Genomic DNA, 72,089 nt, shown 5'->3' on the forward strand with positions numbered 1-72,089 from the left:
GTTTAGGGAGGCACAAAGGATGCGATGCTCATAAGAGCCGCATTTCTTGAGCACCTACTATGGGATGGGCCCTGTGCTAGACCTTATGAGTGTTCGCGCCTAATCTTCATATGACCCTCCAAGGTAGGAGCTATTTTTGTGCCCACAATAATAAGGTAGCAGTTTATTAACCCATGCACTCATTCCATGAGGTAGGTACTGTTATTGTTCCCATTTCACAGATGAGGAAATGGAGGCCCCTGGGAGGCTGGCGAATACTCAGGTCACCTAGGTAGTAAGTGGTAAAGCTGGTCTGTCAACTCAGATGGGCTGATTCTGGAGTCCCCCCACTTACCCACCTGGCTGCAGCTCAGATGGGCCCAGCCAAGTCTCCCCAAGACAGCAAGCAGCCCCTGAGACGCACTGAGCACGCCCCTGTCCTCAGTACGGCTCCAAGCTCCACAGCAGACGAGTTTGCCCAGGCAGGTTCTCAGACTCCCCCCAGGCCTGGGGATAGGGACCTGAGCTGGGTCAACTGAAGCCGTGGGTGGCCTGGACCTGCTCTTAAATGGAGAACCCCATGGGGTTGTTTGTGCTGGGTGAAATCACGGCTCCAGTTTGGTCTCGACCTCTCCAAATTAAAGAGAAGTTAATTGACTTTGCGTTAGGAGGGGCCTCTTTTTAATTTCCATCTGTTCTGGATTGATGTGGCCACTGTTGAGTTAGCTCATTCTGGGAAGTTCCTCCAAAGAGGCCTTTCCATCCTCTTTCCATCCAAAGAGGCCTTGTCGTCGTCAGGCTGATGGGGCTGATTCATGGGCAGCTGCTTCCGGAGCTCAGAATGGGCTCCAAGGCCCCACAGCAGATAGAAAGGACCCCATTGAGCAGCCTTGGCAGCTGCCAAGGAGAACTCAGGCCCGTGTCACTCCCAGGCTGGGTGTCAGTGCAGGGTCAGGCAGGAAGATGCAGACTCACATACCTAGAGCACCTACTGCATGCCAGGCTATGCATTGTAAGTCCCCTTGCCTCTGCATCTTCTCAAAAGCCCACAAGGGAGACCTTTATTCCTTCTTCCATTTGGCGGGCCTTTTATCAGACATTTAGCAAATGCTTAAGCCATGTCCTGCTCCATGCTAAGCCTGAAAGGGTGCTTTGAGGAGCAAAAACACTCAAGTTCCTGCCCTAAAGCGGCCCACAGTCCAGTGTGGAGACGCTGATTGTCAAGTGCAACACATGCAAATCACAAGCAAACACATGCAAAATAGCGACTATAAAAAGTGGGTGGATGAGGGCTGCTTCTTCTCCCTAGGTCTATAATTATGGTTAAGAACCCCCTTTTACTAAAGACATTGAGGTTCCTAAACATAAGCAACAAGCCTGAAGGATAATGTCCACACTCCCTGGGGCAGGTTACAGGACCTCTACTTGGGGCCTTCCAGCCTCAACCCTAACACTCTACACCTTCACTACAGGGACCTACAGGCAGATATATTTGTAGCATATTTGCCTTTCTCCTCTCCTTCACCAAATTGCAAGTACCTTCTTAAATAAGGAGTGTTTTTTTACACCCATTGTCCCCTTCTCATGGCAGACTGCTAGTCCTAGTACAGTACTTGACATTTAATAGGTAGTCAGTCAATCTTTGGAGGATGGATGGATGAAAAGTTAGGTGGATAGGTAGGTAGGTGGATGCATGGGATTTGGAATGGGCAGATGGAGGCATAGATGCATAGAGCAATGGTTGGACAGGCAAATGGTTAGATGGTTGGATGAACAGATGGATGAATGAGTGGTTGGCTTGATTAATTCATGGATGATTAGATTGATGGATGGATAGGTGGTTAGTTGGATAGACGGATTGATGGATGAATGAATGGACATTAAGTCTTTACATATTTATTTTTATTCTTTGCTATTCTAGCATTACAAATCAATGCATTTTTCTTTAATAGTTCTAAGAAAGACAATAATGAGGTGAAACTAATATTTTTGGCCTCCTTTCACCCATATGTCCTCCTCCCCACTCATTTCTTGGGAATGCACAATATCCTTTTAAATGCTCTGATAAGCCCTGCGATAAATAAAAATTTAACTTTATGTAACTGAGAGTTTACCAATTTAGTCAATGACAGCTTTTATTTTCCCTAAGACCATTTGACACACCTGGATCTACTCTTCTATGTACAACCTTGTAAATGTAAGTATAAAACATCTTCAGAATTTTTTTTAACTTGGCAATCCCTTACTTCAAGTGTTTCTATGATAGGAAAGCTACTTCGTGTACGTGTGTCTCTGTGTGTGTGTTTGTGTCTATGTATGCCTGTGTATGTGTGTATCTGTGCATGTGTATGCCTATATGTGACTCTGTGTGTGTGTGTGTGTGTATTCTGATGGCATGGTTTTATAAACACTATACCAGGAGAAAGGAGGTGTTTCATGCCCACTTTGCTGGTGATGAAACTTGCTGTGTGACCTTGGTGGTTCAATCCTCTCTGGTCTCCATATGTCATCCATAAAAGTAGGAACATGATGGGCGTGGTCTCTAAATTCTCTTCCAGTTCCAGCCTGGCTCTGCTGCATGATACTGCCTGCCTCCCAAGGGATGCGTCCATATATGGAGGACCTGCCACATCCCTTCCTGGGCTGCCCTCTTTCCAAAGATGCCTGCGCTTCTCCTCTGTCTAAGGAACAGACTTGTCACAAAGGGGTAAATTACCCATACCTGCTCCAAATGTCTAGACACCTTGATGCTATGACTCAATTTTCTTTGCCAGCCCTGCAGGCCTTCGCAGAGCAGGCACGTTCATCTTCCTAGCATGGCCCAGCCCTGCCAGGCATTCAGCTCCCAGCACCGGCTGCTCTGTCCCAGCTGCATGCCCCCACCTGCCCCTCCACGGAGCAAACTAACCCATCACTGTGTTTTGACTGCAGCCACTTGCACCCGCTGCTCTGGTTCCTCCTGTCTCTTGGGAATCAGCAGTGACTGAGCTGACAAACTCATTCTACCCCAAGTGTTCCCATAAGCTCAGAGCAACAGCACTAGGATCATCATCACTACAGTCCCAGTGAGGACTGCCGGGGACCCAGCCCAGTCTCCCTGGGCCCAGGGGACTTGGGGAAGGTGTCTGTCTGACTGGAGATGGACAGCAGGGCACCTGGACAGACTGAACAGAGGCTCAGCTCTCAGGCTCCTGAATGAGAGCTCCTGAGAGGCTGGTGATGGTCACTACCAACCCCAATCTCCACCATCAAGGTGGAATCTGTCTGCACCTCCCGTTCCTTGAACAGAGCTGGCCAATGAACATGGTAAAGGGAACCAAAAGACACCTAAAATCCATCTTCCTAGGACTTCCCAAGAATCCCAGCTTGCCAGGAACCTGCTCCATGGATGAGGAGAGCAGCAGGAACCATGTCCAACACTGGCATATAATAGGTGCTCAGTAAATACCATCCAATAGGCCTTTGCTTGCCACCGCACCATTATTTTATGTTTCACTAAGAAAAAAAATCTACCAATTAAAACATGGCATGTCATGCATTGTATGATGAAACTTGTTTCAGAGATACTAAAAGCTAAACAAGCACACTTGAATCAACTACATAGGGTATCTGTTAAGTGAGAGGATGAATAACAAACGGTGGGAGGTTTAGGTTTACAGTTTTGTATTTACAGATCGTGCTGCTGCTGACTTGCTTTGTAACCTTGAGGAAATCACTTTCCATCCCTAGACCTCAGCTTTCTCACTAGTCACGTGGGATTCACCGTCCTCTCCAGCAACCCCAGAAAGCTACTGTAGAAATCAGATAGGATCCGGGCAGCAGCAAATCTTCAAAAGCTGCAAAGCCATTGAAATAGGAACCCAAAATGGTCAGTCAACCAGTGAAATCCTCATCCAGGGCATTTCCTGTCAGTGTATTTGCTGTGTGACTTCGGATAAGTTGCTTTGCCTCTCTGGGCTTCCATTTTCCCCAGTATCACCTATAGAGACAAAGGAATATCTATATACACACTATATAGGTGTATATATATGATATATATGATATATGTATATATATGACATATATATGATATAGGTGTATATATATGATATATATGATATAGGTGTATATATATGTATATATATGATATAGGTATATATATGATATATATGGTGATATATAGGTATTGATATCTATATATACACCATATATATGATGTATATATAGATCTATATATACATCATATATATACATACACACCATATATATACATATATATACACACCATATATATATACACACACACACCGTATATATACATACATACATACATATATATATATATATATATCTTGCAGGGCTGTTGGGAATATTAGAGGAGGTGATGTTTGTAAGGTGCTTAACACCATGCCTGACACATGGTAAACCAGGCCTATGGCCACCAGCTGCCGTTGGTGTTGGTACACATATTCACATTATCTGAGTGGTGGGAAACATGCTTCCAGCGGCCTCACTCCCCATTTTCTTTAAATCACCATTTGCATCCCCAGTGTCTTGTAGACAGTAATTTGCTCATTGAACAATCTGATGAATGAAAGGATGAATGAATGAATGAATGAATGAATGAATGAATGCATAATCTTGGATGTGCAGGTAAGGCTGAATTCTACAGGCATAAGCTTTTTAAATCACTCACAGGCAAAACAAGAAACAAATCACCTTGGAGATCATGCAGCCTCACCCCCATTTCATTAGAGAAGGAAACTGAGGCTCCAAGAGGTTCAGGAAGTTGTCCAAAGCCACACAGCCCACAAGTAGACTCCAGAACAAGCCCCCAACCACCACCCCCAGTATTTCTCCTTCAGCCTCAGACCCTGGGCCAATGTCCAGTCTCTCTCCGACTCCAGTGACCAAGGACACAGTCTTCCCAGGTTAAGCATTGTTCCATTCTCCCTGACACAAATGCTTCCCAAGGAAGCCCTGGGTGGAGAAACAGCCACTGCCTCCGGGGCCTCAGACCTGGCCCCATTATTATTCCTCTCAGTGTAATAAATACATTTTAAGAGAAACAGATGCTGGAACAGTTGGACAGGAAGGGTCCAGGCCTGTGAAGAGGAATCTGGTTTGTGAAAATCTGTCTATTTGCCAGACGGTGAGCAATATGCTGCTGCCAGCCAGGTCTGGGTCCGGCTGCCAGGTAGGCTAATCGAGCCTTCCCGCCGTGCCTGTGGGTCCTTCCAGACCACCATCCTCAGGCGCTCAAATGGGCATCCAGCTGTCGTGCCTGCTGCCAAGGACCCCAGGATGCCGATCATGTCCCCTTAATCACTTCGGCCACTTTTGTGGGAGGGGCACCTCCAACTCAAAACCCAAAGCAACTTACGCAAAGTGTGGCAGGGATAGGGAGGCATCTTCCGATTCAGACACACCACCATCCATGAGTGGCTTTTATCTTCCATCAATGTCTGAGGATGCTTGTTACCTGCAAATAGCTGCCTCGATACCTGACCCTTTGAAAGCGTGATAGGAAAGGGTCCCCTTACCGCCTTTTCTGTCTAGCAAGTCTCTTCACTCTCCCTGCATCGCTGCCCTGTTGGAAAAAAAGAAATGTGGGCTAATTTACAAAAGGCATCTTGGCTGCTATAGGTGCAGGCTCCAGCTTCCACGAGGTACAGATACCCAGATCAGACTTTTGTCCTGGAATCGACACCCCATCACACACATTCTCCGTTGGCTTGAGCTCATAAATCCCAGTGATTTTTGGCAGGCCCGTGGGCAGGGGCAGGAAAACAGAACACTCAGTGTATGGCCTGACTTCGTGTCCTCATAGCCGTCCAGCAAAGAGAAGAGATTACCTCCACTTTGCAGATGAGAAAGAAGAGGTTCTAGGAAGAACGCAACCTGCCCAAGGTCATGCATCCCAGAAGGGAGTATTGGGGTGGGGACGGGGACACACAGGGCTGTCTGATTGTGATTTCTCGCCTCTTTTTGCTGACTCAGTTGCCTTTCTAGGAACAGACTAATAACTCTCCTCCACCCTCCCAAAACACCGGATGGAGATGAAGATATTCCACTATTTTCTTCACATGCTCTGTAGTCCTAAGCAAAGTGAGGCATTCGTTTGCTTCTGGGAGAACTAATACCAAGAACCTCTTTTTCTTTCTCCTCCCTTCTTGGAGCTGCCCCACAGAGGGGCATTAAATGTATACTAAGCTTTCCCCTCAATACATTTGGTTTTCAGTATTCTTTCCCATTGTCTCCCAAAAGCTAAAGAAAAGCCCTGGTAATTCACGAATTCTGCATCTGAATTATATTTCTCCAAGGAGTCCTTGTTCTTAGAAGTGGTAGGAAAATACTTCGTGTGATTGTGTAACCTGATTTTTTTTTTTTTTTTTTTTTTTTTGGTGGTGGTGGTGTCGGTAGGGAGATGAGAGGAGCTAGTCTTTTCTAAAACTGTGATAATAATAATGGTCTCACTGCCTACCATGTGTTGAGGGCTTAATGGTATTCCAGGCTCTGCACTGAGCATTGTGCAAGCATCATCTTATTTAACCCTTTCAGCCCTGCTAGGAGATGGCTGCTGGCATTGTCATGTCATAGTGACAAGAAAGCAAATCATATTTTTGTCACTTGCCAAAAACCACACAATTAGAGAGTGGCAGAGCTGGAATTCAGTTTCTTAAGTGCTGGGTCATCTGTGCAGCTTCACTGAACTTCCATCCCACCTTCTTTGGCCTGGAGAGGAAGCAAAGTTAAGCAGGATATCTCTTTCTTTCCTTCTTTCCTTCCTTCCTTTCTTTCTTTCCTTTCTTTTTTTCTTTTCTTTTTTCTTTTTTTTTTATGACGTCTCTCTCTGTCGCCCAAGCTAGAGTGCAGTGGCACAATCTCGGCTCACTGCAACCTCCGCCTCCCAGGTTCAAGCAATTCTCCAGCCTCAGCCTCCCTAGTAGCTGGGATTACAGGTGCTCACCACGATGCCTGGCTAATTTCTGTATTTTTTTTTTTAGTAGAAACGGGGTTTCGCCATGTTGGTCAGGCTGATCACGAACTCCTGGCCTCAGGTGATCCACTCACGTCAGCCTCCCAAAATGCTGGGATTACAGGCGTGAGCCACCGCACCTGGCCTAAGCAGGATATTTCTAGACTCTCTTGAAGCTAGGCTTCTGGATGCAGATTTGTTCCTGCCAATGAGAGGTATTGATGTGAGATTTAGGAAGCTAATGTGAGTCCATCCTCTAGCAGTTTGTGGCTATTGCTATCGGCAAATAGTGTGGTGGTAGTAACTGGAGGTTTTCCTGCAACGGGGACCTCACTTCATTCTCCCACATCCTAGACATCAAGAGGCAGTGGTGTTAGAAATACAACAGCGCCTTGCATCTGGCATAAGTCTGGCAGTAACTGTCCAAGTGCCTCTGCTCTGTGTATTCTGGGAGTTATTCTAGGAGACTTAACCTAGAACTTGCTCCTTCTCTGCTTCCAGTGGTCTTACATGCCCTGGATTCCCTGTGTTAAATCCCTTCCTGCTCAAGATACCTAGGCTGGATTCTGTTTCCTGCATGGAGCCTGGACTGATACATTGGGTGGCATCAGGGAAACCCATTCTAGTTTCTGAGCCTTACTTTCTGTACCACTTGCAGAATCATAGAAAGGCTGTAATGAGGGAGTGGAAGCAAAAGAGCTTTCCAAAGGTAAGTCTTTCTGCAGATATCGTGGCCCGATCAGAAGGTACTCTTCCAAATAGAAGACATGGGATGTAGTTTCCCCAGTAAATGGCCCATACTCACCCGTTACTTTGAAAGCCATTATAGAGCCTGCTACCTAAACAGCTCGCCAAGGACTTGGAGAGCACCTGGAATATGGAACAAGGGGCAGGACAGGCTTTTAGCTCATGTCTGTTTCTGCTCCTCTTCACTCTTGATTCTACCACCTGTGCCAGCTCACCTGGGGGCCTTGCTATGATAGCACAGTGAGGAGCTCCTGACATGAGCTACATAACCCTTGCCCTTCTATCTTACAGGAGACATGGCAGAATGCCCCCAGGAACAGACTCCACCTCACCACTCTTGAGATGTTGCAGCTTCAGGAAGTCTGCAGTGCTGATCAGGGACCTGCAGGATCTTGTTCACCTAACAGAGAAATAGGTCTGAAGCAGACTACTATGAGAATGAAGTCAGCTATCTGCCAGGATGCCTCAGCCACCATCAAGACTTTTGTGTGCAGAGAAACAGGATTTAAGAGGGGAGGGACTGAAAGGCTGTGGAAGCCACTGGGTTCAGTCATCCATTCAATCCACATTTTTTGACCACTCCTTATGTGCTAGGCCCTGTGCTTACACTCAGGATTTAATAGTAAAGAAATTATTGGACCCCATTGGGCTGATAGTATTTCAGGGGAGAGAGACGTGAACATGGTTATACATGAGGGTGATTAGTGTCAAATTGTGGGAAGCAAAGTGGGTGGGGTGTGTGTGCTGTGGAAGCCCAGGGAAACCACCTGATTCAGTCAGGGGCAATCAGGGAAGGATACCTGGAAGAGGTGACACCTAAGCCAAGACTTGATGAGCATATACGAATATTTTTGGCAAACAGTGATGGTGAAGTGAGGGGAAAAATGCTTCTAGAGAGAACAGCCTGAGTGAAGACTCTGGAATGAGAATGAATTTATCCCAGGACTCAGAGATGTTCAGAAGTGCTGAGTAAGGGGTGATGGGGAGAAGAGCAGAGCCAGACCTCACAGGGCCCTGGAGACCAGGCTAAGGAGCATGGCTTTGTTGTGAGGACACTGAGAAACCATGGAACGGTTTTGGGCAGGGAAAGGTGTTACAGTTATTGATGGTTGCATAAATCCATAGAGCTTCTATTTCTCTAATAGACTATTTTTTAGAACAGTTTCAAATTCACAGCAACATTGTGAAGAAAGTACAGTGAGTTCCCACCTATCCCTCACCCACCAACATAGCCTCCCGCACCATCAACATCCTTACAATAGATGAACTAACACTGACATATCATTATCAACCAAAGTTCATAGTTTACATTCGGGTTCGCTCTTGGTACTGTACAGTCCATGGTTTTTGACAAATTTATAATGACACGTATCCAGCATTATAATAATGTACAGAATAATTTCGCTACCCTAAAAGCCCTCCAGCTCCCATGGAACTTTTTTAAAGGAAGGATTTGTGGGTTTCTCTCTCACATCTATAGAACTAGAATGCTTACAGGTAAGTCCCAGGAATTTGCATATTAATGTTTCCCCCACTTATTTCCATATAGAGGGTGAAATTTAGACAGCTAATCCAAGCCATGATCTGTCTACAGAAACTTCTGGATGATACAATAGCTAAGGCCTCTTCTCTGCCTTGGCCTGGAAATCCACTTCCAGTTGACTTTAGAAATAACCAAGCAGTTCTCATGGGACCCCGGTGGCCTTCCCTGAATGATTGGTGTTGAGAAAAGATCCTTCCCCCTGCAAAGCTTTTTCTTCCCACCAGGGCTGTTGGACTTCTAGCCTTCCTCTAGGGACACTCAGCAGAACTCTTTCAGGGGAATATGTGGTGCATGATGACCAAAGTTTAGAAACAAAATGAAGGGAAAGAGCAAAAATACATATATCTTCTGGAGTTAGCTCCCCCCATCTTTGCTATAGTAGTCAAGATTCTCGCCTGTAATCCCAGCACTTTGGGAGGCTGAGGCGGGTGGATCATGTAAAGTCAGGAGTTCAAGACCAGCCTGGCCAACATGGGGAAACCCCATCTTCACTAAAAATACAAAAATTAGCCAGGTGTGGTGGTGCACACCTATAATCCCAGCTACTCAGGAGGCTGAGACAGGAGAATAGCTTGAACTCAGGGACGGAGGTTGCAGTGAGCCGAGACCATGCCACTGCACTCCAGCCTGGGTGACAGAGCAAGTCTCCATTAAAAAAAAAATTCTCAAAGTGCTGTAGCAGCTTCCTGTACACTAATGAAAGCACACTTTATGCATTAATGCATGTGGCTCTTGCCATGTCTAAAGTGGAAAAAAATATGACTTGGATCAAGGATGGAAGATTCTCATTCAGTAGAGTGAGTTCTTTGTAAACTAGGAGGTTTTATTATTTCTTTCTGTATCTGTAGTGCTAAAAGGTTACTGGGCCAGGGGGAAGCTTAGTGAGTGTCTGTTGAATGAATGAATGAATGACTTAAATAGTGAAGAGGAGACAGTTTGCTTCAATGCTTGGCACATATAGGTGCTCAATTTAATGACACATTCTTATTGTGAGTCCTAGGTCAGCTGTCAGAAGCCTGGGTTATTAATCTGGCATTACCTTTAAGACACTATAAAATGGTGGGTCAGTCTCTTTTCCTCTCCAGACCTCAGTTTCCTCATCTAAAAGATAAAGGTCCTTCCAGTTCAGGCATTTTATGAAGTGGAAGAGAATTTGGCACTGACTTTTTTAAAGAGGTCTATACACACAGTGAGACTACTACATACCCACAAGAATGAATAACATGAAAAATACTGACAACATCGAATGTTGACAAGGATGTGGAGTAACTGGAACTCTCATACATTGTTGGCAGGAATGTAAAATGGTACCAGAATTTTGGAGAAACATCTTATGTGGTTTCTTACAGCACTCAACATAGTCCTACCTTCTGACCCAGCAATTCAATGCTTAAGTATTTACCAAGAGACATAAAAATAAATGTTCACAAAAAGATTTGTATCACAATGTTCTTGAAGCTTTATTTATAGTGGCCTCAAACTGGAGATAACCCAATGACCATAAACAAGAGAATAAATAAGTCAATTGTGGTATATTCATACATTGGAATCCTACACAACAGTAAAAAGGACAAAGTACTGCTACATGCAACAACAAAAACCAGTCTCCAAAACCTTATGTTGAATGAAAGAAGCCAGACACAAAAGAGTACAAATTGTATGATTCTACTTACACGAAGTTCCCTCTATACTTTACTCATATACTTGCCACCACAGCCCTGTGATGGGTATTGTCCATCATACCCATTTGACAGATGACAAAACTGAGGTTTGGAGAGGGAAGTGAGTCATCTAGGAGGTAGCAGAGTCAGGATTTGAACTTATGACTCTTGAACCTTTTGAGATGCAGCTCTACCTGTAGTGTAGATCAAGGACTGAATGGTGGCTAAAGCCCATTGGATCCATAAGTATGAAATTAATTCTGATATTGACACTAAAATCCAAGGTTTTTTTTTTAAGGTATATTCTGTGCTGCTTTCAGGAAAAAAAAAAAAAAAGAGAGAGAGAGAGGGAGAGAAGAAGTGATTAAGTCTGCCTTCCTCCTGCCCACCCTTCCCCTAACACTTACCCTTTCAAAGGTCCATCGCTGGTCCCATAGGCATGGGTGTGGGGTTTATTGGCATCTACAGCAGCTGAGATGAAGCCATTGCAGGCCACATAGTGCTAAAAATATTTCAAAGTTCACAGGGGAAAGAAAGGGAGAGGAGGGAGCGGTGAGAAGCAACTTTTGCCAACTCTGAAAACAGTTCCGCCCACTAAGTCTTCACCGTGCAGAAGGGGCCAGATCAGATTAGGGCCACCAGTTGCCACATTATCCTGTCTTGAGTCCACTAACTCTCACTAAGCTCCGAAAATCCCATTTACGGTGTTTAGGACACCTCTGGAGGAGTTTGCTGTGTAAATATTATTCCACCATTAAATCCTACAACCAGGCCACCGTCAACAAGTGGATTCGCAATGGTTACGCCAAGGGGGGCTGCGCTGGGGACCTGTGAAGTGCGGCCAAGGGGCTCGGCCCAGAAGCCAGCATGAGTGGTAAAGCGCCTCATTCTCCGACTAAAGCCTCCTGCCACTTGGGCCTGCTTAATAAAACAGGGCCGCTGGGGCACTCGATTTGGGCTGGGAACCAAATACACCTCAGGAGCCACTTAGAGCTAGGGCCTGCCTTAGACAGCTGGCGTTCCTTCTTACCAACCTTAATCTCATGCAGGGCCCTTGTGGGCTGCAGCCCTCTTGGCTGAGACTGGGACTTACCTCCAGTATCTCCCACTTCGGCAGCAGAGCTGACGTGGGCATCGTTCTGGGGAGGTGACTTTTTCCCAGCCGGAGGCAATTTTGCTTTGGGTGCCCTTTCTGTTGTCTGCAAGCCCAGACCCTTTCTTTATTAATTTGTGTATTTGGAGGAGGGAAATGGCTGGATGACGAGCCATCGATTATTGTGGATGGATAACCGATCTGACTCAGCAGATGCTGCTGTTGCTGCTGCTGCGATGGCTGTCACTGTTTTTTGCTTTTTTCTTTCTTTTTTTTAAAATTAATTAATTTCCTTTTAAGCTGATTTGCAGATTGCACTTCTGGGATGTGGTGAGCAAGGATGAAGGACTTAAATTTGAAAAGTGCCTAGCTCAGGTATGGTAGGAATTCATCATTCCAGAATTGTTCTTTGCACTCAACAACGGGCAAGACAAGCCTGGTGCTCTCACAGTGAGAAATCCAATGTTCTGAACCTAAAGGGGTATGACCCAGGTAGGTCCTGACACACAGCGGTGTCCAATAAATGGGGACTGAGGCATATGAAGCCCCAAGCACCACTGTGTCTGGCACATAGCAATTGCTCAATTAACATTCTTCTTTCGGGAGTTTGAGCCCCAGCTCAGTCATGTTTGCAGCTGCGTGATGTTGAGAAAATCCCTTTCCTTTTCTGAGCCTCCGTTTCCACATCTGTAAAATGGAGCTTATATCTGCAACGTGGAGCTGCTTAAAAGGTTCATTCATCCACACACGGGCTTGTTTAATATGTAGTTGTCGACTACCTACTATGTGTTGGTGCTGAGGGTTTTGTGATGAATAAAACCCAGTGTTTCCCTCAAGGAGCTGGTGGTCCACAGAGGAGTTAACAGGTAATTAGGATGTTCTGTTGTCAGTGCTGTGATGTGGAAACCCTGATGAAAGGCCCTTAATGTAGCCTGCCCACAGGACAGGGGGTGACCAGCAATTACCTCCCAGAGCAAGGTTTAGCAAACTACTGCCCCCAGGCTAAATCTGGCCCACTGCCTCTTTCATACAGCTCACAAGCTAAGAATGGTTTTTACACTTTTAAATGGTTTTACACAATCAAAATCATGTTTCATGCCACTTGAAAAGTATACGATATTCAAATTTCAGTGTCCATAAATCACACTTCATTGAAACATAGCCATGCTCATTCATTGGTGTATTGTTTGTGCCTCTTTGCACTTTGACAACAGAGTTGAGTCGTGGCAACAGAGACCAGGTGCCCCCACGAAGTCTAAAATATTTACTGTCTGGCTCTGTACAGAATAAGTTTGCTGACCACTGTCCTAGAGGAAGTGATATGTGAGCCAAGCCAAAGGACAGGGAGAAATTGGTCAGACGGAGATGGATGAAAGGTGTGAGAAGAGAACCTGCTTTGCAGGTTGCAGAAAATTCGTGGCATCTTCAAAGATGATGCAATTCCTGTGCAACAAACTGCAAAGTACCATACCAACTTGAGTGAGTATTCAGAACAGTGGAGGACAGGCTCATCACCAATCTCCTTAGAGAAAGTACCAGGGGAAAAATCATGACACAACATCTCATTTATTCAGCACCTATTTGGTCCACTGTAGTTTTCCTAACACTCTCATATTCAGTCCTCCAAATGGACCTGAGAAATGGGATCATTAACCCACTTCACAGATGAAGAATTGGGAGCTCAGAGAAGTAAAGACACCCAGCCAAGGTCACACAGCAAAACAGAGAACAGAATACCCAGGCTGTCCCCTTTGCAAATTCATGTTCCAAACCCACACTCATAAACCAGTCATTTGTCAGCCCTTATCCTGTAACGTTAAAAAACTACATGTTGGTAAGAAACAAGGAAAATAAATGAAAAATGAAAGAACTAGAATCCAAAGTAGATTTTTTTTTTTGAGACAGGGTCTCATTCTGTTGCCCATGCTGGAGTACAGAGGCGTGATCACAGCTCACCGCAGCCTCGACCTTCTGGGCTCAAGCCATCCCCCCACCTCAGCCTCCCAAGTAGCAGGGACCATAGGCATATGCCACCATCCTCTGCTGATTTTCTTTTTATTTTTTGTAGAGATGAAGTCTCACTGTGTTGCTCAGACTGGTCTCGAACTCCTGGGCTCAAGCGATCCTCCCACCTCAGCCTCCCAAAGTGTTGGGATTAGAGGCATGAGCCACGGCGTTTTGCCCAAAGTAGAAATTTTGCAGCTACTCTCCAGCCTCCAACATCTTGGATGCTGTATCCTCTTCCCTCCCCTCAACTCTTGCAAGTCCTTCTGAAATCCAGCTACACCGCTGGGAAGGAGAAAGAGAAAAATAAAAATAAGCCAGGCTTCCCAGAAAGAGCCAGCAGGAGAGAGCTCTCTGAGATGGGTGGAGAGACGCATCCCTGAACGCAGCAGAGTTGGCAGGCCCAGCTCCCGGCAGCTGTTGGCTGCGCACAGAATAAACACAAGCGGATGGATGGGTTCGGGCAGGGAAGCCACCTCGCCTGGCGGGCTCCAGGCAAAGCCGCGAGGCGCGGGGTGGCAGGCCTGCCAGCTGACGGGAAGTGACTCGGGCGCGGGGTTTGTGCTTTTGGCTGCTTGGCGCAGGTCTGCGCAGCATCGGGGCATTGGTGAGAGACATAGGAAGCTATGGAAGTGGGAGGTCCTGGCAGCTCCTGTCTGTGTGTCCTGGGGTGAGACTGTTTACCCATCTGAACCTCAGTGACCTCATCCATATGTGGAGGTAGCAGTACCCTCCTTTGGGGACAGTTGTGCAGTGGACATTAAGAGGTGCTGCTCGGATCCCTCTTCGAGGAAAGTCTCATCGTCCCAGCATCTGGGAGTGCTCGCCTTAGCCACTGGCCCCTTAAGGGATGGCCCCAGCTCCAGAACTTCATCTGAGGTCATATCCTTGTGGGGATAGGAGGCCTTCATCCAATGACTGATCCATGTAAGTTATAAAGGCCTGGATGGCACTGAAGGGCTATTCTAGCTTCAGGGCTGCCCATGTTGTTGGCTGAGGCCATTGTTCAGCCTGCATCGTGACTCAACTTCTCCCTCCACCCACTTCCCCTCTTCCCTCCCTTCTGTGGGTGTCAATCCGAAGAGTCTTCCTAATAAATGACATGCATGGTAAACTCTGCCTCACTATGCTTCTTGGGCACCCAACTTGGGACTATATGCTTGAGAAATTGTGTTTGGAAAGCACCTATGGCCCAGAGGGAGCTCAATATGTGCGAATAAGCAAAAGGGAGATGAGAACTGCAGAGGAACCTACTTCAACATGTCCACATCCCTCTTGATGTTAAAGATAATGAACAAAGTAAATCAGCAGAGCAGGAGTCCTTTTCTCACACATTGGGGCATTTGTTCTGCCATCAAACACTGAAGCCCAGATATGCACCAGACATGCACAAGCAGCTAAAGGCATTATTATTCCCACTTGACAGAGGTGAAGACTGAGGCCAAGAGAAATGATTACAATCTGGCAGATTATGCTGCATGATCATTTATTCATTTATTCATAAAGTATTGAGTGCTGGGCTCTGGGGCAACTGGAGCCTGCTCAGAGCCCAGAAGAGAGACACTAGGTGAGCCCAGCAATGAAAATGACACAAAGTTTGAGAAAAGTACGATGCACACATGCAGGGGGTGATTAAGGGATAAAATGGGGGAACCTAAGGTGGCCAGGAGGGGTCACAGCAGGATTGAAATTGACATCTTCCAACTCTGCTTCCTCAGCTGCCCAACAAATTTCTGTTTGGAGAGGTAAACTGGAGAGGCTGGGTTCTCAGCCATCCCTAGCTTCTTCCCACTTCTGTGTTTAAGAGCCAACACGAAAACCCCAAATGTCCCCACCCTCTCTGCAACTGAGGAGCCAGAATCCCATAGCTGAGTTTCTTCTCCAGCCAATCCAAGACTTAGCAAACGCGGTTGTCTCCAAAGCAAGATGGCCAAGTTTGGAAGCAACTCCAAATCTTCCCTTTCCTCTGCATGTCTCCAGCGAGTGGACAGCTTCTCTTTCCAGTAATCCAAGCCAAAGTCATCTCTCTCCCTTTTCCTCCTTTTTCTCTCATAGGCTGAAGCATCTGTCCTCTGCAGAAGCTCTTTCCTCCTCTGAAGTCCCCCACCCAGGTCTTTTTCTTGGCAACATCAAGATGCTTTCTCAGCATGGGGAAAAAGAGTCTAGAAGGGTCATGGCTCAGTGGCAGCTATTGGATTCCTGGGAAAAGCCAGGCTCAGAGTGTGAAAGAGAGAGAGGAGACCATCAGAGCTATGTGGATGCAGTGGTGAGTGCAGCAGAAATGCCCCTTCAAAGCCACAGCCTTGGGAAGCTCTCCCAAAGACAGCCTGGAACAGTCTCACTTGTACCAGCACAAGTCCCAGAAAGCCTGGCCCCTGCCCAGGTCTGCAGCCTCCAAGCCCACGGCTCCATGTAAGTGCCCCAGCCTGCACTGCTGCCAAGTTCCTCCCCGCTCTTCCTTCTGTCTGGAATGCTGGTCCTCCTGTTGGCTAGGACCAATAGATTCTTCCAACTGTAGCTCAAGTAGCACCTCCTCTGAGAAGCATTCCTGGCCAGCCCTAGCGCTTTCGTACCTCTCCTATAGACCTCTTCATGTAAGAGCACTTGTCACACTGAATTGTCATTGTGGGTTGACTCATCTTCTTCCCTCACCAGTCTTTGAGCCATTTGAAAGCAGGGAACACTGGAGTTTACTCATGCTGTGACCACCAGAAGTTAGTTCAGAGCCTGCACATAGTAGGTGCTTTGATGTTGTTGCCCGACTTCACCAGGGCTCCCCTTCTCTCTTTTTATCTTGGCTTCATCCTTCAAATAGGCCTCAAATTGTACCTGGGATGGCCATCCACCTTCCTGAACTGGTACATCCCTTGCTTAGTAACCCACCAAGAGAAAAAAAATCTCAGGGAAGATTCTCATTGGTCCAGAATGGGTCATGTGCTTCTCCCTGAAACAATCACATGACCTGGGGAAAAGATGGCTTTGATTGGCCAGGTCTGGGTCACATGTGGCTCCTGTGGCTGGCAGTGAGATCAGCTACATCAGGAAGCAGTAAAGGAAGCAAAAGGAAGCAGTGGTTGTATTTCTGGAAAATGAGGAGGAGTGTGAGACAGGGAGAGACAACATATTTCCACCATGAACCATGTAGATCAATCTTGGGGGGAAAAGATGTGTGTTTGCTTTACCAAACTGATTATTTTGTGGAGTAACTGGTGATTTTCTCCAAAAGGAGAGATTCTGAAATTCCTCTGATAAGAGCCTATATTGGGTTGTGAATGCACCTAGTGAGCAGTTGACAAATATTTAAGAATGAGGCTGGAGTGTGAAAGGCCTTGAATGATTCAAGATGTTTGATCCTGTAGCTGAGCAAACTACAGCCCTGGAACTGGCCATCTGTTTTATAAATAAATCTTTATTGTAAAACAGCCACACACATATTGTCTATGGCTACTTTCACTACATCTGCAGAGTTGAGTGGTTGTGAAAGTGACCGTATAGCCTCAAGCCAGAAATACTTAATGTCTGACAATTTACAGAAGGTATAGGGACAATGGGCCATGTGGTTCATTGGGTGGATCTGTAAGTGGTCGCTGGCCCACTGGTCTTTCTCTCAGGTGGGGCTCCCTAGAAACAGACCCTGAGACAAGGAAACCAGTGGGAGTTTATTTGGAAGGTGATCTCAGGAAGCACCATTAGGAAAGGGGCAGGGAGTCAGAGAGGAAAAGGAAGACAAACTTTAATAGGGGCATTAGGAGTATGTTATCATTGTCAACCAGAGCTTAGTTCCACTGGGAACTCTGGGAGTGGCATAGATTAAGTACTTCTGTGGGGAAAAGGAGCTGGGGTATTTATACACCAACTCCCACCTGGGACTGGTTGAGGACTGTTCCTAGGGCAGTGTAAATTACTTGGCACTTGCATCCTTGCCCATGCATGGGTAGAGCAGGCTCACAGCCAGAGGAAACCAATGAGCCACAGGTGCTGGCAAGCATGCCCTCTTCCCCAAACCCAGGGCAAAGAATCTGGCCCTAGATAATTCCTTGAGGCTGATTTTCTTCAGCTTCTGATGGAGCTGTCTTTGTGAACAGTCTTGAGGAATTCCCAGGGGAGGGCTAGTGGTGGCAGAAAAGGGGAGTGGTTTACACTCCTGGATTGTACAGGTGTTTATAGAATGTCTATGATACGTCCATGAGTTTCCTGGCACATCTGTGGGAGGCAGAGCCCCTCTTCTGCTAAGTACTGGCAGTGAGATCTGGAGTGAGTTTCTACACATTTCTAAGCCTAAATTTCCTTTTCTGTAAAGTGAGGCAACAAAGCTTCCCTGGCAGAGTGATTTGAGGATTAACAAGACACTTAGAATGGCTCCATCATAAATTGAGCCTCAATTATTATTATTTCCCATGTCCCTGGATTCTCCTCTGCCCCTCAACCTTTCTTTTGCATGCCCAGGGACTCTGTACCCCTGGGAATGGAACTCCACTAGGTGGGTTTGGAAACAGTGGGGCTGGAGCCACAAAGCCAACACTCCCAGTGGGACTTGGGGAAGCTGCTTCACCCCTCTGGCCTCAGTTTCCTCATCTGCTGATTTGGGATTGGAGTATCTCGTCTTTTCTGCCCACAGAGTTGGTGGGTGTGAGAATTGAATGATGTGTATTCAAAGTGAGTTGTCAACTGTAGAGCAATGGGATATTTGTTTATTGTTTGCATAAACGTTTTTTGTTTGTTTTGTTGGTTTTTTTGTTGTTGTTGGTGGTGGTGATTTTTCTGTCACTGTATGTGTGTCTGTGTCTGTGTGTGTGTGTGTTCTGTCACCCAGACTGGAGTGCAGCAGCATGATCATAGCTCATGCAGCCTCAACCTCCTGGGCTCAAGCAATCCTCCTACCTCAGCCTCCTGAGTAGCTGGGATTACAGGTAAGCACCTCCATGACCAGCTAAGGTTTTTAATTTTGTTTTTGTAGAAATGGGGTCTTGTTATGTTGCCCAGGCTGCTCTCAAACTCTTGCCTTCAAACAATCCTCCTGCTTTGGCTTCCCAAACTGCTGGGATGACAGGCATGAGGAATTATGCACGGCCTGTTTGGTTTTTCTTATACACGTGTTTCCAAACACATGTATAAAACGTGAGCTCCTCATATCCCAAGTAAGCAGCACCTGCGGCATAGTAGATCCTCAATAAGTGTTTATTTAATAAGTCACTATGCCTGGCATATAGCAGGGCCTTAATACAAGCTCAACAAAAGAGTCAATGAATGAATGAGCAAATGAAATGCATCAGTGAATCAATGAGCGCGTGTAGAGAAAGTAGCCCAAGATCTAGGGTTCCTAAATGGTAGCTTTTGCTCTGCTTTTTTCCAGCTGTTGGACCTTAAGCAAATCACTTTCCTGATCCAAGCCTCAGTTTCCCTATCTGTAAAATGGAAGCGTACCAGGAGTCCTTCCAGCCTGAAAATTGAGGACTTTTCTGCTTCATCCAGACAGCCCAGGGTGACTTTGATGCCACTGGTTTGTCTCCTGGGCCCTCCGGGACCCAGTTGAATGCTTCTTTTTCCTTCAATGTTGTTTGCAATGTGTTTTCTGGGCCACTTCTTATCTAGCATTTTTGCTTTCCTCCACGTGTTAGAATTAACCAGTGGAGTAGAATTCCTTCAAATCTGCTTATGTGTCAGCATCAACATGGTTGATGGTCAAATGCAGAGTCCTGGGCCCTACATCAATAAAAGGTCTTACTAGGTCTTACGTCAGAATCTCAGGGAAGGAGGGTCCAGGCACCTGCATTTCGGAAGCTCCTCTCGGGATGCCGAGGCTGCTAACATTGGGAACCCCGGCAACTGTGATGCAGTGCACAGGCTCTGGGCTCAGGTTGGCACATCTCACTTGCTGAGAGGATTTGGGGAATTATCTACTCTCTCGGATCCGTGCTTCTCTCCATTGTAAAAGCCCTCGTGAGCCAGATGCGGTGGCTCACGCCTGCAATCCCAACACTTTAGGAGGCCAAGGAGGGCAGATCACCTGAGGTCAGCAGTTCGAGACCAGCCTGGTCAACATGGTGAAACCCCATCTCTACTAAAAATAAAAAAGTAGCCTGGTGCCTGTAATCCCAGCTACTCGGGAGGCTGAGGCAGGAGAATTGTTTGAACCCGGGAGGCGGAGGTTGCAGTGAGTCAAGGTCGCACCGCTACACTCCAGCCTGGGTGACAGAGTGAGACTCCATCTCAAAAAACAATAAATAAATAAATAAATAAATAAAGCCTCTGGTCAGATGAGGCTTAAACGAGACACAAATTCAGGCTATCATGACCAGTCCTGTGGCAGGCTTGAACCCTGCCCCCCAGCTCAGGAGTCTGCAAGAAATCACAGCTGTTTATTTTCTGTAAATCAATGTAATTTCTTTCTCCAGCCCCCATTCCGTTGGGCTAGAGGAAAACATAATATAAGGCAGATATTGAGAAAGCTCAGTCCCCACCTGTACCCCCAGGGTGGTGCCATAGCCAGGGTCTTAGTTTTAAAATATCAGAAAGCCAGGGATCTTTGTCAATTCTCTGCATGGCTTGTACCCACCCCCGAATGGTGACGGTAGAGCTGGCAACCTGCTTGAATGAGATGGGGAGAGAAAAAAAGATGCAACCCGGCAGAAAACAGAAACGCGCACATACCGACCAACAATTTCCATTCAAAATATCATCCAAACCCAGTCCCTCTACTCTCCCATCTCACATTGTTGAATTCGACCTTTCCTTATTGGGTGGGTACCATTAAAGGATCATTTTTAAATAAAGGCAAAATCACGACTCTCGTGCAATTACAGAATGAACACCCATCAGAGATTTTATTTAAAGCATTAATTAATGACAGAACAAGGAAAATGGCACAACTGGTTCAAAGGAGAATTTAAGCACCACACATAGACATGCAGGCAAACACAAATGCTGGCATTCATTTACAAGTAGATACGAAATCGGTCAATAACTTGAGGATAATAATCAATTGCATTCCACTGGACACAATTCATTTGCATTTCTATGGCACCAAGCATTTGTATTACTATTGGTTTTTTTCTTAAGCTTCGAGAGTTAGGAAATAGCTCAAAGATGATGAAAGGCATAGATATCCTGGAGAGTTATGCTAGACAGAACATTCAGCAATCTTTATAGATTTTTTGGCCCATATCAACATCTTTTATAATTTTTTCTGACAGTACAGTGCAGCCACCACCATCCCAGAGAAGAAGTGAGGGGCTATGTTGTGTTTCCTGGACCTCTGTTTCTTAATCTGCAAAATGGGCATGATAAGAGCCTTTGACAATCCAGAGACATGAGGTCCTGCTGGGACAAGTACCGTGGGAAACGTGAAGTGCTAAGGGACAGTGTCCCAAACCTCAGTGTGGCCCTCCTTCCTGATTTAGTTCACATCCTTGTTCTACCTTGGAAGATTTATTTTTTTTCCTTTATACCAACTTTGATTTGATAATACCCTTGAAATCAGAGAATGAGGTGCTGATTCTGTATGTTTTTTTTTTCTAATACATATGAATATAGACAAAAAGCCATTGAGATAAGAAAGGTAAGTTCATTCTTGTACCAACTAATCCAGTGCTCTGTGGGAAGTACAGGATTAGGAAGAAATTAAATGATAGCCTACAAACACACACACACACACACACACACACACACACACACTCCACTAACCACCACCACCACCACCGCCGCCACCACCAATGTATTCTGCAAATTCATATACAATTTGCAAACCTCCTCCTGAAATAAGAGAGAGAGGGCAATTGAAACTATCTAAGGCAGCACTTGGAACACGCAGGCCAAAGACTGAGCCAGGGAGGGATTGTTATCACATGGGCTGTGGGGAGGCAGAGCTCCCCTGTGTCCCCGAGAGCACCCCTCCCCGGGGCCCCACCAGCCCCCAACTCGCCTCTCGAATTCCCACCTCTCCCCTTGCTCTGCGCCTTTGGAAACCCAGACAGCGGCCCCACTCCCGTGATTCATCCAGCAGGAATGTGGGAGTTCTCGAATTGCTCCAGCTAAAGCCTTTTAATTCCCCTTCGGTGATGAATGGGTGAGGCCCTCAAATGAAATGTGGAGGCTCCCAGTCCCAGCCCGCGGCCCTCCCCCTCCTCGGCGTAATTATTTCTGTGCAGAACATGTCAAGTGCCCTGCTTCCCGGGAACTTGTTTCGCATGCAAACATTTGGTGATTAAGCGAGGCTTACTTAATTAAGCACTTTGTAATGACTCTTAAACCAAAGAACAGTGGATTAGGAGTCCAGTTCGTGCTGGTGATGGGAAAGGCAGCTTCATATCACAAGGAGGCAGACAGTGATCTGGTGTGGGGAGGCGGCCGGGCCAAGCGGGGCAGAGTAGGCGCTCTGGGAACTCTGCTAGAATCACTCATTCATTCATTCAATCAATTTATTTTTGGAGCACTTCTTGGAGCCAGAGTAGCTGGTGAACAATAATAATAATAATAATAGGGCCAGGCACTGTGCTAATAAGTCTGCTGAATAACAAGAGTGAGGAGGAGCCAGAGATAGTTATTGAGAGCTGACTCTACTAGGCATGAACTGCTAGTAGTAGTGACGGCAATAATAAGCATTTTCATTGCAGCAGCAAATCCTTGAATAGGATTTTGCTGTGGCCCTGCGTGCCCTGAAACTGCTGGGTTTCTGCCATGGACTTGGCCTTTGGAAACAGCCCCCATCTTTGTTGCTGTCTTACTGACTCACTGGCTTCTCACCCACCAGTGGCTCACTTCCCACATCTGTGTAATGGGTAGTTGGATCTAGATCTTCTCTAAGATGCTTTTGGGTCTTAGGAGCCTAGGGTGTCTCCTCTGCTTCTGGGGGCCACAGGAATGGTGGCGCCACTTTGGGGGCCTCAGCTGCAATATTGCAGAAGGCTTCAGAGCCCAGCCCTACACAGCTCCAGGACAGAGCAAGGGTGACTCTCAGCTCAGACCTTCATAAATTGTGGGACCTTCACCAGGTAGCTTGTCCTCTCTGACGGACAAGTCCTTCACCTCTCAATTGAAATAACCCTTCCATCTGCTTCCAGGGCTCCTGTAAGGGAATCACACAGACTCATGGACATAGATGCCCTTTGAAAACCATCTACCTGGTGGCAGAAGCCATCATGTCTCAAACTTGGACCCACGAACACACCCCAATGTATTCACTTGTCTACTTGCTTTGGTTTTCTCATTTCTACCATAACCCGGAAAAGGGTTCTAATTGCCTTCTAACCTGGGAGATCATCTTAGAACAAAGGGCTTCCATGTGACTTCAGTGCCTGAGTTGATATTTGCTTTCGCAGTTGTGAGATTATTGAGTAAAATCCAAAGGATCTCACAGCGTGGTTCCAATGAAGATTCTGCTGGTGTTCTAAGAGTAGTATGTGATGGAAGAGCTGCCTCATCACGTAGCAGATGAAAGCACAGTGGCCTCCGCAAGGTCCAGCCCACTGCATCAGTGCCAGACTCACACGTGAGTGGACACTAGACTCCAGCCCTTCACAGGCCAATGGGCAATCACTCACTGGCAATGAGGGAGGCAGGCAATATGCAGTGAAAACCTTTCTCTCTTTCTGATGCCTTCAGTAATTGTAATAGATGCTCATTTAATGGTGATTTCAAAAATCTGGCTTATGCAAAGCAGACTACCTTCTTGTGTACTCATGTGATGCCTCGTTAAGTTCAGTAGATTAAGTGAAATCTGATTTAACTGAGGTCTGATTATCCAGAGCTAACAGGCTAAAGTTTCCCATTCCACATACCGTTTTGACCAATACCCCATTTCAAAAGGCATTCTTTGCTTGGAATTATACAAGTTAGAAAACAAAAATAGAGTGTGGCAGCCACTGGTACTCTCCTATCCCAAGTCCATTCTTCCCTTTCTCCATAGCGACAGGCCCCTTATTTTATCTGAGGTGCTAATACGCTGAGCTAAAATATTTTATTCTCTGTCTCCCTTAGATATAGAGTTGCCAATGCGGCACAAGCAAAGGTTGTTAGGTGGGATTTATGAGCAGACTTTTCAAAAGAGATGGGTGTACTTGGGGGGCATGATTCCCTCCTTCTATTTTCTTCTTGCAGGGAGTACAGATGCAATAGCTGGAGCCACAGAAGCCATATTGTGACCATCAGGCACCTTGAACTTGCTGGCCTCGTGCTAAGGCTCTTAGCGCAGAAGAGTCCGGATATTTCCTGATTACTCTGACACAAGAGAAAAATAAAACCTCAATTCACTTAAACTGTGGTCTTCTGGGTCTCTTTTATTAGTTGCCATTTCTAACTGATGCAGACTATACATATAGAAGTGGATCTAGAATGTCAATCTTTCTATATTAAGCCTGGCATGTGTGGTTTAGACTCAAACAAACAGCATTCATTCTCCATCATATTAAATTAACGTTGATAATTTAAATTGTATGTTTATGTAGTTATGTTTAGAAGGTGAGGGGGTTTTCTACAAAAATAAGATATAAGAGGTTAATATGTTGATTTACACTGGTATAAATTTAAAATCAACTGATTTAAGTAACTATTAGGAGCCTCTTCATTTTTGTTCCTTAAAATGGACCCTACATTATTTGAGTTTAAGAAATGCTGGACTCGTGGCCAGAACTCCTCCCTGCACCCCGTCATGTTGGAGCTAAGCAGGAGAATCAGGAATTCTCATTAGCAGGTGAGAAGATCTCAAGCTGGGAAGTCTAGGGTTTGGCTTCAAGTGAGAGTGGGGAATAAAAGAAATGCTTTCTTGCATTTTAAAAAACGTTCCCACCCAAGACAAGCCCCAGCAGCATTTGTCTTCTCAGCGTTTCCTGGCCCAGAGTGAGGCCAGAAAGCAGAAACTACGAAACACCTTCATGAGAGGCTGTTTCTATAGTGTCCCCTGCAAGTACCAGTGCAGGAAAGACACAGGACTCAGAGGAAAACCCGCCTGATGAGATTTCCATCTCAGGGCAGATGGAGCTGCTGTGACCAAGAGTGAATCCATCACCTGTCAGGACAGAACTTAGGCTTCCCCTGTGGCTCCACTGAGCATATCCCTCAGTGGGCCCAGTCTCTGCGTCTGGGCAATGGGACCATGGGTTCAGCAGAGCATCTACTGGGCATCTGTAGTTTGAAGCAACTCAATAACATATGTTCACACGGGAGGTATCTAAGTAGAGCAAGGGTTGTATCAGAGTTAACTTAGTTTGTTTAAGGTATTCCTTTTCCTTCCAAAGGGATATTTGTTTCAACCTTTTGTTGCAAATGGCATTTCCAGGCTCCACAGATCTGGGGCCAGGACCACATTTGGATGAATCAGAGCAAATCCTTGGAGCAGTCGGTGCCTAAGTGCAGATAAATGCTGGAGGCTCAGGCTGAGTCCTTAAACAAGCTCAAGAGTAAAGGAGGCTTGAACCAGTGGAACCATGAGAACTCAGATCCAAAACAAATCTCTCCCGGCTAATCCCCACAGTAAGGGGAGAGGGTCTTTGCTTTGGAGGGGCTGCGAGTGTGCCAAGCTACATGCTAAATCTAATGAAGTCAAGTTTAACAGAAATAAGAGCAAAGTCATCCTGCTGGGTCCAAGAAGTCAATGATGCAAGTCAGAGTGGGGATATTTTTTGTTATTATTACAGTGAACATCGAGCATTTGCTATGTACCAGGCATATTGCCAAGCATCTGTGTGTATTATTTCACTCCAAAGAAGGTAGTGGATTTCCCCTGCCAGGGGCTGAGTCCAGCCAGGTGAAGCCCCAGGGTGTGTGGTGATTGCTGAGTCCTCTGTAACATCTCTTACAACCTGGACTCCCCCGGAATCATTATTTATCATTGGTCTCTCCTGCTAGACTGTGAGCCCCACAAGGGCAGAGACTATTTCTAGCTGGTTCACCCTAAATCTCCTGCTTTGAATGGCACCTGGCACATGTAGTTTCTCAGTTAATCCTGGCTGCACAAATGAATGTGGTAATGAATCAAAGCCAGCCTCTTGGAAAACACCTGGGTCTTCAGTGGCCTGCGAACCTCCATAAGATCCCCAGACCAAACTTGAATCACATACCTGGCAGTTCTGTCATTCAAGGTGGCTCATGGGTGAAGCATGGTCTTGAGTCATATGTCCTCTGCCTTTGAATCTTGTCTCAACCATCTACTAGCTGGAAGGCCTTGGGTATGGGAACCAAGCCTCAGTTTCCTCTTCTGAAAATGGGGATAATAACTGAACTGACTCAGAGGGAAGTTGTGGAGGATGAAGAAGACTGCATGCAAAGCCCTTACTTAACAGTTTTTGGCATAGAATGGGATGGTTGTGAGCTTGTGTTATAGCTACTATTATTTGCATTGTGAGCTATTGTTAAAGTGAATATGATTCCTAGAGTTGAATTTTTGGATGCAGCTCTAGGATCTTCAGAGCTCCCTGTTCAATTTTACCTGCCTAGATTTGACCTATTCTCCAATCACCTGAGATCCTTTGAAGTCCTGGGTTTGCCACCTGCTGCCACCCAGCTACCTACCAGTCAGACATCTGGTCATAGATTCTCTGTGTTCCCCTTTGAATCATCAAAGAAAACGTTTAGAAGTGTACGGTCAAGGCAGAGCCACAAGGGACTTTCTGACGAGGAAGCTACATTTCTGCAAAGACACAAGCAGTGGTGATAAGTCCAGTGAAATGGAGTTGATCTACAAGGCAAAGGAGTGGCACGGATTTGATCCAAAAGTCCCCAGAGAGGCTCAAATAATGGCCAACCTTGATCATGACCATCCCGTGTGCCAGGCACTGTGCTAAGTGTTGCTTGTATTTCCTCTCCTTTCATCCTCACAATGACCTGTGAGAGGACCTCTGCTATTATCCCATTTTAAGCATAAGAAACTGAGGTTCACAGAGCCCAAAGTCACACCAGAAGTGGTGAAGAGGGATCTAGGCACGGTTTTGTCATTTGAAGTTTTCACCTAAGACTCAAAACATGTCTGACTCAGCACCTTGTATTAGATATTGACTACAGTCTACCCAACTATGGGAGTCAAGGAATCTGGGGCTCGAAGGATGGATCCCACCTGGGAACTCACCCGCAGCCACTCCCCCGGGCTCTCCTGCACAACAGGCTGTCTTGGGAAATACTGTCTTTCCCAAGCTGTGTGACTGACTCCCTGGCTTCAGTCAAAAGCCACTTATGTGGATGAAATGACACTCCCCTCCAGGGACCAGCGCAACAATTTGTTTTGGCTGCTTTCAAAGCCAGGCTCTGGTGAGGGCCTGATTTCCCACCCTGGAGTGACTCAGAGCATCAGGAAAGAATTGAAAGGTTTTGAAGAAGACACAGAGCCTAGCCTACATACAGATGTGTCATGCCAGGACGTTTACCACTGTGATCCCTAAGGGTAAGAAAACAGAGACAGCCCATGACTTTGACATAGAGGGTTTCCCATCAGCCACTGTTTGCACCTATTTAAAAATATTTACTTTCACTTATTCTCCCTTCTGTTTATTTACTTATTGAGCAAATATTTATTGACCCACAACCATGTGCTATGTATTTCATCTCCTTTCATCCTTAGGAGGACCTGTGAGAGGACCTCTGCTATTATCCCATTTTAAGGATAAGAAACTGAGCAAGGTCTGTTAATACAGCAAAGAATAGGATGGCTGTGTCCCTGCCCTGGGGGAGCAGCCAGCCAATCAAAGCAATGGATGGGTAATTCGGACATGCATGGGATTAGAGAAAATACAGGGGGCCGTACCATCACAGGGCCTCCTAGCATGATTACAGGGTAAATGTTAATGATCTGGGAAAACCCTTATGTGAAAACGTTAAGTGAAAGAACAGGCTACAAAATTTTCTATGAAGCGTAATTCTAACTTTATTATAAAAATATACGTGTTCGTGAATAAGGAAAAAGACCGTGAGGAAATACATTAAAATGTCAACAGTGGTTATCGCTGAGTTGTGGGAATTAAATATTCTTTTTTTTTTTTTTTTTTTTTACCTTAATGCAAGGCTCAGATTCTCAACCACAAGTAGGGATTCATTTCATTTTATAGGTTTATATATGTTTTAATTATAAAAGTAATTTATGCTCTTTGGAAAACTTGAAAGTGCTTAACTCCCCTCTCCCCACTCCAAACCCTATTATTTAAAAATGGGATGTGCTTCAGGCATCACCCATAAGTATCAATTTTGCTGTTTCAATGTATATACTGTTTGTAATGTTGGTTTGTTTCTTAAAGAAACATAGGGCCAGGTACGGTGGCTTACGCCTGTAATCCCAGCACTCTGGGAGGCCAAGGCGGGTGGATGGCCTGAGGTCAGGAGTTCGAGACCAGCCTGGCCAACATAGTGAAAACTCATCTCTACTAAAAATAGAAAAAATTAGCTGGGCGTGGTGGCAGGCACCTGTAATCCCAGCTATTTGGGAGACTGAGGCAGGAGAATCGCTTGAACCCTGGAGGCAGAGTTTGCAGTGAGCCAAGATCGTGCCATTGTACTCCAGCCTGGGCAACAAGAGTGAAACTCTGACTCAAACACACACACACACACATACATATCTATATGTCTATATGTTTCATATATGTTCCTCTAAATTATATGTATATATTACATATGTGCATATATATTATATATAAACATATAATTTCTGCAACTTTCTCCTAATAACATATTTTGGCCATTTCATAACAGTACATGTAAATCTACTCCCATTCTTGTTCACAGCTGAAAGGTATTCCAAAGTATGGCAGTAGAAAATGTACTAAATCCCCCCAAAATGATGGACATCCTTAAATCAATACCTTTGCACATCTGCACAAAGATCCTCTTTCTTTCTTTCTTTCATTTTCTCTTTCTTTCTTTCTTTCTTTCTTTCTTTCTTTCTTTCTTTCTTTCTTTCTTTCTTTCTTTCTTTCCTTCTTTCTTTCTTTCCTTCTTTTCTTTCTTTCTCTGTTTTTCTTGGAGTATTGCTCTATCACCCAGGCTGGAGTGAATGGCACAGTCATGGCTCACTGCAGCCTCGAACCCCTGGGCTCAAGAGATCCTCCCAAGTAGCTGAGACTATAGGTGCATATCACCACACCCAACTAATGCACAAATATTTTAGAGGACAAGTTCCTGCAAGCAGGCTTCCTGGGTGTGGTATATTTGTAATCAGTCGTTAAATTAGTATTGAAATAACACCCATGATATTTGGGTGAGTGGCAGAATGGGGCTACAAGCTCTGTCAGAACAGGGCAGAAAGTACAAACAGTACTTTCTTGGTCCCATTTAACAAATGGGAAAACTGAGCTCAGGGAGGCCAGCTCTTGCCCAAGGTCATGGGTGAGTAGGTGCCACGGCCAAGCCTAGAAGTCGAGACTAACTCCCATCGGGGCTCTTTTCTCTCCCCAAGGCCCCATCCAATACTCCTCAGCTGGGACTCAAGAGACTTGTGTGAGTCTCTCCCTTCAGGCCAGTCTGCCTTTGACCACAGCCGGGTTATTGACTGCACTTTCAATGTGTGGCCTTGTGGGTGGAATTACTGGCCCTTAATTGAATTGAAAACAAAAGGAGATTGAATTTTATGGGGAGCAGGAGGCCATTGGAGGGAGGAAATCAAATGCAGAACAAGCATGAAAGGTTCCTGGAGGAAGATGAGCTGCAGGTGGGAGTGTGGGGCTGATGGGGCTGTTTCTGGGTCTAAGGCGGAAGGGAGCTGCCGCATTTAAGGTCAGTCCCTCCCTGTGGGCCCTCTGTTCTCTCACTCCCCTTGTTCCAACCCGACGCTGTCCTCTGATATGCATCCTGCAGACAAAGAAGCACCCGGATTCCCATGCAGCCAGCTGCAATGGCACTGGCTTTTGATGACTCTGGGATCTTGGGTCTGGTTGTCCCAGGCGAGTGAAGGAGGCCAGCTCCTCACTGCAGATGCCCAGCCCAGGGAGAAAGTATGTTTGCATCATGAATTAACTCCATGCCTGTTCATAGCCCCTCTGTAAGAAAGACAGAGCAGAGGGTGGGAAACAAGTCCAGGGAGGTTCCGCCACCAGATAGGAGCCATCCGGGACTTGAATCTGGGGCTCCAACCTTCCAAGCCTAGCACTTTTCCCCCTCCATTGCCCTCCATTCATCTCTCCATGCGGTATGTCTTTCTATGTCTGCAGACTGAGGAACTTGACAGTTGAGCTCACAGACTATAGATTATTTATTTCTGCTTCCCAAGCTTCAGCTCAGTGCCTTCCACATCCTCGGCCCTTGAGAAGCTTTGCTTAATGGATATATTTGTGTTTATGGAAATAGATAAATATTCATGGGAGCCAAGACCTTCCAGAGGAGTGGGATGAGGATGGACCAGTCTTTCCACAGAGGCACCTACTAACAGAAGAGAGTTTGTGGACATAGAGAGAGGGGTATTTTGGGCAAACGGATGGTGTGAGCAGAATCAAGGAGGCTGGAATCTCAGGGGCTGTTTGAGGGGAAATAGCAAACAGCATTCTGCTCAGCCAGAGAAGGATGGCAAGAGGTGAGAACTGAAGACCAGTAGAGGCTGGATTGGGAAGATCCCTACATACCAAGCCGAGGGCCAGACTTTGACTCCAGATTTTGATGCTTAAACTGTCTTTGCAAGGGGCATGTGGCGTACTCTTGTGAGAAAATGGATCCACTGATAAACACAGCACATCTTTCTGGTGTGTTAACTAATCTTTTAGGGTTGATTATTCTTACCTACAAGATTTTCAGTCTTGGAGGTGGTTAAGCATGAAGCCTCTGGAGTGACTACCTGGGTTCAAATCTTCATTACAAGTGCTGGCTATGAGAGCTTGGGCAAGTCACTTCCCCTCTCTTGCCTCCATCTCCTCATCTGCTGGGTGCAGATCATCACAGAAAAACCTTTACATGCATGTTCGTAGCACTTTATCCACAATAGTCACAAACTGAAAACCACCAGATGTCCTTCGACAGGTGGATAGATAAAGCACGGTACATCTATACAAAGGAATACTGACCAGCAGCAAGAAGAAATGAATCGTTGATACCTCTAGCCACATGGACGGATCTCAAGGGCATTGTGCTGAGTGAAAAAAGTCAACCTCAGAGGCTGTATACTGTATAGTTCCATTTATATGACATTCTTAAAGTGACTAACTTATAGTGATGGGGAACAGCTCAATGACTTCCAGAGCTTAGGGCGGAAGAAAGCGTAAGTTTATGATAGGGTAACCCAAGGGAATTTTATCGAGGGGAGAGAAAAATTCTGTATTCTCATGCGGTGGTGGTTGCTCTAACCTAAACATGTGCTAAAATATCATAGGACTATTTTTCTAAATGCATGTACACACTGGATACAAGCTGCATAAGATGTGTGGCATTGGACCAAAGCTGATTTCCTGGCTTTGACAATGTACTATGGTCATATAGGATATTATCATCGGAGGATGCTGGGGGAAGGGAACCTGAGAACCCTTTGTCCTGATTTTGCAACTTCTTGTGAGTCTTCGACCGTTTCAGACTAAAACATTAGCTTTAAAGTGTAGATCATCACAGTCCCTGCTTCCCCGTGCAGATGACAGGAGATGATTTGTAGAAGTATCTGGTACCCCAGTAAGTTTTTGATAAATGTTAGCCAGTGTTACTGTTCACTCTCAGAAAGGAGTAAGGACAGGATTCTGGGAGCATTGCTGAAGCTGACAGCAATTCCTGATGGAAACTCTTAAGGCTGAAAGAGGATTCAGATTTAATCTCTCAGGAAAAAAAAAAAAAAAGCAAAAGGAAGAAAGACAGGAAGGAACAACTCCGGTTTGTATATAAGCCTGTGCTGTTCTGTCGAGCAATGCCTCCCAATGCTTTGCAAGTTCCTTGCGCAACATCTGTTAATCCCGTGATGTCAAATCCCCAACTCACTGAGCCTGGGAAATCGCTGCTGTGTTTTACTGACTTCCCCACACTTGGCAGCTTCCCTTGGAATTGCAGTGTTAATCAGAAACACGCGGTCCCTATTGTCAACACTTTGTTTAACCACTTCTATAAATTCAGCATTAGTGTTGGAGCGATCCTGAGTTGATGGATGAAATCGTCGGCGGCCCCAGACAGCCAAACCCCATAAAACAAAGTCCAGGGCTCAAGGCTCTAAAGCAGGAGACACTTGACATTCACCAAGACACGTGATGCATGGATGACTCACCTCTGAGCTTGAAAGAGTTGTGGGTCTCAGGGGAGCAATGGCTCCAGGAGCAGGGGAGAAGTGAGAACACACAGGAGTCTCCTCATGAGACCCTGTGGGGAGTCTGTCGAAGTCTCTGTCCCCATTGGATTCTGAAAGGAAGCCAGGGAACACGAGGGAATAAAGGAACCTTGAGGAAGAAGGGAGTCCTTGGGATGGAATGACTGGTCTTCACAGACCAAATAAAGACCTTTCTTTTGAGGCACATGACCTCTTTTGACTGGTGATCACCATATAATGAAGGTGGGTGGGATATATTTATCCCTAGAGTGTGGCTTTCTGCATAATCTTAAGAAGGTGTAGAAGAACTCATCTCCATCTGTCCATCACCTGTCTGGTACCTGCCTGGTGTCCTGGGGTCCAGCAGGACAAATCTGAGCTCTGCCTTTGCACTTGGGTTGGGACACCCACGGCTGTGAGCCCTGCTTGGGAGGTGTTTCCATTCGCTCACTGAGCACCTTTTGTATGTCAGGCGAGAAGCCAAGGAAACCACAGTAAATGAGAAGGACGTGGTTTCTCTCCTCATGGGCCTCAGAGTCAGTGAGAGAGGTAGACACTGGAAAAGGAATTATAGAATTAAATTATGAAATGTGCTCCAAGGAAATACAGAATGCTAGAACAAGGGAGGCCCTGGCTCAGTTTGGGAGATCAGGGAAGGCTTCCCGAGGAGGTGATATTCAAGTGGTGCCAGGAAGACGACAGAGGTAGGTTAGGAGCAAAGAGAAGGGTTCCAGGCAGAAGGGAAGGCCTCAAGGCTGGCAGGACCGTGGGCCTTCTGGGGTCCGAGGGATGGTGAGTGGGGTTGGACCCCAGCCCGTGAAGAAGAGAGTGACGTGGAATGAACCTGCAGGGACAAGCAGGGACTGGGTTACACAAAGCATGCTCAAAGCTCTTGAGCCCAGAGGGGAAACCGAGGCACACAATGAGTCAGCGATATCTAGACAGCACTCCATGAGAAGCAACCCTTGGCTTGGTTGGCCTAAAAGCCAACCAAGATGGTGTCTGTCCACCTCTCCTCTGTCGTCATCCCTGCTCCAGGGAAAGGCCAAGTGATTGAAGCATATTTCTCAAGAGTGAGGCCACAGAGACTGCAATCAGCTTTCATCTTCTAGCAGCCTCTTCCTTTGGTCGGGGATGGCCAGGCTCCCAAGGTCCAGCTCAAGAAGAGACTGAGCAAAGGGTGCCGGCCCTTCTCCCGGCTGCCTCCTCCGTCCCCTCCCCGCAGGCCCACAGCTCTCCATTCCACATCCTGCCTGCCTTGGCCAACTCTTTCCAAGTGCCTGTTTTTCCAGAAACATGAGTTGAGCAAAACAGCCCCCTCCCTGAACTTGAGTCTGAAAAAATAACCCCAAGAAACACACGCTTTCTTGGAAAACCCTTCAGAGCCTCCCGCTGCCTTTGGACACGTCAACACTGGGTTAGTTAAAATAATAATCTTTAGGAACTAGAGTTTCTCTGCCGCCAAATGCCTTGCATAAGAGTATCACACACAACCCCTGTCCCTGACCCAGAAAACCGGGCCATGAGCTAACGTGGCCTGGTATCCAGGGTAAAGTCACTTGATTTCATTCTTTATTACTTTTCTATTATTATTATTATTTAAGGTATAGATGACTTCCTGAATATTGCAAGGTCTGGAGCAGCTGGACAGTGTGTTCCAGAGACAGGCTATTTTGAACGAGGCTGTGGTTGAATTTGGGGGACTAGGCTGGAGGTTTTGTGGAGTGTGGAGTCTCTAGATTTGGTGTCCCTTGAGACATGAATGTCCTGTAGAAAAACAAAGAAGCATCCAGTCTAGCTGACTAGCTGTGACCAGGCAGGGCCAAGCGGTGACCATCTGCCCAGGGCAACGAAGCTGTCTTCGGTACCTTCCTCGGGTATTTGTAGGAAAAAAATTCACATTTCTTAGCTCAGGTGATGGTGGATGGACCGTTGGGCTCCTGAGCTCCATCCTGGCCTCCATTGCTTGCCAGCTGTTGTAATTTGAACAAAGGATCTTGCCTCTCTGACCTCTACTTGCTCACCCATAAAATGGCAAAGCTAAGAGATCTCACTCAGGGGTTGTAGTTAAGACCCTGTAGGATAAAGTATGTAAAGTGCTTAGCACAGAACCATCACGCTATGTGGTGACAGCGTGACCCTGCGGAAGATGTCTGCTACCACGCTCTGGGCAGTGACTTGTAATTTCCTCTAAGCAATCTTGGGAGGAGGAGGCTCCTTAAGGAGGTTGCTAAAGAGGGCATGGAATTCTGCAACCAGATTCGACTGGTCTCTTACATCTGACCTATGCAACAGCTGGGCTTCCACCATTGAAAGCTCATATATTTTCTGCCTCCAAGAGCCTCCTGTGAGTTATCAAACCCCCTAGAGTTGATGGAATATTTATGGACTCAATTAGTTTCTCTAAAGCCTTGATGCCATTCAATTTTTAGATCAATCCAGGGAAGAATGTACTACTTGTGTCCCCATTTTACAGATAAGGAAACTGAGTCCCAGAGACTGTACATCGCTTCACTAGCCCTACAGCTAGTGAAAACTGGATGGCTGGGAAATAAAGCAGAAACTCTGATGCCAGAGGCCCTGAGCTAACCATCAGCTTCCACTGCCTCCCAGTGCATCTTCAGACAAATTTTATTCCCATAGCCTGTGTCAGGCAGGGGTCTACTTATTGGCTGGCATAAGCACTGGATTCAGTGCCAAGTCCTCATCCCAGCTCTGACCATTCCTCACTGTGTAGCCCTGGGCAAGTCACCTTCCCCCTCTGAGCCTTCACTCCTTCATCTCTGAAATGGAAATAAAAATAATAATACCTATTCTTAAGTGGCTGGGTTGGGGGACACAAGGAGGCAAGCCAGGTAAAGCCCCAGACATTTGGGAGGTGCAGCAAATAGTTATCTAAATAGTAGTTCTCTTCTTGTTCCAGGTTGACAGATACACTCATGGCCCAACCACTTAGAGCAAGTATTTTCGCTCAACCCAATGGAATCTTCCTCCTCCTCCTTTTTCTTTTAAACCTCTACTCTGACGCTAAATCAAAGCTGAGTGCTGGTCCCTGACAGGTCTTGCCTTCAGCCAGCTGCTGCCAGCAGACGTCCAAAATGCTTTATGGGTCCCCTACCTTTGCAATTAGCACCACGGCCTCTGCAGGATGCACAGGCCTGAAGGACAGGCAATGTCCTCCTCTCTCGGTGGCACCAACTCCTAGAACTCAGAGAGCCATTCCATGCCCTTCCTGGAGCCGAAGGAAATCTGGGTTGCTTCTTTGGACAGCTGGTTACCCCATTCTCAGCTTTGGAGGAGAACACTGGTCTGGGGGTCTGAATGGGGGTGGGTGGGGACAGATCATATCCTTGGTTTTCAACCTGAATTATTATTATCGTTGTCAACGCCATTGTTGTTGTCATTGTTATTATTTTAGCAGAAGGTTGCTTTTTAACTGAAATCTTCCAGAGATTCTGTCAAGATGTAGTGGGTGCCCTGACCATGCCTGCTTGTCCCTCACCCTTCCCATGCCCACTCACTTTACTACTGCCTTTGCCCAGGGGCTTTCTCTGGCCCACTGAGTACACTGGGCATGTGCAAGGGATTAGGCCAGAGATGTAGGGGAGTTGGAGGATAAATATCCCAACTCCCTCACCCCTGGGAGAGACAACTCCCAGGTGTGCTCTGTGCAGCCTACCAGAGTTCCCCAGCAGGACTGTGCTCCAAGTGCCGGCAGCAGTCACCTGCTCATTCACACACTCTGTATTGGTCTCTTCTTTTCCTGTCTCCCTGGTTACTCCTCTACTGGGGCATCCTGAGTTCACCTCCCAAAGGAACCACCTGCCCTGAAGTCTGTATCTCAAGCTCTGCTACTGAGGGAGCCCAAAGACAGATGCCTAAAAATGACCGTAACTACTCACATTTATTTTGCAGTTTCTCTGTTAGTAGGCACTATATTCAGTGCTTTTCATGGATTGGGTCATTTGAAGATTACAACAGTTCTATCTAGAGGAAGGTATTTTTTTTCAGTCCCTTTTTACAGGCAAGGAGATGCGAGATCAGAGAGGTGGAGTACCTTGCCCAGGGTCACACAGCCAGGAAGTGTCAGAGCTTCTCTGTTGGAGGCAGAAGTGGGCACTTGGACTCCAATGGCTGAACCCTATCTTGACCTTCCGAGTTGCTCCAGTGCTCAGCTCTGGAACTCTGTAAACATTTGTCCTGACACCAACTCACTGCATACAGCCAGGGAAGCCTCAGATACCATCAGAAATAGGAATAGTGATGTCTTTGTTTACAGGGGGCTGCTGAGAGGGCTAAATGGGACACAGCTGGTAATGTGCCTGTGTGTGCTGCTTGCCACAGCCTGGTAGCCCTGTGCTCTCCCTCTAGGGACACACTCCACAGTTGCCCTCGTTCTATCTATTCATGTGGCTGATAAAGCAGCCTAGAGGAGGGATGGAGCCAGGCAGCCTACTGCCTGGGTTTGAAGCCTCATTCAGCCATTGATGAGCCCGTGTGACCTTGGGCAAGTCTTAGTCTTCAGTTTCCCCATTTGCAAAACAGAGATCGTAGTAATAGTTTAGCAATAGTATCTACTCACAGAGTTGATGAGGCCATTTAAGGAGGCAGCCCTTGCAAGGCACTCAGAACAGTGTTCCTCTATCAGCAACCCAGGTCACAGCTGTAACCAACGTTTAACCTTGTGGAGTCCTGAGACTTTCAGCAATAAAACGGGGACAATGGCATTCCCACATTGAGTGATGTGATGACAATGAAGTCATGTGAAGGACATGCCTGGAGCATAGTAGCTACTCAGTAAATGATGAGTTTTAATATTTGTGCTGATTAATATTAATTAACTATATGAATAATCATTAATAATATAGTAATTGATATTAACAAATTAGTATTAGCACTTAATATCTAGTATTCCTGGTGTGGCACTAACAGAAATGGTGACTGGGCTCTGATCACTTTCCCTGGGGTGAAGCACGCCGTGAAGGATGTGTACACACCATTTCACTTTATTGTTACAACATCGAGGGTTGCCAGATCAAATATAGGATGCCCCATTAAATTTGAATTTCAGAGGAACAAAGAAAAATTTCTGGGATAACTGTGTCCCAAATATTGCACAAGCTATACTTACACTAACAAATGTAATTCATTGTTTATCTGGCATTGACATCTAACTGAGCATCCTGTGTTTCTATTTGCTAAATCTGGCAACCTTTACAACAACTCATGAAACAGCCGATGAAGAAACAGATACGAGGAGAGGCAAAGGCTTACCCAAGGCTCAAAGAGCCAGACGCTAGCCAGGTCTCTTAGGTCTGCGCCCCCTGGGTTCATTCAATTTCCCGTGTTGGCTGTTGCTAGTAGGAAGATGTGTTCTCTTGGATGACATTGCTATTTTGGTCAACTGCACTATCTCATTAGGTCATGATGGGAGTGCAGTCTGCTGGTGTTTTGGGGGACCTGCTCCCATTTTCTTACTTCCCCCCTCAAGATCCCAGGGAGTCTGCAGCACCCGCTGCTGTCTATGTACCCAACACCATCTCACTGGCCCCCAGGCAGGCCACCTGTTCTATGCACAATCTGGGTTGGGCTCCCTGAGTCCAGCTGTGCAGAGAACAGGACCAAATTCAAGGCTGGCTAGTGTCAGGCAACCCTGCAGGAAACAAACAAATGCAAATGGAAAAGGAAAAAAAAATCCACCAATTACTTAATGCTTTGCTGATGTCCAAATATTTCGCCTCATGTGAACCGAGCTCTGAGACCTGGCTGGGAAAACGAGATGGGGCAGGGGCCAGACGTTTTCTACGCAAATCCGGAGGGATAAAATTGCACTTTCAGATCCAGAGAGGTGGACTGGGTATCTCTCGTCTGAAAACATCTTGAGGTGAACAACCAAGGTCAAGGATGGGAACTGGGCCCACCTGGAAATGAAAGGCCTCTCGGGCTGCTCTTCCCAGCCCCAGCCTCAGCTTCCATTTCCTGCTGCTGCTGCTCCAGCCTGACTTCCCTCCTGTTCCTCTACCTGTATGGGTCCAGCTCTCCTTTCTTGGCCTGGAATGTTTTCCCTTTCACCTGTGCGAGCTTCTTTTCCCTGTGAAGGTGTCCCTGAGCATGCCCAGAGACACAGACACACACTAAGGCATCTGGATGCAGCCCCACTTTACAGATGCAGAGATTGAGGCCCAGAGAGCCGAACAGGGTTTCTCCAAGCTTCAAGCCAGGTCTCTGGGCCCCACATCCAGGGCCCTCTTCACTGCCAAATGTTGTCTTTATTGGACAACATAAATGGCACTGACCCTGGGCTCTGCTTCTTTCTTGCTGGGGAACCTCAGGAAAGTTGCCTAACTTCTCTGAGCCTCATCCAGATAATGTTGTAAAAAGCATATTGGTGGGAAAGCATGAGACCCAAGTTTTTATGCCAAAATTCATTTTCTTTCTTTCTTTCTTTCTTTCTTTCTTTCTTTCTTTCTTTCTTTCTTTCTTTCTTTCTTTCTTTCTCTCTCTCTCTCTCTCTCTTTCTTTCTTTCTTTCTTTCTGTCTCTCTCTCTCTCTCTCTCTCGCTCCCTCCCTCCCTCCTTCCTTCCTTCCTTCCTCATTCATTCAAAGATGCCTTTGAGCATCTCTCTATGCTGTCATTACCCTATGGCCTAAGGACATGGAGTGAATGGTGCCCACACCAAGTCTCCAAGGACCTTCTGGTCTAGGGGGAGAAGCAAACATCCAAATAGACACAGACAACCTCAAGACAGACTTATTAGTGGTAGGGGGAGTCCAGGGGTCTCTAGGAACACAAAGATGCCCTCCCCCCACCCCACCCAGGCAGGGAAGGCCTTCCTGGAACGTCATCTGGGCTTGAGACCTGAAAGATGAATAGGAATCTGGGTAAAAAGGGATCTGGGTAAAAAGGGATGAGTAGGGATCTGGGCAAAAAGTGAGTGGAAGGGAATTTTAGGAATAAGGAACAACTTTTACAAAGGCCAAGACAGCCAGGGTCATTCTGGGACTTGCACAGAGTTCAAGATGATTTGAGAATGGGGAACAAGGTGAGGAAGGAATCGAACAGGGGAGTGGGGCTGGTCCTGAGGGGTCTTGAGTGCCCACCAAGCTTCTTGGGCTCCACCCAGAGGACCCAACACTAGCCCCTCCATGTGGCTTCACTGAGTTTCTGCTTTCCTGATCTGGTTGGGACCAGATGAGAGTCGCCAGCCTGCAGGCCCCCAGTCCAAGATCTCTGGACTGGACCAGCTCTAAGAACTCTGCTTGTTCTAATGCTCTGATGGAAAAAGGGGTGGAGGGACCCCACTCACACTACGTGCAGGTTGAAGATTAAACAGGATGAAGTGCAGAGCCTGCCTTGTAAACCACAGAGCTGTGTGGAAAGAACATCGTAAAGGTATTGGTTGGGAGGAGGAATCCTCTATCTCCTTCCAAGCCACGAGAGACTGTGACTCAATAATTGAAAACTGCATCTGATTTTCCTTGACTTGTTCTGGGCAGAATCTTGCCTTCTCTCCCCTGCTGACTCATGTGCAGGCTCACACCATCCTTCTTGAATGACAACAGCCAACACTTACTAGGCACCCACGCTGCCCATGTGATGCTCCCAACGACAGCCTTGGAAGTATTTCTAAGCTGCACTTTATAGGTGAGGAAATGGAGGCTCAGAGAAGTGAAACAATCTCCCTGGGATCACAAAGCATACAACGAGCTCAGTGAAAATTAAAAGGCAGGTTTGTATTATTCCAAGATCACCTGAGCCACAGTAGTTCTTGGTTAATAAACTTTGAAGATGCACTTAACCTTGGCAATTGGAGGTTCTAGGATGGGGAGGGAGGTGTTTAAAAATGTCGCATTCACTGCCCAGATGAAAGTTAAACAATAATTATCTCCTTCTTGAGGAGGAAAGACTGCTAGCTCCCTAAGACCCCCCGGATTCATAATAAGCACCTTCAACCCTCCAGAGCCCACTTGGTCTGTTCACAGCTGCCTAGTGCTCTCTGGTATAACAGCAAGATGCCAGAGACCTTGCTAGGGATCCGGGCAAAAAGTGAGCAAGGGTAGCTGGTTCCCCAGTGGTGTGATGCTTGGCTGATAGGAAACTCAAAAGAAACCTTGTACACACACACACACACACACATACAGACACACACACACACACACATACAGACACACACACACACACACACATATAGACACACACACACACACACAGACACACACACACACATACAGACACACACACACACACATACAGACACACACACACACACACATACAGACACACACACACACACATAATTGTAGCACATTCTAGAGTTTATAAAGCCACTGCATCACTGTTCACAGTGATGAAGGTCATTCAAGATGGTTTTATCAGCTGGGTGCGGTGGCTCACGCCTGTAATCCCAGCACTTTGGGAGGCCAAGGTGGGCAGATCATGAGGTCAGGAGATCGAGACCATCCTGGGCAACATGGTGAAACCCCATCTCTACTAAAAATACAAAAATTAGCTGGATGTGGTGGTGTGTAACTGTAGTCCCAGCTACTTGGGAGGCTGAGGCAAGAGAATGGCTTGAACCCTGGAGGTGGAGACTGTAGTGAGCCGAGATCTTGCCACTGCACCACTCCAGCCTGGCGATAGAGTGAGACTCTGTTAAAAAAAAAAAAAAAAAAAAGAAGAAGAAGAAGAAGATTTTCCCAACATTGTCCCCATTTCCCAGAAAAGAAAACTGAGGCCCATCCAGAAGTTAAGGATTCCAGTGGTAGAACCAGCACCAGGTGTCACGATCCAGCTCTGTCACATCATGAGTCCCTAGAGAGCAGAAATTTTGTGCTGACTTCAGGATCTCCCATGAACAGCTCCTCACCTGAATTCCAGAAATCAGTGGGGTGAACCGCACACAGGTAGGAACCAGGTCTGTCTCCTTCACCTCTTAATTCCAGAGCCTAACATAGCACTTGGCACAAAGTAGTAGCACTTGTAAATACTCGGGGGTCTGAATAGAACTGAAAGCTTAGTAAATTAATAAATTAAAATACTTAATAAATAGACACATGGTTAAGTGAATAAATTCATTAATTAACATAAAGGCATTAGGGTGTTCGGATTAAATGAAAAGTATATCAATGGATAATGGATGAATGCAGGATGGGTGAATGGATGATGGATAAGTGGATAGATGGGTGGATGGAAGGATAGGTGGATAAATGGGTGAATGAATGGATGATGGATAAGTGGATAGATGAGTGGATAAATGGATGAGTGGATGGATGGATGGATGCATGGATGGATGGATAGATAGATGGATGACAAATGGATGGTGGATGAATGGGTGAATGGATGGATGATGGATATGTGGATAGATGGGTAGATGGATGGGTTGGTGGATGGATAGATGGATGCATGAAAGAATGGGTGGATGAATGGAAAGATGGGTGGATGGTGGGTGAATGGATCAGTGATGGATAAATGTATAGATGGGTGGATAGATGGAGAGTGGATGGATGGATGAATAGCTGAGTGCATGGATGGATAAATGGATTAATTCATAAGTAAAAAATATAGGATAGATAATGAATGTATAAATAGATAAGCAAATAATAAATAGGGAATTAATTAACAATTGACTTGGTGGAAAGATGGATAAATGAATAAGTGAGTATAATTCAAGTGTGGGTGTGTGGGTAAGTGATCAGACCGGGGTTGCTCAGTGATCAGACTGGGGCTGCTCAGAGAGAAGAGGGCTGCCTCAGTCTTCAGCCTCCCAGTACCCGCCTCCCATCTCCATTAAAATCCTGGAAAATCCTGGCTATTTTCGTCCCTTTTGCAAAGGGGAGCTATTTTTTTTTTTTTTTTTTTTTTAGACACAGCTTATTAAAGGAGAAAGCACACAGAGCCCTTCCTCCCACAGGTGCCTCTTTATCTGCATAAACCCACCCTCTGTCAGGCAGCCAGGAATAAAACTAAGCAGAAAGCCACAGAAAGTGTAAGAAATCAAATACAGAAAGACAGAAAAAGAAGTTGGGCAAATTTTACTGCTCTCTCTAGAGAGAGCCATAGGAGGGAGATTTATTAGGCTGAGCCTAAAATGAGTGATCTCCATTTACCCATGCCTGAGTTATTAGTGAGCTCCATATGCCAGGCTGTGGGGACACATGGATGAACCACGCAGACACAGTCACTGCCCTTATGGAACTTAATGCCTAGTGGGAGAGACGGAGGAAAAAAATCAGCAAACAAAAATATAGTATGGCATCAGAAAAAAGAAATAGTGAGTGTATTGGTAATCTATGGCTGCATAATAAATTTCCCAAAATGTAGTGGCACAATTTCTGGGGGCCAAGAATCCATCTGCATGGCTCTGGCTTAGGAGCTCTTGTGAAGTTGCAGTCCAGATGGTGGCCAGGACTGCAGTCTCATCTGAAGGCTTAACTGGGGCTGAAGGCTCCACTTCCCAGGTGGCTCTCAAACATGCTTGCCAAGTTAGTGCTGGCTGTTGGCAGGAGGCCTCAGTTTCTCTCCATACATACATCTCCAAAAAGTTGCTTGAGCACCCTCATGACATGGCATCTGGCTTCCTCCACTGTGAATCATCCAAGAAATTGCTGGGGGAGGCCGAAATTTCACTTATGACCTAATCTCAGAGGTCACACACCATCCCTCTCCACCACATTCTATTCTCCAAGAGCAAGTCAAAAAGTCCAGCCCACACTCAAGGAGAGGGGAATGAATCATTGCCTTTTGAAGGGAGGAGTGTCAAAGAATGTAATGACATATTTTAAAACCACCACAAAGAGTGCCAGAAGGCCAGAATGATGTGACAAGTAGATGCTGTCAAAGTCTTTGGAAAGAGCCTCCCAGGGAGAAGATCTGCAAGGACAAAGGCCTAGAGGTGGGAGTGAGCTTGTCATGTTTGGAAACAAGAAGGTGTGGATGAGGCTAGAGTGTGTAAAGAAAGCAGGGATCAAAGAAGACCTGGTTGGAGTAAGGCAGGAGGGGGGCTGTGGTGACCAAGGTATGCAGTGTGGATTCTAGCCCACTGCAGATTTTATGGAGTGCTTGCCTGTGCCAATTTTTCGACTCCCTCCAGAACTTCGTGTGAGAGGTGCTATTGTTATTCCCACTGTAAAAAGGAGTATGCTGAGGCCCAGAGAAGTTAAGAAAGGTCACACACCTACCTGTGAATCCGGAGCTCAGGTGTGCATTCAAGCAGGCCAGCCTCAAAGGCAACAGTGCTGATGTATTCCAGAGGGAATGCTGCAAGGAACATACAGAGACATTGGGGTGAAAATGCTTCTGAAGGGAAAATAGGTGGAGAAAGAGAGAGAAACAGAAGACGTGGAACTGAGATGCCAAGAGATACAATGACAGAGAAAGACAGCAAGGGAGACAGAGGAGGATTAAGCATCAGAAATCTTTAGGCAGGCAGACACAAGGAGGTGGAGAGAAAAATAAAGTAAGAGACAGAGACCTGGAGACAGGGGAGGCATGGGATGGAGGAGGTGAGCCAGCATGTGCATGGCGTGCGTGAGTGCAGTGCCTTTGCGCTGGGTGGTGCCGGGACCCCGCTAACTCAGACCATCCATCGCTCCTGTCTCTCATCAGCAGGAGGGCCGGGGGAGGGAGAGAAAGCTGACAGGAGACAGTGTGATTCCAGTAATTCCAGATGAAATCACAGCCAGAAGGCTTGCCAGGAAGTGGGGTGGGGTGGTCAGGGAGAGGGAGGGAACGTCCAGAGAAAGTTTAGCAAATAGCTTTACAATTCCCTCCTCCATACCCTCAAAATGCCGTAGATATGGGGTGGGGAGGATGGCCCTGAGTTTCGGGCTGGGATCAAGGCATCCAGGAGGGGAGCTTGTGCCCACTGACAAGGAGGACGTCTGCCTCCATCAGTCTATGTGAGGATCCAAGGAGGAACACATATTTTCGTGGTTGGTTTTCATACCGCTTTCCTGTCCTTTGCTCTAGAACAGCCCCTCACCTTTTTTCCTTCCTTTTTAATGACATTGACGTTTTTGAAAAGTCTGGACCAACTGTGTTTTGAATGTCTCACGATCTGGGTTTGTCCAGTGATGTCCTCACCATCTGATTGAGGGTAAGCCTTTTGGGCAGTCACATCACAAAGGTATGTGTTGTCCGTTGCATCTCTTCAGGGGACATATGATGTCACTTGGTCCCATTACTGAATATGCTAAGTATTTGGTCAGTTGGTTAAGGTGGGATCCACTAGATGTTTCTACTGTTAAAGAACCCCTTTCCCTGTGTAAATAATATAATCTGTGGGATAGTATTTCGGGAGTATGTAAACACCCCTTTCTCTCGTAAACTTTCAACCAGTAGTTTTGGAATCCATTAATGATCCTTGCCAGAATCAAATATTGCAGGGATGACTGCAACACGGAGTTCTGAAATTTATGTATTTTTTCACACTGTTAACATTCTTTGGTAAAGAAGGGTTTCCCGCTGCTCTCCTCTTATTTTAAATACTATGCATGAGCAATTTTTAATGCTCCAATTGTCCCAGGTTTAGCTGGGTGGACCCCTGCAAGCTGGCCCCTGCATCCTTGTACATGTGCCTCCTTCATTCTTTGAGAACTTCCTAACTTTCTGACACAATAAAATGTTCCAGACTCATCTTCTATTTTCCTTGTTCAAATCCTTAAACCATCCATTTCTCCAAGATGACCTGATCCCTTTCAATGGAAAATGGTATTTAAAAGCCGTGATATCAAGGCAGGAGAATCACTTGAGCCCAGGAGTTCCAGACCAGCCTGGGCAAAATGACAAAACCCCATCTCCACCAAGAAAAATACAAAAATTAGCCAGGCATGGTGGCGCATGCTTATAGTCACAGCTACTCAGGAGGTTGAAGTGGGAGGATCACTTGAGCCCAGGAGGTCAAGGCTGCAGTGGGCCAAGATCATGCCATTGCACTCCAGCCTGAGTGACAGAGTGAGATACTATCTCAAAAATGAATAAAATAAAATAAAAGCCAAAATACATGTTCTAGGTGTGCTTGTTACTACAAAGGTATTGCTATTTCTAGTTTCTTTCAGTAAATAGAAGACACACTTGAGTTCATTCTGATGCCTCCAAATTAAATCCAACATCACAAAGTTCTTTCTCACAATTCCCTCATTCCATATCATATCTCTCTGATTTCACGGTGAGAACCCCATTTCCCCCAATATCAACATATTTGCTCAATGGTTTCAGAATTACACTGATCCTACTATCAACAACTATCTATTCATTCAAGTTCAAGGTTTCTTTGAAGTTCTTGTTGTCCTTAGAGTGTATTTAATTGAGAGCACAGTTAGAGAACAGTGTTCAAAGGTTATTTGAGCTGATTCCCTTCCTACATGGTTACATTTGTATTATTATTGATTGTTGCTTAACAAACTACCCCAGAACTTAGTGGCTTAAAGCAACAACATTTCTTGTCTCACAGTTTCTCTGGATCCAGGTGTGGCTTACCTGGTTCCTCTATTTCCGGAGCTCTCACAGGTTTCGGTCAAGGTGTCCGCAGGGCTGGGTCCTTCTGGGGGCTTGACCGGGGAAGATCTACTTCCATGCTCACTCACATGGCTGTTGTGGGATTTGATTCCTTGGAGACTGCTGGACTGTGGGCCCCAGTTCCTCACTCAGTACATTGCCAGATGTCCTTCAGTTCCTTGCCAGGTCACCTTCTCTATCAAGCTCAGCACATGAGAAGCACCAGGGAGACAGAATACCAACAAGATAGAAGTCACACCCCTTTGGAACCTAATTGTCAGGAGTAACATCTCATTACTTTTTCCATATTTCATTCATTAGAAGTGAGTCACCAGGTCCAGCCAACGTTCAAGGGAAAAGGATTAAACAAAATGCTGGAGTATCCGGAAGTGAGCATCAATGGGGGCCACTTTAGAAGCCTGCCTAGCAGAGTTATCAACGTGATGTGTAGTTAGGCTTGTTTGTTTCTATTTGCCTTCAATTTTAGGGTTTGGTGTCTTTTTCAACATCTTTGATTAAATTTCATCTTTGAATCTGTAAAATATTTATATGATTCAAGAGTATAAATTATAGACAAAGAAGTCCCAAGAGCAGTCTCATTCTTATCTCCATGCTGTCACCCCATTCCCAATTACCTTCTTTTTTAAATTTTTAAATTTTAATTTTAATTTATTTATTTACTTATTTTTTTGAGACGGAGTCTCGCTCTGTCACCCAGGCTGGAGTGCAGTGGCGTGATCTCGGCTCACTGCAAGTTCCGCCTCCCCAGTTCATGCCATCCTTCTCCTGCCTCAGCCTCCTGAGTAGCTGGGACTACAGGCGCCCGCCACCATGCCCGGCTAATTTTTTGTATTTTTAGTAGATATGGAGTTTCATTGTGTTAGCCAGGATGGTCTTGATCTCCTGACCTTGTGATCCACCCGTCTCGGCCTCCCAAAGTGCTGGCATTACAGGCGTGAGCCACCACACCCTGCCCCCAATTACTCTCTATAGTCACTTTTACCCATAAGTGAATCCTGCCAGTTTTTACTTCTATGACTCTATATTCATGTATTTTTAGCTTTCCATATTTTTTAGATAAAAGAGAACATACCATAGGTACTCGCTTGCACTTTGCTTTTTCATTTAAAGCAAAAAAAGATTTAGAAATCATTTTCATTCGTAACAGTTATCCTCAATTTTTTTGTAGCTGCTTAGTACTTCATTATCCAGAAGATTCACAGTTTGTTCAACTGGTCTCCTATGAGTAGGCATTTAGGTTGTTTCTAATATTTTGCTACTACAAATGATATAATGAATAACCACATGCATTTGTTGTTCTGGGCTTGCAGAAGTATATTTTTAGGTAAATTCCAAAATGTAGGATTGAAGGGCTAAAAGGTAAACACATATGTGATATTGTTAGATATTTTCAAATACCCCATTTGCATTTCCACCAGCAATGTATGAGATAATCTGTTTCCCTACATTGTCGCCATGTTCCAACAGAGTATGTGGTCAAGCTTTCACCTTTTGTCAGTCTAAGAGGTAAGAAATACTATGTTTGGGTAGCTTTAATTTGCATTTCTCTTGTGCATGGAGTTGAACACCTTTTCACATTTTGAGGTCCATTTATACATCTCTTTCTGTGAACCATCTAATCACGTTTTTTCCTTATTTTTAAAAACTGAGTTTTTGGTCTTTATTCTTGATTTTTAAGAACTCTTTATGTATTAAGGACATCAACTACTTATCTGTGACATAGATTAAAAATGTTTTCTTCCAGCTTCTCTTTTGACTTCACTTTCGATGTTTGTTACAAAATGGTTATGCATTCAGATTTATCAGTCTTTTTTATTACATTATGTTTTGAATCATAAGTAGAAAGGTTTTTCCCATACTTTAGTCATACAGGAATCTATTCATGCTTTCTTCTAATGTTTATATGGTTTTGTTGTTATTTTTACATTTTTACATTTAGATCTTTGGATAATTTAGATTTAAATCTGGTATAAGAAGACCATTCTCATTTTATAATGGAGAAAACCTCTGAGGCTCAGAGGATTCATGTGACTTTTTTAAGTTCACATGGACAGTAACAAAAGTATTTGTTTAATATCTACTATACACCAGACACCAAAGTATGCATTTTAAATTTATTATCTCATTAAATACACCTTGTATTTATTATCAATAATCTTTTAATCTTTACCAAAACTCTTTGAAGTAGGTTGTGCTCCTGGTTTACGTATAAAGTAACTGAGGCATGAAGACCTGAGGTAACATGTCCAAGTCCACAGGGCAGCAAAATGAAGAAAGGCAGAGAGAAAAGTAGTATGTGCTAGTTGTCATTTAAAAAAGATTTGTAGAAGCTACAATAAAACAACTTACATCCAATAGGACGCAATGTAGTCACATAGACATAGCTAGCTGCAAAGGAGTCTGGGAAATGTAGTCCTTATTCTGGGTGTTCATGCATCCCACTAAATTCATGGAGGCTGTTACCATTGGAAGAAGGGAGAACAGATTTCACATTTCAGCAGGGGTAGGGTAATTGAGGCCTGGGGATGTTTTGCAGTTCCCAAAATGATATCTTTGGTCAGCAACAAATAATGGGACCTAGAAAAATAAGTGTTTATTGAATTTAGGGCTCAGATGCCAATGGCTTTGAACTTAACTCCACACATCGGTTCTGTTTATAGACTGCATGGATCTAAGATGTATATGCTCAGAACCTGCTTCCAGGTCTTCTCTCAGGTTGCCCATCCCTGCCTCATCCCTGGAGTTAACCCTCTGCCTCTTTCTGACTTGTATTTTGTAGGCTCTTGTTCAAGGTAAGGAAGAATACAAATCTGTCCATGTCTCAAGGTCAAAAGTCAAAGAATGGCCTCTCCCCTAAAGAAGAGAGATAAACCTAATGACCTACTGGAATTAAGTCAAGCTGTTTTTTTTTTTTTTTTTTTTTTTTTTGACCCAACTGTAGTGAAAATAATTCTGGCTACTGATTTCTAAGTACCTGCTATATGCTAGTCCCTGTGATGGGCATTTTACATGCATTACTTCTTATCTGCAACTCAGTTTTACCAGTGAAGACAATGGGACTCAGAGAATTTGAGTAAGGTGCCCATGATTTCAAAACTACAAAGTGCTAGAGGACAAATTTGAACCCAGTTCTGCCTGGCTACTCAGAACCCTATTTCCGATTCTAGCTAGTTAGGAAACTACCCATCATGCAGTTGATGTTTAACAGGCTGAATTTTTGCTATATTCATTTATTTTAAAAATATATGTAAAAAGCACCTACCATGTGCCTGGAAATCTGCTGAACACTGGGGATACAGAGAAGAATAAGATAGAGTTCCATCCCTAACAGGGCTCATAGTCTCATGGGAGGACTCAGGCAATGAACAAGTAGTCAATAAACCTACAAATTGATTTCAGATTGTAGTAAGTACAAAACAAATCAAAAACTGGGATAGCTTGTAGCTGGGGGTGGGAGGCAGGTAGGTAGTTATTGATAATGAAGTTCTGAGACCTGAAGAATGAGAAGAAAGCATCCATCAGTGGGTGTAAGAGTATTCCAGGCAGAGGGAATGGCCTGTGCAAAGTCCTTGAGGTTGAAAAGAGCTTGATATATTCTAGGAACTGACCTAAGGTTAGTAGGAGTGTTGTGGAAAGCAGGTCCCTGGCTTGCAATTAAGCTTGAGTGAAAGGAATGAAATAGATCAAACAGTGCCATTAGAGGGAAATTGAATTTACCTTTTCATTTGCCTGGGATAGTCGGGTGAAATTAAGAGTGCCCTTTTTTTTACTCTCAGAACTATTCCAACTTGAATGTTAAATTATATGATGTGTCAGTTAGCTACTGCTGTGTAACAAAGCACCCCTCAATTGTAGTGGTGTAAAATGGTAAGCATTTAGCTAGCTCATGAATCTGTGGCTCAGCTGAGGTTTGTGCCAATCTGGGCTGGGTTCCCTAATGTGTCTGTGGCCAGCTGCAGGGCAGCAGGGCTGCTCTATATCTGGGATTGGCTGGCTGTTGGCTGGGATGCTGGGAGGGACTGGGTCACCTGTCTCTCATCCTCCAGCAGGCCAGCGTGGGTTTGTTCTTATGGCAGCAGCAGGCTTCTACAAGACAGAGAAGTGTGCATGGCTACTTGAGTCACAGGTTTAGAACTGACACAATGTTGTTTCTGCCACATTCTATTGATTAAAGTAAGTCACATGGCTAATGCAGATTCAAGGGATGGGGAAACAGATCTATCTCTTGATGGAGAAACTGCAAAGACAGATTGCAAAGGCTGTGATGGGAGAAATGAAATATGCAGAAAAGTGGACCTTAAACGCAAGTGACTACCACATATGATTGATTACCTTACTAACAGGCCACGCTGAGGAACTGGATATTATTATAAGTCAGGACTCTGGAAACTTTTTTCTGTAGAGGATCAGATAATAAAGATTTCAAGCTTTATAGGTAATATGGTCATATAGTCATAGACTCTGTTGCAGTGATTCAACTCTGTTATCTGTTGTCATGCATGAGCAGCCAGATGCAAATCACAAACAAATGAGTGTAGCTGTGTTCTAATAAAACTTTATTTACAAAAACAGGCAGCTGGCTGGATTTGATCCACAGGCCATAGTTTGCTGACTCCTGTTTTAAACGTATTGGGAAATTATTAAAAGGTTTTAGAAAGAGGAGTTCTGAGAGCAAATTTGAAAAATTATCCCAGGCTAGAGAATGGATTGGAGGGTGGAGACTATGGCAGAAGGATGGAGAGCCCTCAGAAGGCTGCTGTAGTGCCCAGGAAGGAGATGACAGTGGCTCTGGACAGATGGTAACAACAGATATGGGGGAAATTTGATACATTAAAAACGCATGCAGAGGTGGAAATTAGAAGCTGCAGAAGGGTTGGATGTGGGTGATGCACAGTTGCAAAGCGGTGGGTGCAGGTGACTGGGTGCAGGATGATGTAATTTACCCAGATAGTCAAGGCTTGAGCATGGGTGGGTAACCAGAAGATGGGACTGAGAATTCGTCTATGTGTCAGAAAAAGAGGGCGACAAATACTGGAGATTCATAGCCGGGTGAATGAATGGCCAAATGTCACTGGTCCATGGTGGGGCCAATGATATTTCTGAGGTCAGATAGTGATTGGCAGTGAACCCCCAAGCTGGGACTCAGTCTGCAAAGCTTGTTCCCCTGGAAAGCATGGTTGCTCTTCAGTTGCTATCTGTCACCCAACTCCTTAAAAGAAAAAATAAAAAAGGAGAAAAACCTCCTCGGAGGATTTGTAAGCAAGTGAGATGACTTGAGTGATAATTCGCCTCCACAAGGGCTGATGGGTATCTGGCTTAGCCCTGAATAGGGTCTTCAGTTTTTTGAAGCTTAAAAGAAAAAGAACTTTGAGCTCTGGGGCTTTAACATCACAAGGAAATAAAGTCCCTCACAGAATTAGAGGATCAGATAAGTTGAGACAAAAATAGAATTGCGCAAAGTAAAAATATCTATCGGAAATTTTTCCCCTTAACTGTTGGAAACAAGAAATAGCGGGTTGTGCTGGCAACTCTTATTCTGATGAATAGCGTCTGCCCGCTCATTCAGATTCCACGAGGCTCTTGATGAGAGAGAGGTGATTTGGGCGAATGAAGAGGAATGTCGAAAACACAATTGCTCCTCCCCAGCCTCCAGAATAGATGCTCACTGAATAACCATAGAAAAACCCCAGCTTCATGCAGAAGAGATTCTGACCATGCAGGGCTTGTCTGATAAACACTCAAAACAAAAGGAATGGCTTTGCTCCTTGGCTGCCAACTTCTTTCTAGCATTTTCCAGTCTTAGAAACAAAAAGTCTGTCTAAGATGGATAATGCATGCTGGCCTTTCATGCCCAAGTGCCGGCTTCTTTGCCGACAGCAGAAAGGAGGCATGGAGAAGCATACAGTCTGGGGTTAACAGACTGGGTTCAAATCCCACCTCTGTATGACCTTGAGCAAGAATCTGTGCCTCTCAAAGCCTCAGACTTCTCATCTGGACAATGGGGGTGATAATGGTAGGCACTCAGAAGGTTGCTGTGAGAATTCAATGAGATGAGCAAGGACACAATGCAGACGCCAAATAAATGACCACCTTAATAATTCTTTTCCTCAGATCTAATAATCTGAAAAAAAGAAGATTGAAAGAATTGGGAAATAGCATGTACAAAGAACTTGTAATGTGGTAACCATTTCAAAAAACCTATTTCAGGGGCTGGCCATGGTGGCTCGCACTTGTAATTCCAGCACTTTGACAGGTGGAGGTGGGAGGATTGCTTGAGGTCAGGAGTTACAGACCAGCCCAGGAAACAATAGCAAGACCCCGTCTCTACAAAAAATTACAACATTAGCTGGGCATTGTGGAGTATGCCTGTGGTCCCAGCTATTCGGGGCACTGAGGCAAAAGGATCGTTTGAGCCCAGGAGTTCAAGGCTGCAGTGAGCTGTGATTGCACCGCTGTACTCCAGCCTAGGCAACAGAGTGAGACCCCTGTCTCTTAAAAAACGATGTCCCAGGGATGAAGCCAACTTGATCGTGGTGGATAAGCTTTTTGATGTGCTGCCAGATTTAGTTTGCCAGTATTTTATTGAGGATTTTCACATTGATGTTCATCAGGGATATTGGCCTGAAATTTTCTTTTTTGTTGTGTCTCTGCCAGGTTTTGGTATCAGGATGATGCTGACCTGATAAAATGAGTTGGGGAGGAGGCCCTCTTTTTCTATTTTTTGGAATAGTTTCAGAAGGAATGATATCAGCTCCACTTTGTTCCTCTGGGTACAATTCATCTGTGAATCCATCTGGTCCTGGGATTTTTTGGGTTGGTAGGCTATTAATTACTGCCTCAATTTCAGACCTTATTATTGGTTTATTCAGGGATTCGACTTCTTCCTGGCAAGGGTGGTTCAACATACACATATCAATAAATATAATCCAACACATAAACAGAACCAATGACAAAAACCACATGATTATCTTAATGGATGCAGAAAATATCTCAATGGAAGCAGAAAAGGTCTTCAATAAAATTCAACACTCCTTCATGCTAAAAACTCTCAATAAACTAGGTATCGATGGAACATATAATAATAAGAGCTATTTATAAGAAACCCACAGCCAATATCACACTGAATGGGCAAAAGCTGCAAGCATTCCCTTTGAAAACCAGCACAAGACAAGGATTCCCTCTCTCACCACTCCTATTCAACACAGTATTGGAAGTTCTGGCCAGGGCAATCAGGCAAGAGAAAGAAATAAAGCATATTCAGATAGGAAGAGAGGAAGTCAAATTGTCTCTATTTGCAGATGACATGATTGTATATTTAGAAAACTCCATCGTCTCAGCCCAAAATCTCCTTAAGCTGATAAGCAACTTCAGCAAAGTCTCAGGATACAAAATCAACATGCAAAAATCACAAGCATCTCTGTACACCAATAATAGACAAACAGAGAGCCAAATTATGAGTAAACTCCCATTTACAGTTGCTACAAAGAGAATAAAATACCTAGAAATACAGCTTACCAGGGATGTGAAGGATCTCTTCAAGGAGAACTACAAACCTCAAGAACTACAAAGCTCAAGGAAATAAGAGAGGACACAAACAAATGGAAAAACATTCCATGCTCATGGATAGGAAGAATCAATATCATGAAAATGGCCATCCTGCCCAAAGTAATTTATAGATTCAATGCTATCCCCATCAAGCTACCATTGACTGTCTTCATAGAATTGGAAAAAACTACTTTAAATTTTATATGGAACCAAAAAAGAGCCCGTATAGCCAAGACAATGCTAAGCCAAAAGAACAAAGCTGGAGGCATCACACTACCTGACTTCAAACTATACTACAAGGCTACAGTAACCAAAACAGCACGGTACTGGTACCAAAACAGACATATAGACCAATGGAACAGAACATAGGGCTCGGCAATAATGCCACACATCTACAACCATCTGATCTTTGACACACCTGACAAAAACAAGCAATGGGGAAAGGATTCCCTATTTAATAAATGGTGTTGGGAAAAACTGGCTAGCCATATGCAGAAAACTGAAACTGGACCCCTTCCTTACACCTTATACAAAAATTAACTCAAGATGGATTAAAGACTTAAACATGTGCCCTAAAAGCATTAAAACCCTAGAAGAAAAGCTAGGCAATATCATTCAGGACACGGGCAAAGACTTCATGACTAAAACACCAAAAGCAATGGCAACAGAAGCCAAAATTGACAAATGGGATCTAATTAAACTAAAGAGCTTCTGCCCAGCAAAAGAAACTATCATCAGAGTGAACAGGAAACCTACAGAATGGGAGAAAATTTTTGCAATCTATCCATCTGACAAAGGGCTAATATCCAGAACTTAAACAAATTTACAAGAAAAAAACAAGCCCATCAAAAAGTGGGCAAAGAATATGAACAATCACTTCTGAAAAGAAGACATTTATGCGGCCAACAAATTTATGAAAAATGCTCATCATCACTGGTCATTAGACAAATGCAAATCAAAACCACAATGAGATACCATCTCACAGCAGTTAGAATGGTGATCTTTAAAAAGTCAGGAAACAACAGATACTGGAGGGGATGTGGAGAAATAGGAACACTTTTACACCATCGGTGGGAGTATAAATCAGTTCAACCATTGTGGAAGACAGTGTGGCGATTCCTCAAGAATCTAGAACCAGAAATACCACTTGACCCAGCAATCCCATTACTGGGTATATACCCAAAGGATTATAAATCATTCTACTATAAAGACACATGCACACGTATGTTTACTGCAGCACTGTTCACAATAGCAAAGACTTGGAACCATCTAATGCCCATCAATGATAGACTGGATAAAGAAAATGTGGCACATATACACCATGGAATACTACACAACCATAAAAAGGGATGAGTTCATGTCCTTTGTAGGGACATGGATGAATCTGGAAACCACCATTCTCAGCAAACTAACACAGGAACAGAAAACCAAACACCGCATGTTCTCACTCATAAGTGGGAGTTGAACAATAAGAATACATGGACACAGGGATGGGAACATCACACACCAGGGCCTGTCAGGGGGTGAGGGGCTAGGGGAGGGATAGCATTAGGAGAAATATTTAATGTAGATGATGAGTTGATGGGTGCAGCAAACCACCATGGCACGTGTATACCTAGGTAATAAACCTGCGCGTTCGACACATGTATCCCAGAACTTAAAGTATAATTTAAAAACAAAAACAAAACAAAAAAAAAGATGGCATAAGTTTCTCATATAAATATCCTATAAGATGAGTGTGTGTAAAGGAGAGAATGAGACAAAGATTTCCAGGTCCTGTCTAGGACTATAAACCAAAAACATAACAGGTAAAACCCAGCATATACCCAGTTGTTCAAACTCAAAATATCTTCCAGATTAGGTGTCAGCAAATTAACAACCAAATCCAGCCTGCTGCACGTTTTTGTAAGTTTTTATTGGAACACAGCCACTCCCATTCATTTGCATGTTGTCCGTGGCTTTCAGGCTACAGCACTAGAGTTAAGTAGCTTTGACCAAGACCCTCTGGCCTGAAAAGCTGAAAATATTTATGAACTGACCCTAATTTACAGATGGTTTTCTGGATACCTGGTCTAGAGTAATAATGGTAATGATCCCACTACCTATCGAGGGCTTACTGGGTGCCGGGCACAGTGCAGAGCCTGTTAGATGCTCTCCCAGCAGTCCCAAGAAGCAGGCACTATTATTACTCCCCCTTAGGGATGTGGAAGCAGAGGTGCAGTGAGGTGAATAGGGATGGAGGCAGGAAGCCACACAAAGGCAAGATTTGCACCCAGTTCGAGTCTGGCTTTTCCACTTACCCTTTTGCAGGAGGAAGACACAGATATAGGGTCTGGTCTCGATCACATGAAAAGGGCTAAACTGTTATTCTCAGCTTTGCCACTCATTAGAATCACCTAGGGAGCTTTAAAAACTAGGGTCCCCTCCTTTCCCACAACCAGAGAGTTTGACTTAATTGGTCTGGTCTGGAGTAAATATTTTTTACAGGTCCTCGGGTGATAGTAATATGAAGCAAAAGATGAGCTCCACTGGGCTAAAGAGAGGAAACATAACTAGGGTCCCAAACCCCAGCATGATGGGGAGACCACTGAGCTCAGGACCTTTCTGCATGGGTACCATTGAGCGTTCACAGTCAGCCCTCTGATGGTGGCTGGTGTCATGGAGGTGGGGAAAGGATGCACCAGTCCTGAGTCAGGCCCCATAACATCTCCCTCCCCTGATGAAGTGGCCCCAAGGCACACAAGCCAGTCTTGTGTGGGGTAGGGTTAATTAGCATAAGGGTACCCCTAAAGGATCGTAGGGAAAAAAAAATCACTGTTTTAGTTTTAGCCCAGCAGAATTCACCAACACGCTCTCCTATAGGGATCAAGAAACTCACTTCTCTTTGGAAACAATGACATTAACAGAGAAGGTATACTAAATGCCCTCTGTCATTCTTGATCTTATTTAATCCTTGAAGCAACTCTATGATGGGGGTTCCGTTATTAGCCATGTTTTACAGATGAATAAACTGAGGCCCAGAGAAGGGAGGCAATGTGCCCAATTCTTCCTTTTGTAAACGACACCTCAGGGCTGGAACGTGGGTCTCCAGGCTCCCAGCCCCAGGAACATTCTTAGAGCGGGAGGTGTCTCTGAAATGCCTCACGCAGTGTCTCCTTGGCTCGGGAAGATCTTTGTTCTGGGAATGTGTGCTGAAAAATAATAGAACAGGGCGTTTCTTTCCCCCCTTTATCGAGGCCCTCAGTGTTCTCCGGAGAGAACTAAGTGATCAGGAAAAGGTTACTCTGCAGCAGGGCCCCCTCGCTGCCGTAGGTCTAATAAAACAAAACCCCAGCCAAATTAGGGGCATATTTCATCTAATGGGAGGAAATATATGTGGCATTTCTGCCTAGCGGTTGACCGGCCGCATTTATGCGCAGAGAGAGGGTTCAATACATCACAGGACGGTTAAGCGCCGCTTAAGTGGCCTCTCGGGCGGTGGGGGGGACGAGAAGAAAAATCTCAGGCCCTGGTCCCTGTCTTCTTGCATTTCCACTGCCTCACTCTGGCTCCAGCACTTCTAAGGAGTATCTCGAGGTTTGGGCTCAGCAGAAAGACCCCGGGCAATTCCAAGACCTGGATTAGTTCCCCACTGAGCTGCTTACTAGTTCTGTGCCTTTGCATGGGCCACAGCTCTGCTCTGAGCCTCAGCTTCCTCATCTGTGAATGAAGAGGTTGAGGATGAGTGTCTTCAAACTGCACTCAGCAAGGATGTAGAATTTGAGGGGAGAGGGCTGATTTCTAAGACCACCTTGGGGAGCAAATAATACCTAAGAGTGGAAGCCTGTAATCTTCCATCCACTAGAATCCTGCTGCTTGTGTCTGTATAACTCAGGGGTGTCCAAACTACTTGAACTCACACCGTAAAAAATACAAACATATGCACAGATACATACAAACATACATATATAAACAAATACACATGCTTATAAATTGTGACCATGCACTACTGTATTCATAGATTAAGTACCATATAAAACAGACACAAAGATGAAATTTTTAAAGGAAAAGTTAACTATATCCAGAAGTTCTATTAATATTTTTTTTCTGAGATGAAGTTTTACTCTTGTTGCCCAGGCTGGAGTGCAATGGTGGGATCTCAGCTCATTGCAACCTCCGCCTCCTGGGTTCAAGCAATTCTCCTGCCTCAGCCTCCCGAGTAGCTGGGACTACAGGCACCTGCCACCACGCCCGGCTAATTTTTGTATTTTTAGTAGAGACGGGGTTTCACCATGTTGGGCAGGCTGGTCTCGAACTCCTGACCTCAGATGATCTGCACGCCTTGGCCTCCTAAAGTGTTGGGATTACAGGTGTGAGCCACTGCTCCCGGCCAAGTTCTATTAAAATTCTAACACCACCTCCCACCCCTGGGACACTCAATCTCCTTTATCCTCCTCTACTGGTTTCTTTCCCATAGAACTATCACCTTCCAACATGTCATATAGCTTGTTATTTATAACTTTTGCATTCCATGGGGCCATGAAATCAGGCTGGAGGGAAGGGAAGACCAAGTACTGAACCTCTACAACTGGAGGTTCCTCCTCTTAACCCGTGTACTTCCCCAGAAGCGGGTCTCAAACAAGTTCCTGTAAAACTGGGAAACCAATTTGAGTGCATTAAGAGAATGTGCCGGGAGCCATTTGGGGAATAATCTGGAGACATTAACTCAGAAGTAGATTCTGTCCAGAGCTGTATACGGGTAATTGCATTGATCTTACAAAAGGAGCTCTAGAGCTCTGGAGTATATATTTAACGAGACACAGAATGTGCTAGCCAGACCTATTAGGTGCAGTCACATCCACTGTCTTACTTAATCCTCACGGCTACTCGAGGAAGTGGGTCCTGTTAATATTCCCATTTTAGAGAGGAGAAAACTGAGGCAAGTCACTAAGCCCAGCAGTCTGAATTCAAACCCATACCTGTCTGACTCCATGCCATTTCCCTGTTGCAACATCTCTCAGCTGACACACGCCAGACCCAGTGGCTGTGTTGGGAGCTGGCAGGGTCTGTGTGTGTGGGAGGCTGACATGTTATAGTCTGGGCTCCTGGGCTTGGGCGTTGGCTGGGGTCCAGGCTCTGTGTCAGCTGCAGCTGGAGGAGGAAGGGCCCACTGATTTAGGGCCCATCTGGATGGACAGCCGACAGGAACCGGGCTGCTCCAGACGCTTGGGGAGGGTGATAAGCATGGCCCCTGGGTGCCCCTGCATTCCTGGCCAGTGATGCTTCAGGGTAGGCGGCTGCGTGGAATGCCTCAGTAGGTTTTCCTCTCCCCACAGCCCTCCTTGCTGTCTGTGGCCTCCCAAGGACCCCAGGAATCAGCAGTGACCCTTTGCTCCAGAGAGCTCTGACCTCACGCCACCCAGGCTACAAAGGCTAAGGACCCAGAGGATGGGCTTGGGGGTGGGGGAGCTGCTCATCAGAGACAACCTGAGCTTGGGGATGTGGCCTCCTGCCGGAATATGGAACAACATCTCCGCACCCCTGCAGGAGACATTTCCTAGCCATGTTCTGCTTATTTCATGAAAGACAGGGCCACTCCCAACTTTATGCTGCTCTCTACGCTGCACAAAGTCTTTCTCAAACCCTTATCTGACTATATCCCTTCTGTGCCTACAGCCTTCCACGGCTCCCTGCTGCCCTCAAGTTAAGTCCAAACCCTTTTCTCCTTTTGGCTGGAAGATCTGGCCCCTGTTGACCTCCATGCCTCCTTCCTCTATGACCTTCCAACCCCCACTCCTTTCAGGACCCCCTCCCCCATGATCTTCAGTACTATAAAACCTCATTCTGGTCCTCCAACACTCCTGTGGTCTGTCCACCACTAGTCTTTTGCATGTGCTGATCCTACCACCTCCAATCCTGTTTCCTCTCACCTTCTTCTGATTAAGTCCCACCTATCCTCCGAGAAGTCTACGAGGCCCACATCCCACCCTCTGCTGGCTCTGGGGCCTCCTGGGGGCTTCCCTCAGCAGCCCTGATCACTCTGCGTCGAACTGTCAGTTTCCTCATCCATCTCCCCACTAGGCTGGGGGGAGGGGCATGGGACAGCGATGGTGCCTGCCTGCTTCTTCACTATTTCACCCTCAGTGCCTAGCATAGGGCCTGGCACACAGCGGGTGTCCAATAAATACCCTGTGGTTGGCAATGGGTAGCACAGACCTCATCTGTGGTGACAACTCCAGTTTGTAGCGCACCCCTGCCCCAGCGATAGAAGCAGCAGTAGCCATAGTAATCATCACTTATAGTGAGCTCTGGGGTGTGCTGGCATTTTTCTAAGCACTTTAAATAGTCACTACTTTCATTTCCACCCTATGAGGCAAGTACTATTATTAGTCCCAGTTTACAGATGAGGAAAGTAAAGCCCAGAGAGGTTAAGCGACTTGTCTAAGGTCACACAGCTGTCAAAATGCAGATACAGGCAGGCAGATTCCAGAGCCCCTGCTATCACCACTCACAACAAGACCAAGGAGCTGGGACAAGCTCTTGGTAATGAAAAAACATGACACTGAGGCTAGACTGCAATGAACAAGCTAAGTATCAGGAAGCAGGCAGGGAATCTAACTCTGTGCCCAGCTTGGGTGGCTGCCAGAACATTAGGCTGGAGTGTGATTACTGATCACCAGCCACTGCCCCAGGCTGTGAGATCCCCCAGGGTCTACCTGCCCTGTGAGTGCTTAGCTTATGGCCTGGGCACACTGGAGGAAGCTTGACTCCATCCTCAGTGGGAAAGCCGCATGGATAACAGGTAAAAGGTTGGACTCTGGTTCAAACTCCAGCTTTGCCACCAACTGGCTATCTTTATCCGTTTTGTGCTGCTACAATGAAATACCCAAGACTGGGTAATTTATTAAGAAAAGAAATATATTTCTCACACTTCTGGAGTCTGGGAAGTCCAGTAGCAAGGTGCCAGTATCTGGTGAGGGCCTTCATGCTGCATCATCCCACGGCAGAAGGTGGACGGGTAAGAAAAGGTGAGACAGAAAAAGGGTTGAACTCATACTTTTTAAATCAAGTGCCCACACCCATGATAATTCCCATCACTCCTGTGATGTGATAACAACATTAATTCGTTCATGAGGATTGAGTCCTCATGGCCTAGTCACCTCTTAATTGTCCCACCTCTTACCACTGTCACAATGGCAACTAAATTTCAACTTGAGTTTTGGAGAGGACATTCAAACCATAGCACTGGCTGCGTGACCTTGAGCAAGTTACTTAACCTCTCTGAGCCCTCAGAGTCTTCCATTGTCAATGGGGATACTAAAAGTGTCCTAGTAGGGCTTGGGGGAGGATTAAATGGGTTAATCCTTATGTTAATCCAGAGTTCACCTTTTTGTGAGTGCTAGGAATGGCTAAGTTGCCTAATTTTTGTCCTCTGCCCTAACAAGGGCTGGTCATATCACATATTCTAATTACTCTCTGGGCAAACGGACTCCTATTGCTCCTAGGAAGACAAACACATGGGCACATGGGTCTGCTGTCCCGTCTCGCTGTTTGGCCTTTTCCCAGTAGCTTGCCCTCTCTGGGTCACAGTTACCCTGACTCTACAAGAGAAGGGAGCCAATGCTCTCTGAGGGTCCTCCTAGCTCTGACCTGAACCCCTGACTGTCCCATCAGGACCACATGGTCTCTAAGGCAGTGAGGAGATGGTCTCTGTGGAGATGGCTCAGATCTGGGCCCTGAGCAGGAAGAGGGAGGCACCAGGAGCAGGGATTGGCAAGGGTCTCTTGTCTGTCAAGGTCTTGGGCGCTTTTGGTTTCAGCCGGCACCGAGCCAAGGCCAGGGGCAGACAGCCCAGGGCTCCAGCTGCCTCCTGCCTGCTGCCCTGTGTTTGGCTTTATGAGGCCTGTCCAGCTCCCTCTGGGGCTCATTAGCTGGGCAGCCAGCTGGGGCCCAGGCAGCTCTGTTCCCACCAGGTCCTGTGGGAAAGTGCCACTCAGCACCTTCTCCACCCCAGGAGGGACAGTGCCATTAAACCTGTCCTTCCCCAAGGGTAGGGGGTCAGGCAGGCCTGGGAGGGGCCCTGGGAAAGGCTGCATGTCCCCAGCCTGTTTCTTATTCCTCTAACCTTTCTCCTGTCAGCTCTGCTTTTCTGGCAGCCTGAGACCGGGCATGGGGCCACACAGACCGGGGCTCATTCCTGGCTCTGCCACTGGCAAGCTGCAGCTCCCTAAACAAGTGCCGGCCCCTCTCTGAGCCCTAGGTCCCTCATCTGTAAAATGGGACCTATCCTGAAGGTTTGCCTGGAGGGTTGAAAAGAGATGACAGTGAAGGCGCATAGGTTTACATGGGGACTGGCATATTGAGTATGCTGGAAAGAAGGCCCTTCTTCCTCCTCTGCTTCTTTTTGGCTTCTCTCTTGGTTCTTGCCTCATTATTCCAGGTCCTTACAACTACTGATCTTCCTTCCCTGGGAGCAGAGGGGTCAGCGTCTGCTTGCTTTGCCCTAGAAAAGTTCTCCTTCACCTTCCTCTGAATTTTTACTTCCCTTCTTATTTCTCTGTCTGTCTGTCTGTCTCTCCCTATCTCTCTCTCTCTCTCTCTCATTGTTTGTCAATCTCTTAACAATCTATCCAACATTGGTTTCATCCTCCTTTTCTTGGTATATTGGTGAATTCATAGCTTCTAGTTACTTAGGGAATTATTCCTTCTGTTACAGCACCCCCCGCGCACGCGCGCACACACACACACACACAGAGACAGACACAATAATGTCTATCACCATGGGGCAGTTGGCCACTTACTTCCCGGGACCAACAGCCGGTCATCTGGGTGGGAGAAGGGACAGGGACTGTGCTTCTCACAAAAGCAAGACTTATGCTGTGCTCCCAGGGCTCCATGAACACTGCGTGTGAAGCTGATGTCATCAGCCATCAGACTCTGCCCGCTCCCCAAGGGTAGAAGTCACAGTGTGATTCCTGGGAGGGCATTGCTTCTTATCTATTACTTCATTCATATATAAATAAGACATGTTTGCACTTCCAAGGTGCACCCCCGCCCCGAGGAAGAGGGATGCTGACGTGTAGTAGACGCCTTCCACTCCCTTGCAGAGTGGCTGGGGAGGACAAGACACAGGCACGCAGAGACGGAGCAGCTTTAGAGCTGGAAAGGAGGGAGGGGATCAGCAAAGGCTTCTGGGACAGGGGGTGCAAGCTGGGACATGAAGCCACCCCAAAGGAAAGAGGGGGGCAAACGTGGCAGCACAGGTAATGCCAGGGGGCAAGGTGGTGCACTGTGTGGCTATGGAGCAGTGTGACGACGGCTGCAGGGCAGGATGTAGCCACAGAGGGCCATGAGAGGGACAGAGCAGGTGTCAAGAAGTTATAGGGAGAGCCCAGGAAAGACAATTTGAGGCCGCTCTGGGGAAGACCTGGAAAGCCAGGTTAAGGTTCCCTCCTTTGCAAAAATGTTCCTCAATATCCTCCAAGTCACTTCACCCCTTCCAGATTCATCGGTCTGTGTAAGTTCTGGTGCAGACGTTTCTTTGGTAAGATCATGCAGATAGTCACTCCAGCAAGCCGTTTTCCTCTGCAAACTAACGCGGGAACAGAAAACCAAACACAGCACGTTCTCACTCATAGGTGGGAGCTGAACAATGCAAATGCATGGACACAGGGAGGGGAACAATGCACTGGGGCCTGTCATGGGTGCAGAGAGGGAGACCATCACGAAAAATAGCTAATGCATGAGGGGCTTAATACTTAGGTGATGGGTTGATAGGTGCAGCAAACTACCATGACACATGTTTACCTATGTAACAAACCTGCACATCCTACACAGGTACCCCAGAACCTAAAATTAAAAAAAAAAAAAGGAAAGAAAATTTAAAAAAAGAAAGTCACTCTAGCGATTCAAGCCTCAATTACCCCACCGGCAAAATGAGAACACTAATAACAATAATATGTATTAATATGAGTTCTCCAGGGAAACAGAGTAGATATGAAGAGATTTATTGTAAAGAATTGGCTCCTGTGACTATGGAGGCTGGGAAGTCTCAGATCTCTAGTTGGCAAGCTGGAGACCAGGACAGTCAATGGTGTAGTTCCAGTCCAAGTCCAAATTCAAAGGCAGGAGAAAACTGATGTCCCAACTGGAAGACAGTGAGGCGGAGAGATATAATTCTTTCTTACTCAGCCTTTTATTCTATTCAAGGCTTCAGTGGATTGGATGAAGTCTACCCAGGGGACAGCAACCTGCTTTACCCAGTCCACCAATTTGAATGGTAATCTCACCCGGAAATACCCTCACAGACACAGTGAGAGATACTGTTTCACCAAATATCTGGGCACTCTGTGGTCCAGTCAAGTTGACACATAAAATTAACCATTGCGTAATATGTACCAAGAAAATTACACAGGACCGGGGAGATGAGCATTACATTCCTAGGACTCAGATGCTGAATGCTTCTGCTCTTTGTGCAGCACAGGGGCTTGGATAGGTCACAGAGGCCAAGGGTTGGCAAACAATGGCTCTCAGGTCAAACCTAGCCCAGTTCTTCTTTTTGTAAATAAAGTTTTATTGGGTCACAGCTGCACCCATTCATCTATGTATTGTCTGTGACTGCTTTCACACTAAAACAACAGAGTTGAGTGGTTGCAACTGAGCCCACATGGGCTGCAATGCCTAAAATATTTACTGTCCGGTTCTTTAGAGAAAAAGTTTGCCCATTGCTGACTTAGACACATGGTGCCTCAGTCTTCCCATTAGTAAAATGGATACAGCCATGGTACTTCCGTGTAGAGTCGTAGGAAGAACTTTTTGGGGCTGGTGAAGGGCCTGGCATGTAGTGTATGCTCAATAACTGGTGAGGTTGTGGTGGGATTGTGACTGTATTTTTGGGTGCTAGTGTGACCACTAGTCACAGTGATCAGAAGAAACAATATGAAGGGTTGAGGTTTGCCTCCTGCTCTCCGAGAAAGGACCCTGCCAAGGAGGGTGAGGTGACCGGCCCCAGGCCCAGCTGGATCCTTTCCAATACATAAGAGTCATTCCTGGGCATCAGACATAAAAGGGTGACCGGGAAGTCAGGCCAAGCATCCATAATCGCCTGTAATTTGGACTCAGCCTCTTGAGGCAAAAGGATTTTGTCAAAGGCTTTTCACGGTCCAGTACCCCTGTAACCCAAGGTCACACGGATCGAGTCCTCTCTGACACATATTTATTATCAGGTGGAAATGGCACTTGAGTTTCTCCCAAGCTGTGTGCAGATGCTGTCTCGGGCCACTGCCGATCTCCCCAGCCAGCAGCCTTGGCAGAAATGTCGCTGAGAGAGGAGCTGGCAGTGGGGAGGGGTTGTAAGTTAATGGCAATGGGAAATGCCTACTCTTGGGAAAGAGTAGGCAGGGGGCTGTCCCACATGGCAGCTGTGCAATTTACCTTCAGGCCAGGATTTAACCTGTGCCTCAGTTTCCCCATCTGTAAAACATAGACAATAAATGCCTATAAAATGCTTCACACTGTGCCTGGCCCATGGTGAGCTCCTGATGTCTTGCAGTTGCTACGCTTTATTTTTATTAACAACTCCTTCCTCACATCTGGACTCACAAGTGAAACGACAGCACAGTGGGTAAGAGATTGGGCTCTGGGATCAGCCAGAACTCAGTTCCAATGCCTGATCGGATGCTTAGTAACTTGACCTTGAGCAATCAACCCAACCCGAGACTTGGTCTCACCTGCAGAACAAGTTAATATCAGTGTCACCCTCACTAGGAGGCGGAGAGTATTAAACAAGGCACAGGCTTCAAAGTGGCCACCACACAGTGGGGAATCCAGAAATGTCCCTTTCCCAGGTCAAAGGAAACCAGGTTGTGTAATTCCAAAAGGAATTGAAGAGACTAAAATGGGCAAAACCCACAGAACAAGAATGTGCTCAGAAGGCACTAGCTTTCCCAAAGAAAGAGAGATGCTTTCTGCACTGTCTCTGAGGGGGCTGCTACGAGTCATGGTAAGTCCACGTCTCAGAGGAAACCCAGGTGGTATTGCAGAGCAGTGAATGGCCTGGGCTCTAAGCTCAATGGATTTGAGTTCTAATCCTGTCTGGGAGAAACAAAGCAAATTGCTTCTCTTTCTGAGAATCTGTTTCACCTTCCACTTGTTTATTCCTTATTTAACCCAATGTTTTCTTAAAGGTCTACTGTGTACCAGGAACCACCCTAGCTACTGGAAATATAGCAGGGAACAAGATGGACAAAGTCTCTGCCCACTTAATGTGTGCGTCAGAAAACAAACAAGTAAATGAATAAATACTGTGATAATATGACAATGTTAAGGAAAGAAAAAGCAGAGTAAGGGGATTGAAAGGGAAAGAGGTGCTGTTTTAGATTCGGTGGTCAGGGGAGATCTCTTTGCAGAAGTAGCAATTGAGAAAAACAGGGATAGTAACAGTACTAACTTCAGGATGTTGTCAGACTTTAACGGGTAAGTAGATAAACCTCTTACCACATTGCCTAGCGCATACTAGGCACTACGTGCATATATAGGTTGGATAAAAGATGGATGGATAACAGATAGATGGATGGATGATGGATGAATGGATGAATGAAAGGATCTATTGATGGGTAGATGGTAGATGAATGGATGGGAAAGTGGATGGATAACAGATAGATGGATGGATGATGGATGAATGGATGAATGGAAGGATCTATTGATGGGTAGATGGTAGATGAATGGATGGGTAAGTGGATGGATGGATGGATGGATGGATGGACAGGTGGATGGATACATGAATTGGTGGATGATAGATGGATGAGTGAATGAGTGGATAGATGCATAAATAGATGGCATATCTGTGAGAGACCCAGTGGGAAATACGTGGTATTCTCAAACGGCTTCACTGAAAAGATGTTAATCAAAGAACTATATACAGAGGTATGGGCAGAATTTAGGGACCTAACAAGAGATGTTAAGACACACAGGTACTAGCAACAGAGTAACATGTTAGCACTCCTGGTCTTGAAGGAAAGAGCGGGGACAAATGTTCCTAGAACCTGCACCAGGGCCTTATAAGAGCTATGACTGTAGGTGGAAAATCACAGCCACTGCCAAAACAAGAGCCCAGAACGGAGGAAGTGGGCAATAAAAACGACAGCCTCGCTCTCCTCCACTCTCTCATCTCCTCTTGGTGCCTTCCATTGACCCAGTTCACCTGGAAGCCGTTAGGGAGGGAGCCTGGGTTTTGCAGCCCACAGAGGAGAGCCTCTTGTATTCTAGTGGAATACAGCAGAGCAAAGAGGGGTAGAGAGAAGATCTGGAAGACAAAAGGAAAATAATCAGAAAATGAGTAGATGAATAAATGAGCAAATTAGTCTGGAGGGTGCTAAATCAGCAGAGAGGGCTCTGTGACAAGTGGATGTCCCATCCCAGGCCACAAGCCTCCTTGTAAATTTCTTATTAGTCAAAAAAGAGAGCATACTTTCAATTTTAAAAGTAGCGAAATCCTAATAACTGATCATAATGAATGTCTATTTCTCAGTTATTTCACTGTCCGATGCAAGTCAGGGGCTGTTCTCTCAGAGACAACACAGGAAATCATCCCCTCGCTTCCTGGAGACTCCACCGTCTTTAATCTAGGACATGCATCCTGGCTTTTAATTTGCCTCAACCTGAAAGCGATCCGTCACTTCCTCTCACATTCTACCCACCGGAAGTAGCCACGTGACCCTGCCTAGAAGCAAGGAGGCTGGGAAATGCAATTTTCCTTTGTGCCCAACAAGTGCAATCGGTTTGGAGAAAGCAGCTAGCCTATCTGCTCCATGTTGTTTCAGGACTCACAGCTGCCTGACGCAAAGAAAGAAAATCCAGTCTGCTCTGACCTCAGATGATAAGATTTAGGAACATGGATAAAAGCCTAAAGTTTGGAGTCACTACGACCTGGGCTTGAATCCAGTTCAGCTCCTTGCCAGCTAAATGAAACTAGAGAAATCATTCCAATTAGTTTCAGTGTCTCTAAAGTGGAAAATAATCAAGGCTTTGACAGTTGTCTAGCACAGCGCCTGGCACAGAATATGTACTCAAAGTTTTGTTAAGTGAGTTTACAAATGTTCTTATAAGGATTGCAGATGGTGGAGCAGGTGAAGTGCCTTACACTGGAGGACACATCCCATGTTCTCCACCATTGTGAGTGTCATCCCATAAGCATTGGCTCCCTGGATCCAGAGACTTCCCGCTTGCAGGAAGAAGCTGATAATAACCCCAGAGGAGAGGAGGGATGCTTGCTGAGACCACGTTTTATGATGCAAAAATAAGGATGAGGGCTATTTCCCTGATTTGTGAATTTCTTTATATGCAACATCTTACATAGGTATAAAACTGACATTGCATTTAGTTATTCATTTTTCAAATGGCCTTTAGTATAAAGAATATGACTCTGTGGCAGCCTGGGAAAAGCAGATTCCACTCACTGCTGTTGATGGAGGCTCCTAGCTGGCTGCAGGCTTGGCCAGGGCACTCGTGTCCTGGAGACACCTTGGGCTGGGACCCCCACCCCCAGATAAAGACACTCAAGGGTGGGCTAGAGGCTGTGGTCTAGTGGAAAGCAAGGACTGTGAAGTCTGAATGCCTGGGTTCTGACCCATGTCCCCATTCCTCAGCTGTGTGGTTTCAGACATGCTGCATAACCTCTCTCTGCCTCAGTGTTTGTTGTAAGAATTACATTGAGTTTGTATATATGAGTACCCTAGTATGGGGCCAGGAAGATAGGAGGTGCTCAAAAGAAAGTGTGTTTGTTAGAGAAGGGTGAGTCCTTTGGTTATACATTCAACAGACCTAAACTGAACACCCATAGGGTGCTGCTTACCAGGGTGAAAAAGACAGACGTGATCCCTGAGTGCACAATCTGGACACAGGGATGGATGTGGGAGGAACAATTCCACTGATGCATCTTTAACTGCAACTCCAAGGAAAAGTCTGGGGTGAGATGTGGCTAGAATCCCGATGGGCCCCAGATGGCTTTCAGGATCATGGATCCAAAGGCTCATTGTCAGAGCCTGCAGGGACATTTCAGGAGGCAGTGCCCCCGGCCAGTGTATGCTTGTGACATCAGAGCAGAGACCCCAGGCATCAAGGCCACAGAGTCACAAGTCAGCAGAGGCCTGGCCAAGCAGCAGAGGTTGAGATGGAAAGGACTGGACGGTGGTTCAGTTACACCAGCCGTGAATCAAGGCCTGCTTTCTCCATTCAGTAGGCTCCCATCCAGCTGAGGCCCTGCTATAACCTGTCTCCACCTTTCCAAGTGCCATGACTCTCAAGGGAGCTTCAGGCCTCCAGGATACAGGAGAGGATGTTTTAGGCATATCGGTGTCCTGTAGGCCAGAAAGGGGAGGAAGCAAAATAGAGAGAGAGCCTGGGTTGGGAGCCAAAGAATAGAGCTCAAGTCCCAGATTCCCTGCTTGCTATGCAACCTTTGAGAAACAGTTTCTCTGGGTGCTCAGTTTCCCTATCCATACAATGGAAATAACCCTTGTGAGGATGGATGAAGCAAACCATTTGAAAGGACTGTAATTGAGTAGACTTTTGTCAAAGGCAGCAGAGTATTTAATTAAGAGGGAGGACCAGGCTCAGGAGTGGTGCTAGGCTGGATTCTAAACCTAGAGCCACTAGTTACCCACCATATGGCACTGGGTACATCACCAGTGCCTAACCTCTCTGGGCCTCAGTTTCTCTATCTGTAAAACTGGAAAAATGGAAGCAGTACCTGCATCTTTGGTCTGTTGTGAGGTTTAAAAGAAATGCTAGGCCTGGCGCGGTGGCTCACGTCCGTAATCCCAGCACTTTGGGAGGCCGAGGTGAGTGGATCATGAGGTCAAGAGATCGAGACCATCCTGGCCAACATGGTGAAACATGAATCTCTACTAAAAATACAAAAATTAGCTGGGCGTGGTGGCAGGCACCTGTAGTCCCAGCTACTCAGACGGCTGAGGCAGGAGAATCGCCTGAACCTGGGAGGTGGAGGTTGCAGTGAGCCGAGATCATGCCACTGCACTCCAACCTGGGGACAGAGTGAGACTCCATCTCAGAAAAAAAAAAAAAAAAAGAAATTCTAGATCAAAAACACATAGCACAATGCCTGGCAGAGATCCAGGGCTCTGTGAGTGGTAAGTAATATGCAGTCAACAGTCAACAAATATTTTTGAGCACCTACTAAGTGCTGGTCATCTTTATAGGCACTTGAGCTAGAGCAGGGGACAAAACAGCTCTCACAGAGCTTGCAATAATCAAATGGGAGCGGTCAGCACAGACAAGACAGAAAAAACTATATAATAAGGCAAAAGAAGGTAAGTGTTTTGGGGGAAAATAAAACAGGTGAAAAGGAATCTTGGTTGGAATCTTGGCGGGGTGGCCAGGAAAGGCCTCCATGAGAAGGTGACATTTAAGAGCTGAAGGCAGGGAGCAAGTGAGGCTCGAAATCACTTGGGGTGAGAGCAGTCCAGGCAGAGGCACAGCCAGTACAAAGGCCCTGGGGTGTATTGCAGGGGCCAAGGAGCAGGGAAGAAGCAAGAGATGGGGTCAGGGAGGTGATGGGGTAGATTAGGCAGGACTTTGTGGGCCATCGTAAGGGCTTTGGCTTTTATTCTGAGTGGGGTGGGAGCCGTGGAAGGATTTTGAGCATGGCAGTAATATGAGTTGATATGTTCTGAAAAGAGCTCTTCGACTGATTTGTTGAGTACAGGCTAAGGGTGCAAGGCTGGACACAGGGACACCATTAGAAGGCCATGATCTAGCAAGAGGTGAGAGTGGTAACTGTTGTGGGGTGACTATTATCCTTTCCAGGCTTCCCAAGCCATTGCACTCATGTCAGCACACACTTGGCTCACAGTAGGTGTTTCTTCCCAGTAGCTGGGAGCCTGATGGCTGATCCTGCTGGAGTAGCTGACCTCCACCCCATCCCCCTGCCAGAGTCACGTCTCCCATTCCCCTCTTCCAGACATTTTTCGGCCGCTTCCTTCTCTGTAGCCCAGCCAAGCTGAGGTGTCAGCCCCTTTAATCATCCTCGGAGCCAATCTTCCCCTTCCCCTTAATGATGGAAGCCAGCTTGCCCTGGCCCCATTCCAACTTATCTACATCTGTCTGAGACTGAGGGGCTCAGAGTGAACTCCAAATGCTCTCCAGATAACCACAGAGTTGTCCCAGCCCGAAGGAGCCTCAGAAAGCCCCATGTTCAATACCATTTCAGATACAAATGAGGAATGGTGTGGGCAAGTGAGCACCTTGCTCACTGGTTAATTGCACCGTTGGTTAGTTGCAGAGACACCATTGGTTCCCAACTTGGCATTCTTCAGCTCCAACTGAAATGGCTCCCACATTTTGAATAGTTTTTTCCTCCTCCAGTGGAAGCCCTCATCTCTCTGTTCCACAAGCCAGTGGCCCTTCCTCAGCAACCCTGAGAACTGCTGGGTTGTAACCACATTGGATGGTGACTTGGGGTCCACTATGATCCCCTGATTTCCTTACCTCAGTTGGATGTTGAGTGGCCAGAATTGTCTTAGTTCAGATCTACCATGCAGGAAGAAGGGAACACCAAGGAAGCAAGATGGGATCCAGGGAACTCTAACAGGAGCTGGCACTGGAATGTGGGAGGGAGCTTTGGGACCTGCCCTGCACTTCTTGTTACTTCCCAGGGCTGGCGCTGGCATGGCACACGTCTGTCCAGATAACCAGAACTCTGTTCCCTGCACCCTCACTAACATGATGTCATCTTTGCTTAGATAACAGGCAAAACCAAGACTCCTGGTGTAGTTCTAATTCAAATTTCTCTTACTGGAGGTGAAGTTGAGCATCTTTTCATCTATTTTGGAAACATTTTCTTCTTAGTTTGTACTACTGTTTTATAAAGTAAAAAAGTTAGACCTTTTTCTGTAATACAAATCTTAAGTGTTTTCCTGGGCTTGTCTTTTTTATTTTGCATAGATTTTGCAATGCAGGTCTTTTAGTTGGATTTATAAACATTTTATTCAAATATTCCTGGATCATATTTTTATACCATCATTCATTCATTCATTCATTTAAAAATATGTAATGTATACCCATTGTTTGCAGGACTACAGAATGAAACAGGACAGACAAGGCCCTGCCCTCATGGAGCTCAGAATCTAGTAGGGAAGACAGAAGATGAGCACATAAACTCGTATTCACATAAGATACTTCCAGAGAGTGGCAAATGCGTGATGAAAACAATAAAAGGTGACATGAAGGAAGGTCAAGGTTGAGAGAGGACCTGTATTCTATTATATTAGTTATCTATTGCCACATAACAAATGCCATAAATTTAGCAGCTGAAAACAACACACATTTATTGTGCAATGGTTTCTATGAGTCAAGCGTCTGGCTATGACTCGCTGGCGTCTTTACTCAAGGCTGCATTAAGATGCTGGCTGGGGGCTGTGCTTTCATCCCAAGGCTCAGCTGGGGAGCAATCTGCCTCCAAGTTCATTCAGGTTATTGGCAGAATTCATTTCCTTGTGGCTGTTTGATCGAGGGCCCAAGCTTTTTGCTGGCTATCAGCTGGGGACTACCCTCTGGTCTCAGAGGCTACCTGCAGTTCATTACTACATCAAGCCAGCAAGGAGAGTTTCTCCCTTGGTCCCTCTTTTAAGGGATTTTACCTGATTAATTCAGGTCCACCCAGAATACCTCCACCTTTGCTACACAGCATAACCTAACCACGAGAGTGACGCCCCGTGACCTCTGCTACATTTACTGGTTAGGAGCAAGTGGGTCACAAATTCCATCCCTACTCAAGGGTAGGGATGACAAAGGCATGCATGCCAGGAAGGGAAGAATTATTTCCGGCACCCTAGGCTCTGTCCACCACATAGATTGTGGCAAAGAAGGT

At 45.8% G+C, this 72,089-nt stretch overlaps 2 long non-coding RNA genes across 2 annotated transcripts, besides 1 other annotated feature; one reads left to right on the top strand and one right to left on the bottom strand.

Moving 5' to 3' along the window:
• The first annotated feature begins 6,631 nt into the window (after positions 1-6,631).
• On the top strand, positions 6,632-8,327 carry LOC105372977 (uncharacterized). Its single transcript, NR_171770.1, has 3 exons — positions 6,632-6,709; positions 7,596-7,646; positions 7,976-8,327. It is a non-coding gene; the product is annotated as an uncharacterized LOC105372977 (long non-coding RNA).
• A 32,134-nt stretch (positions 8,328-40,461) lies between these two features.
• LINC01638 (long intergenic non-protein coding RNA 1638) lies at positions 40,462-43,791 on the bottom strand. The gene is made up of 3 exons (NR_171021.1): positions 43,635-43,791; positions 43,342-43,420; positions 40,462-40,813 (listed from the first exon to the last, which is right to left on the bottom strand). It is a non-coding gene; the product is annotated as a long intergenic non-protein coding RNA 1638 (long non-coding RNA).
• Positions 45,520-46,719: an enhancer, noted in NCBI's record as "P300/CBP strongly-dependent group 1 enhancer chr22:27622369-27623568 (GRCh37/hg19 assembly coordinates)". NCBI's record gives its function as "activates an origin of replication core promoter dependent on BRD2, BRD4, P300/CBP, MED14 and CDK7 cofactors, with strong dependence on P300/CBP, by STARR-seq in HCT116 cells {active_cell/tissue: HCT116}" and the evidence as "EXISTENCE:reporter gene assay evidence [ECO:0000049][PMID:35650434]".

The sequence above is a fragment of the Homo sapiens genome, chromosome 22 (genome assembly GCF_000001405.40).
Source record: "Homo sapiens chromosome 22, GRCh38.p14 Primary Assembly".
Classification (NCBI taxonomy): domain Eukaryota; kingdom Metazoa; phylum Chordata; class Mammalia; order Primates; family Hominidae; genus Homo; species Homo sapiens.